Source organism: Neoarius graeffei, chromosome 16, assembly GCF_027579695.1.
Source record: "Neoarius graeffei isolate fNeoGra1 chromosome 16, fNeoGra1.pri, whole genome shotgun sequence".
In the NCBI taxonomy this organism is placed as follows: Eukaryota; Metazoa; Chordata; class Actinopteri; order Siluriformes; family Ariidae; genus Neoarius; species Neoarius graeffei.
Genome location: NC_083584.1, coordinates 46,138,687 through 46,210,775, shown reverse-complemented (window position 1 = coordinate 46,210,775; position 72,089 = coordinate 46,138,687). Strand labels below are relative to the sequence as shown.

The window sequence follows — 72,089 nt, the reverse complement described above, 5'->3', positions numbered from 1 at the left end:
GTAGTCTGGATGAGTAGAACAGATTTGTTTACGATGACGTCACAACCACATGACTGTCAGTGCTTCACGCCAGGTAGAAGTGTAACGAACTCGACACGAGTTGTCAACAAATTCTATAACTTGGTTCATGAAACGCTCTTACAAAATATTTTCACTGTGAATATTTATTGTGTAATGGTGCAAAGTGTGTGTGAGAGAGAGAGAGAGAGAGAGAGAGAGAGAGAGAGAGAATAGCCCTTAGGGCAGAGTCTTTAGTCCAAACACTGCGGAAGTACTGAGTATAACCAAACCGCGCACCGCCCGTGCGCTTTCCAAAAACAAAAACAATCCCACCAGCAAAAATAGGGGAAAAAAAGGAGCGATCTCACTTCTTCAGATGTTGGTTTAAGTCCGACAATACATTCCTCAAAAAGGGCGTAGAAGAACAAAGTAATCCATCAACGTGTAGCATTCAATTTATTCTGGACCATTAAAGAATTCTGGAGGATATCAGAATGTTGGCGTACCGGCTTCCATCTACCCCCATTCATTCTTCTTTCCGCGTCTTTTGTTTTACGTTACTTATTAATAATCAAAACTTTATGTGGCTAATGCTACAGAATAAGGGGTTTATGCGCATGCGTCTACTTCTTCTATTGTTCTGGTGTCTCCGATGGGACCGTCTTACAGCGCACGTAGAGGTGTGGCATGTGTATTGCATCGTTTTCAGCAAGCGTTGTGTTGCAATATGTACCTGATATTTTACTGATCCGTTGCCCGTGTGGACGCGATATTTAAAAAAAAAATCTCGTTGCCGTTGTCGTGTGGATGTAGCCATAGTCTCTGTCACTGTAACTGAAGGCCTAAAAAAACCCATTTGTTTCAGGGTCTTTTTTATATTTGCCCATGATAGCTTGCTCTAATTACACAGACTCTAATTGATTTTGATACAGAAGACACTGTGGCCTCTGTCAGGGTCATCGTGGGAAAATTTTGCACCAGCACCGGCAGGGCAGGTTTTCTGCTCTGCACCATATGGCCACACTTTCAGGAGGCAGTGGGAAAGCTGCATCTCACAGCATCATTATGCAAATGGAGACGCTGAGCGCATGGTGTCCAGCTGTAACTTCATTACTGTGATCTTTTATAGGTTTTATACCATGTACAAGTGTGTGTTTGACTATGCTACCTGTCTTGCAAACTAATCTTAGGTTGATGGAAGAAGGTCTAACCTTGTATTGATAACATTGAGCATGTATTGTCATGAATCCTGTCCCCTAATGAAGTACTGTATGGTTTTATTTCACACTTTGAGTAGTATTTAGTAACTTTCTTAACTTCTCTGAGTGACATAAACATTTTATTTGCAGCAATTTTAAATTGTGCCTTGTGAAATGAGGAAGCGCAAGATGAATACTTAGTTTCTCACTTATCTGTCAACATCTAAGATTTATTTGTAGAATATAATGTTGCAGCCACTGCTGTTTCACAGAGGCTCGTTTTGTTTGCGCTCGGCACTGTGGGAGTATCAGCGGCCCGGTTCCCCAGCCCTCATCCACACTCTCCCATGTTTCCCCTTTTCTGCAGGTCATGGGTGAGTTCATATTAAACCCAAGCTTGTTTGAACAAGAGCCGAACCAGCCTCGCGGATGTGGATGTATACTGCTTAAATAAATAATATCAGATCCGTACTTTGTGTGTCTCAGACTCTGGCATGTAAAGAATGCCTGAGTTGTAATGGTGTCATCTCAGGGTTAATGACTATCTGATGGAGATGAGGCTAAGGAGTTATAGCATGTAGAAATGTCACCTGTCACAATTCTCTGGCCTTCTGTTAATAGCATAATTCTCTATGCACAAATTTTAATTGGAGATGTACTTCTGTATGTGGATTATGAATGCAAGGAATGTTTTTTATGTAAGCGGAGTGCAGCTTGCAGTGGTAATTGCACACCATTAAGTCTCTTGCACAGATCATTTAACAGTTCTGGGATGAGTTTAGAAAGGAAAAATGATGTCATTAAAGAACTCTTCTACTGCTTAGTGCTGCTAGATGTTTTTTTGGGGGAAAAAAAGGCCTGAATAGAAGAGCAAGAGGATTTTCTTCATGAGTTCTCTCATTAGTATGCATTACGCATAAACATGACTGTAGGTCGCCCTCTGCTGGTGATGTGTAAAACTCATTAATGAGGCAGATTAGATCATCACACTGGGGCTTCACACTGACACACTACATCACATTCTACTGTGATCTGAACATTATTAAAACACTCCCCAAATCTTTGATGACATCTCTTTTTCTGTGATCAGAACATCTAGACAAGAACCCATACAAGAATCCACATCTGGTGTCTGATACATCTATTGATCTTTATTGTGTCATTTGCCTTTAGCGAACAGAAATGGTCATGTTTCATTTATTTTAATGGGTGCTGTAATACCTGAAGTTGAGTGAAACTAAAATATATTTATCAGCGAGAAGTACAATACCAGTCAAAAGTTTGTACACCCCTACTCTACTCATTGATAGGTTTTTTTTTTCCTCTATTGTGACTACATTGTAGAACAATACTGAAGACATCAAAACTATGAAATAACATATGGAACATAGTTGGAATTATGTGGTAAATTTAAAAAAAAGTGATAAAAAACCAAAATGTTTGATATTTAGATTCTTCAGGCTATCCACTGTTTACCTTGATGATGCTTTGCACACTATTAGCATTATCTTAACCAGCTTCATGAGGTAGTCACCTGGAATGCTTTTCAATTAACAGGTATGTCTCGTCAAAAGTTAGTTAGTGCAATTTCTTGCCTTCTTAATGCGCTTGAGATCAAACGGTAAATAGTAAATAATAAAAAAATACAGTAAATAGCCCAATTCCACAACTGTAGTAGTTCATATTATATCAACCGCTCAACTAAGTAAAGAGAAACGTCATCCATCATTACTTTCAGACATGAAGTGACTGTTAATTCATAAAAATAAAGAAAAAACATTAAATTAGAAAGTGTGTCCAAAATTTTGACTGGTACTGTATATGTGCAGAACATAAATAGAATAAATTCATAGATATGGTCATAAATTATTGACTTGTACAAGTATACAGTTTTATCATAGAAATTGTTCTCATTGTCCTCAGGCATAGCATGGGCAATTTCATTGTTTATGCTGTGCACAAGAAGAACAAATTGCCTTCAAGTATAAGAAAACAATAAGCTACTTCTGGTAGAACATTTTCTGCTGTGTTCTTCCCCACTGTGCAGATTAATCTGAAGGCTGTGAGAGGTAATGCACATTTAATAAGAACACTGGGCTGTCTCAAACTGCATCTAAGCACTAAATAGGATGCCTGAATAGTATATACGCTATTGGTGTACTGACAGTATGGTAGTGTCAGGTTTGAGCCACAAATCAAACCCAAATCTCTGTGTGGCAGCCTGTGAAAACCCTTCAAATGGTCAAATTTCAACATTTAGTAAATTTTCTACTAGAAAATTGAAACATATTTGTCTTTTGCATGTATTTCAGCCTGAAGTACAAACAGTTTAAAGTCTGGTTACCTCCAAAAGTGAAAATTTCATGCAAGTGAAACTTGCATTTAAAAATTCCTTCCATTTCAATTTATCTTTACTTTCTCATCTCATCATCTGTAGCTGCTTTATCCTGTTCTACAGGGTCGCAGGCAAGCTGGAGCCTATCCCAGCTGACTACGGGCAAAAGGCGGGGTACACCCTGGACAAGTCACCAGATCATCACAGGGCTGACACATAGACACAGACAACCATTCACAGTCAATTTAGAGTCACCAGTTAACCTAACCTGCATGTCTTTGGACTGTGGGGGAAACCGGAGCACCCGGAGGAAACCCACACGGACAGAACATGCAAACTCCACACAGAAAGGCCCTCGCCGGCCACGGGGCTCGAACCCGGACCTTCTTGCTGTGAGGCGACAGCGCTAACCACTACACCGCCGTGCCGCCTTAGCTCTACTTTAATAATCTAATCTACATCAGGAAAAAACAGCATAACTGCAAAAAAAAAAGAGTCTACATGAGGAATTGAGTTATCACTTCAATTATCAGCACCGTCCACATTAGTCTCTGGTAATCACCTGACATTAAAAAAAGAATTTTTTTCTTTTAAAAATCACTCTCAGCATTTACATGATGCAAACATTTCAATGAAAATAAAATCTCTTTCCCTTGCATGTTCTCTGTTCACACTAACATTGGTGAGGAAACAATAGCTGATTCAGAAAGTTGGTTTTGTTCTGTTGGTTAAAGATAGATAGATAGATAGATAGATAGATAGATAGATAGATAGATAGATAGATAGATAGATAGATAGATACTGATGCAGTAGAAAGACAATAGGCCTCATTTATCAAGCAGCATTCAAAAGGATTTATTCATAACTCATTTTAATGAGCGGTTAGACAAGAAATTTGTTGTTCATGATAAATTCGGAAAAATGTTCATATCCTACCCATGCTCCTGAGTGTGTACACTTGTTCGTAGAAGACGCAAACTAATGTAAAGCTCAATTGATTGGCTATAATTCATATATCATTGCATGGATTGCGGCACTTTTATACATGGAAAATATGTTTGAGCAGAAACTGCTGAAAAAGTTCACACTGACACCTTTCTGTTTTAGCCAGCATTAACTTTTTCAGCAGTTTGTGTTACAGCAGCTCTACTGTGGGATTGGAGCATATGGGCTAGTCTTCATGCCCTATGAATCAATGAGCCTTCGACACCCATGACCCTGTCACCAGTTCACCAGTTGTCCTTCCTTGGACCACTTTTGGTAGGTACTAACCACTGCATACCGGAAACACCCCATAAGATGTGCCATTTTGGAGATGCTCAGACCCAGTCATCAAGCCATCACAATTTGGCCTTTGTCAAAGTCACTCAGATCCTTACACTTGCCCATTTTTCCTGCTTCCAACATATCAACTTCAAGAACTGACTGTTCTCTTGCTGCCTAATACTAATATATATCTCCCCTTGATGGGTGCCACTGTAATGAGATAATCAATGTTATTCACTTGTCAGCCCTGCAATGACCTGGCGACTTGTCCAGGGTGTACCCCGCCTCTCGCCCATAGTTAGCTGGGATAGGCTCCAGCTTGCCTGCGACCCTGTAGGACAGGATAAACGGCTACAGATGATGGATGGATGGATGGATGGATGGATGTTATTCACTTCTTCACCTGTCAGTGGTCATAATGCTATGGCTGATCGGTGTCAATACATAATCATGAAAGCAAGCCAATGCAAACCCATAAATTAAGACTAAAACTAATCTTTCATTTATGGCAAAAGAAATGGCAGAGTATAAACAGAGGAGGATGGGTCAATCTGTCTGTGCAAAACTGTAAGCGGTTAAAAAAAATGCCTGAGTTGACAGAAGATTTAGCATTTGCTTAGCTTAATATTATTAATGTATTATAATTATTAAATATATTATTGCTGTAGAAGTGAATCAAAATAATTTGTATTTCAGCTTTTCAGTCTTTACCCTGCTCCCAGCTGTCTGTGCACTTGACCTTTTATGGAGCTTTGTGGGCGTCACTACATGCAAAACAGATGTGCTACATGCAAATGAGGGTGATCAACAATTTTGTTGATCTGACAGTAAAATTGTAGCTCAGTTTGCAAACAACTTTACTCATCTCATCTCATTATCTCTAGCTGCTTTATCCTGTTCTACAGGGTCGCAGGCAAGCTGGAGCCTATCCCAGCTGACTACGGGCAAAAGGTGGGGTACACAACTTTACTAAAAGATTAAAAACAAAGCCCATTGTATGCAAATAATAAACAGTTTAACATATGACAACATATTGACAAATCCAACACAGTGCAAAATACATCCATGCAAAAAAACATGATAAAGTGTAGAAAACAACCTCACACAGACATTCACAACAACCAAGTGATGGTTTTGTGAATATTGGAATATGGAATACTATGTATAAAGTACAACCCCAATTCCAAAAAGTTGGGACACTGTGTAAAACATAAATAAAAACTGAATGTGAAGATTTGCAAATCATGAAAACCCTATATTTCATTGAAAATAGTACAAAGACAACATATCAAATGTTGAAACTGAGAAATGTTATTGTTTTTTGAAAATATATGCTCATTTTGAATTTGATGTCAGCAACACATTTCAAAACAGTTGGGACAGGGGCAACAAAAGACTGAAAAAGTTGTGTAATGCTAAAAAAAAAGCAATTTGGTTAACTGGCAACAGGTCAATAAGATTATTGGGTATAAAAAGAGCATCCCAGAGAGGCGGAGTCTCTCAGAAGTAAAGATGAGGAGGGGTTCACAGCTCTATGAAAGACTGCATGGGCAAACAGTGCAGCAGTTTAAGAATAACATTCCTCAATGTAAAATTGCAAAGAATTTGGGGATCACATCATCTATGGTACATAATATCATTAAAAGATTTAGACAATCTGGAGAAATCTCTGTATGCAAGAAACAAGGCTGAAAACTGACATTGGATGCCTGTGATCTTCAGGCCCTCAGGCAACACTGCATTAAAAGCAGACACGTGTCTGTAATGGAAATCACTGTATGGGCTCAGGAACACTTCAGAAAACCATCGTCTGTGAAAAAAGTTAATTACTGCATACACAAATGCAAGTTAAAACCAGATATAAGCAGTATCCAGAAACACTGCCGTCTTCTCTGGGCCTGAGCTCTTTTACAATGGACTGGCGAAGTGGAAAACTGTCCCGAGCTCTGACGACTCAAAAGTAGAAATTCTTTTTAGAAATCATGGACACCATGTCCTCCAGGCTAAAGAGAAAAGGGACCATCCGGCTTATCAGTGCGCAGTTCAAAAGCCAGCATCTGTGATGGTATGAGGATGCATTAGTGCACATGACATGGGTAGCTTGTACATTTGAGAAGGCATCATTAATGCTGAATGATATATACACATATTTCAGAGCAATATGCTGCCATCCAGACAAAATCTTTTTCAGGGAAAGCCTTCCTTCTTTCAACAAGACAATGCCAAACTGCTTTCTGCACATATTAAAACTGCATGGCTCCATAGTAAAAGAGTCCGGGAGCTAAACTGGCCTGCCTGCAGTCCAGACCTGTCTCCCATTTAAAACATTTGACGCATTATGAGGCGCAAAATATGACAAAGGAGACCCCAAACTGTTGAGCAACTGAAATTGTGCATCAAATAAGAATGGGACAACATTTCTCTTTTAGAACAATAGCAATTGGTCTCCTCAGTTCCCAAACATTTACAGAGTATTGTTAAAAGTAGAGGCGATGCAACACAGTGGTAAACATGCCCCTATCCCAGCTTTTTTGAAACGTGTTGCTGACATCAATTTCAATGTTGTCTTTGTACTATTTTCAATGAAATACAGGGTTTCCATGATTTGCAAATTCTCACGTTCTGTTTTTATTTACAGTTTACACAGCATCCCAAATTTTTTGGAATTGGGGTTGTATGAATAAATTATTTCTTTTTGTTATTCTGGGAGGCTGGTAGCAAGTCCCATTTGTGAGGAGGTAGTGTAGAGTCTGATGGAATTAAAGCACTTATACTAATAGCACTTATACGTTATAGTGCTTCTGAGAGAACTGCAGTGAAATGAGCTGAGAGCTGAAGGTGCTCATGCAAAATGCAGCTCTAGAAATTCTCTGGTGACACCTTCATCATTAATGATTTATAGCATGGAACACATGTAGGGTTTCATTCAAGGTTTCAGTTTTTTTCAGTGTATCTACTTATAAACTGAATGAATTCCATTTCACTGTGGCTTTTATCTATCCAAAACTATCCAAAAAACGCACACTTGGCAAGGTATTAGACAACTTTAGGCTCCTTTCCTAATGTGTTCTTTCTAGGCAGTTTTGCTGTCTGAAATGTCCAAATCAATCAATCAATCAATCAATCAATCAATCAATCAATCAATCAATCAATCAAGACCCATATCTCCAAATGGCTCTTCATCCAGATAGAACCACATCATTTTAAGGTCATGATTTATGTTTCCTTCATTAAGACACAAAACAAACTCCATCAGACTCCAAAATGTGAATCTTGAAAACTTGTCTCACACCAAATTTCTTGCAGCTGCAGAGAGGGTGTGGTCATGTACAGTACTCAGCATCAATGAGTACACCCCTTTGAAAAGTAACATTTTAAACAATATCTCAATGAACACAAACAATTTCTAAAATGTTGACAAGATAAAGTTTAATATAACATCTGTTTAACTTATAATGTGAAAGTAAGGTTAATAATATAACTTAGATTACACATTTTTTTTTCAGTTTTACTCAAATTAGTGTGGTGCAAAAATGAGTACACCCCACAACAAAAACTACTACATCTAGTACTTTGTATGGCCTCCATGATTTTTAATGACAGCACCAAGTCTTCTAGGCATAGAATGAACAAGTTGGAGACATTTTGCAACATCAATCTTTTTCCATTCTTCAACAATGACCTCTTTTAGTGACTGGATGCTGGATGGAGAGTGATGCTCAACTTGTCTCTTCAGAATTCCCCATAGGTGCTCGACTGGGTTCAGATCAGGAGACATACATGGCCACTGAATCACTTTCACCCTGTTCTTCTTCAGAAATCCAACAGTGGCCTTAGATATGTGTTTAGTCATGTTGGAAAAGTGCACAACGACCAAGGGCACGGAGTGATGGTAGCATCTTCTCTTTCAGTATAGAGCAATACATCTGTGAATTCATGATGCCATCAATGAAATGCAGCTCCCCGACACCAGCAGCACTCATGTAGCCCCACCTTACTACTTACTTACTTACTTACTTACTATGTCGAGCTAGCTCGGCTAAGCCTCGACACACATCTCCATTCTTCTTTGTCGCTCATTAGGGCGGGGAGGTCTGTAATCTGGCAGCCGATGTCGTCTGCTATTTGCTCTGGGTTTGTCCTCGGCGACCCTGCGATCTCCTTCCATGGGAGGGTGTCCATAAAACTATTTCACCAGCCAGTTCCTGCTTGGTGTGCCAGCAATGCCCAGCGAAATGCAGTCTCTGTTGTCTGATAGAGTGGCTGAGGGGTGGGATGTTTGCGTAGAGTTCTTTGTTCGTGGTATGATCATGCCAGGACCTGTTTAGAGCTGCACGGAGCATATGGGTATAGGCCCCGTCCAACTTCCTCTCCAGTTCAGAAGTCAAGGTCCAGGAGATTGAGCCATATGTAAGGACTGACTCCACTGTTGCCCTGAAGAAGTTCCTCTTTAGGTCGTCTGGGAGGGTTGATTTCCAGATCTTATCCATTCTGTTAAGGGCTCTCCATGCTTTTCCGAGTCTAATGTTGACATCTCGTTCGGTCGAGGCAATGTAGCTACCAAGGTACTTAAAATCGTCCTCCTGTTTGATCTTTTCGCCACTCAGACTGCTCATACCTGCCGATGCATCTTGGTTCAGGCACATGAAGTCTGTTTTCTCTGCATTAACGCAGAGCCCAATTTCTTTGGCTAGCTTCTCAATGCTATGAAGGAGTGAGGTTGCATCTCTTAGTTCATCTGCAAGGATTGCAATGTCATCAGCATAGTCAGCATCTGTGATCTTCTGAGCTGGATGCCGTCTGCTTCTCCGTTCGGTGAGAGTAAAGCTGAGTTCCATGTTGTCGTCGAGGGCTTTTCTTAGGACATAGTCCAGGCAGATGATGAAAAGAAAAGGGGCCAGGGTGTCTCCTTGCAGGACTCCAGTGGTGATTTCGAAGAAGTCAGTGTCTCCATCGGGAAAGTGTACCATAGACCGGGTGTTTTTGTATAGCATCATGATGGCATCTACTGTTTCCCTTGGTATTCCATATGCGGTCAGGATCTCCATTTTTCCACGGTATATGGAATCAAAGGCTTTAGAGAAGTCAACAAACAGTAGGGTTGCAGGAAGATTTTTCGCGTTTACTCCTTCTAATATCCTATGGATGGTCAGTATCTGTCCGGAGGTAGATCTGTTTGCTCTGAAACCATTTTGGTTCTTCCTCAGTATAGGGTCGACTTCTGGGCGTACTCTGCTCAGTAGCATCAGGTTGTAGATTTTCGCCGCAATTGCGGTGAGCATGGGCGTCGCCACCATTGAATGTGAAGGGGACGTGTCCCCCTCACATTTCATAACTCTTTGTTTGGACCCCCCCACATTTAACATAAAATATGAGTTCACCCAGCGCCATTTCTATTGCTTCGTGAAAGAACCCATTCCACTTGATCGATAAGAGAATACACAAGCCACTGAAAGTCCACTCCGGGTTTTCCGGGCGTTGCCTACAACAACTCACCGCGTGCAAGCGAATCTCAGTGTGATCAGAGACATGTTGATGCAGCTGCTCGAGAGTGGAGGAGGTGACATCAGCCACATTGCCACCTCACAATGGCTAGCTTTTGCTGAAACCTTATTCTTTTGTTATCTGCTCTCAAAATTAACCCTAGGCCACGTTAAATTAATGTTCAACTAAACAATGAAATAAGCTTAGCCTAATGGGGTATTCTTGGTTGATGGTGAATTGTTTGCAGTATTTGCTCCCAGACACAATGGACATAAGGACATTCTTTACAAAGCAGCGGAAAGTCAGTCAGAATTTCCCCACAGGACAGGGTTTTTTTGTCCCAATGGAAATGTTAGTGCAGTTAGCTGGCTAGTCAATGTTAGGAGATGTATCAGCTATAGGGTGACCACCTGCTCATAAGCCCAAGGGGGGACAAGGGGTATGTTTTTGAGGGACAATGTGGGACGCCGCCCCCACTGCGCCGCGCCGGCCGCTGGAAGACTCACAGATAGTGGTTTACCCATTTCTAGCACATACTACCTTACATGGTATATCAATAATACCCTAATCTGCTGTTATTGGTGATGTATGGTCATGAACAGGCCACTAAATGTGTTTTTTTTTAAATAAACATTCATAATATTTTGACCATTCAATTATGACTTGACAGACACACTTTCACTTATGATTTACTTAAGCTACTCAATTTTATTTATTTTCCATTACAATTTATTCACTTTAAATCAATCATAATATAATATTGAGTCTGAGGCTTTGCAGTGCATCAGAACAGCAGGAATAGTGACAAGTCTCCATTTAGTTTTCAGTGGATTAACAGGAATTGTAGTGGCTCAGCACCACAGAAACAGTAGAAAAAAAGTCCTGCCCGATATGATATTGCATGTTGGACAGTGTGATACACACTCGTCACCTCTGCCGCAGTCACTTTGTCAGCTAGAGAGTCGTTTTTAGGTCGGAGGAAAGCATCCATAGATTTAGACGTTTCTTTCTGTTGCACACGTTTCTTGTGAGTCTCCGCCATTTCACATCGTATTCCCCGCCATGTCTGATTGAGAAAGATGTTTTGCAAAGGTCACAAAAAGCCCTCTCGGTATCCCCCTCAACCCCTTTCAGCCACAAATATTAATTTTCCCACTCTTTCCTGTACATACACCTCTTTTTAACTGGAGGTGGGGGTGCCTCACCTGCCATCTCCCCGGTACCTTTCTCCATTTTTTAATATGAAAGCAATGCATGCGTTGCACCTGCGTCCCTCGTCACTGTCTGTGCACGTGAATGCGGTGTCATGGCAACAACAAAAAGTTGACAACAACCAGTCAGTTGTGAGGGGTGTGTGTGTGTGGTTTTGTTCTACAGTCTATAGTGGCGACGGTGGTGTGCTGAAATGTCAAGTAATATTCGTTTGGCTGCCTGGGTGGCCCGGGGAGAGCGACATCCCCCTCAGCAAGCATCGATTATGCGGGACACATTCTGAATTTGCGGGACGCATAAATTCGGCTTCAAATGCTGTACGCGCACGCGCTATGCGGGACAGGTGGTCACCCTAATCAGCTAGCTTAATGTTAGATATCATTTAATTCAAACCCAGTCGGCCTGCCTTACTGTAATGCCAAGAATGAGGTCAAGTCTGCTCTGATGATATTTATTGATTCCTTGTTGTGATATGAAGAACGTGTTTTGTCTGGTCTTTGCCAGTTTTCTGGAAAGTAGCATGGGAAATCAGTGTATGGGGAAGGAATAGTAGAAAGGAAAGCAGTGGCGAGAGATGAATGTTATTCCAGGTGGATTGTGAAGGAAAGGGGGATAAAAGTGATGAAGTGGTAGAAATTGTGGTGGCACCAATGTAAGAAGGAGTTCTATCTATAAATCTATTTGTTATACTGATCTGTAAATGTTACTGTAGTACCACCATTGCATGTAGGTTGAGAAAACTGCACTTGTTCATTGTGTGAAGTTCTCTTTTATGTGTCGTTGCTTGACACAGTGTGATTTTGTGTTATGAAGACTGCATGATGCCATGGCATTTTTGTTATGAGTATCACTAAATCGTAAAAAAGTAAAACGCACCCACTAAAGTCACTGTTGGTGGTGAACAAAATTGCACCTGTTCATTGTGTGAAGTTGTTTTTTGTGTGTCACCGTTGCTCGACACAGTGTGATTTTGTGTTGTGAAGTTTGCATGATGCCATATCATGCCTGTTCATTGTGTGAAATTATGAATATTCTTATTTTTAAACATACAGTTGAGTGTCACTATTGCTTGGCACAGTGGCATGGTGTGTTACATCTAAAACTAAATAAAAAAGGAAACAAAATAAAAAGTAAAACGCACCCATAAAGTCATTGTTGGTGATAAACTGTGTCACAGTCATCTCATTATCTTCGGCAGAGCGGTGGGTTTAAAAACAGGCTGATGAATATATGGACTAGTTGAATGAGGACTTATTGTTGAGTCTCTAAAATAGTCATTGAATTAAGTGACTTTTGTAGGTAAAATTAGGTGTTTAACAACCTGTTAAAAATACATCAGAATGCAGGAAATGGCCTCTAATTAATTAATAAATGTTCTGGGGGAGGACCCCCCCGCCAGTGTGTCCCCCCCACATTAAAAATGCTTCTGACGCCCATGGCGGTGAGTGTGATGCCTCTATAGTTCTTTGTGATCCTGAGGTTACCCTTTTTGGGGAAAGGGAGTATGCAGCCTTCAGACCATCTCGCAATGGGGTCCTGATTATAGACGCTGTTGGCCATATCTAATAGGGTGTGATGGAATTCTTCTAGCTTCCATGCTTCAGCTGGTATTTCGTCGAGTCCGCAGGCTTTATCATTTTGAATGCAGCGGATTGCCAACTTGAGTTCTTCCATTGTAAAGGAGCCTTTCTTTATATTAAGCTCGTTTGCAACTATTGGTGTCACTTGCTCGTTGGAGATTACAGGTGGCTTACCAAGCAGGTCTTGGAAATGTTGTTGCCAAAGCTGAAGTCGCTCTTCCTGGCTCGAGGCTTTCAATTTGCCTTGGGTGATGTTTTTCCTCCCACTGATTTCGTTGACAGTCTTCCATGCTTCAGCTGCCTTTTTATTGCTAGAAGTGGTTCTGATGTGGTCGATCTTTCTCTGCAGGTATTCCGTTTGCTCAATTTCATATGAGCCTTTGAGCGCCGTTCGAGCATCTTCAAATTGCTTAACATTTTCAAGAGAAGGAAGAGAGGTTTTAAGCTGTGCAGCTGTGTGCAGATCATGTCATTTTTGGCATATCTCTGCTGAGTCCCACGGTTTTCGTTTCTTTGCCTTGGGTTTCAGCGGGATGGTGTGTTTGGCTGTTTCCCTGCAAGCTATTTCAAAATTTTTGTAGGTGAAATTTACAGAAGGGATTGATGTAGAGTCTTGGAGGGAAGTGAATCTGTTATTCAACTGGATAACAAAGGCCTCGTAGATCTTAGGATTCGTCTTTAGCATTGACCAGTCATAGGGGACCGCGGTGCTTGATTTCTTCTTATTTGCACGAAGACTCAGGCGGATTCGAGACGAAACAATACGGTGGTCAGATGCAACGCTGACAAAGGAGTTAAAGGCTCTATAGTTCTTAGCGCTGTTTCTCCACTTTCGATTAATGATTATGTAGTCTAGTTGGGCCTTGTATCCATTTGGGGCTGCGTGAGTCCATTGCTGTCCCCATCTTTTCTGAAAGATTGTATTCAGGCAAACGAGGTTATTTTCTTTGAGGTAGTCTTTCAGCATTTGGCCATTTCAATTTGTTTTTTGGTGGAATGCGAATTTGAAGCCGTTGTCCTGACCAAGATGGGCATTGAAGTCCCCGCCAATGATAAGGACATTATGTTTTGGGACTTGTCTGGTCACTGCTGTCAGTTCTTCATAGAAACACTCGACTTCGGGCTCATCACTCACATTAGTTGGGCTGTAGCGGGAGATGACAGTTGTTTGAGGGTTTCCATTGAAGGTGGCTATCATTATCCTTGGGATTATCATTTCGACACTGGTGAGTGCTTTGTAAGCTGCAAGGCTGAAAAGCATCCCCACTCCTCCAGTCGTAGCGTTGACTCTATTTTTCCATGCTGAGCAGGTGATCAGTCTCCAATCTCCATGAGAGTGTACCATAGTGGTTAGGTCATCATGAGTGAACCTGTGCTCTTGTACGCAGACAGTGTCGTGATTTGTGGCTTCAGCAGATGCAATCATTTCGGGGATTTTCTCAACCTTCTGGAGTGTCTGTATGTTGAGGGTGCCAACAAAAATATCTTTTCCCTTTCATTAGCCTTGGTGTAGCTGTCTTATCATTAATTTCATCATCATAGTCGTCGTCATCATCATCCTTCCCAGTAGCTGATTTTTCGACAGCAGCCTGGGAGGCCACTGCAGGACACGCTCCTTGTTTGACTGCGTGACGAGCGATGCGGGATGAACGTCGATTTGGGTTGTGTGTCATGAATTAGCTTTCAGTAGCGTTTATAACCGCTTTCAGTCGCTGCTCCATACAAGCGTGTGCAGTACCCTCCCTGAGAGTGTTTGTGCCTTGCCGAGACATCCAACAAAGTTGAGATGAACCGCCTCACCACGAGTAGATAGAACCAGATTTACAGTCTGTCATTCACTGCTCCTTCTACCGATCCAACATCCTGCTCCCCGATGTCTTCAACATAACCCTGCTCGGGTGGCAAAACGGGTACTATGCCTTGCCAAAGGGCATACCGTGATTTTGTCCGGCGCTGCTTATTCAATCTATTTGCAGCCAGCCTCTATTACGGAGGCCTTTCTCCTATCCACAACCTGGGGAGCCGGTGGATGGGAGTTATCATCTCCACACCACAACCACGCAGCCCCACCAGGGCTCGACATTAACGCTTGTCTGCTTGTCCGGGACAAGTGATACTTTATGTCGGACAATTTCATCGTCTCAGTTACTTGTCCGATCGGACAAGTGCCAAAATACGTCGATATTTGGGTTACATATCAAATTTATCAGTTTATTCACATGATTTCCGAAGCATCTCACTCGACATATTGTTTTGATGAATCACCGTATGTTTCTATTCAGAAAGAGCGATGTGCGCATGCGCAATATTCCACTTGCGAAACCGGCCAATACCGCTTTGTGTATTTGAGCTGAAAAGTAAACGGTCATTTATGATTGATTTTAATCATGTCATACACGTGGATTTGTTGACATTTCTGTTGGCGGGATCATTATTCAACTGTATATTTAAGTTGAGTATGTGGTAATTTACAAATCTTTGAATTGTTGTTGATGGTGTTCATTATATAGCTGCACATGTGTGGCGGGGTGTGCTGGGCTTGGGAGTGAGGTAGGAGTGGGGAAAGTTATCTATGAAATACCAAGCTGTCAAATGGCTGCTCTATAATTTAGATATGATTATGGATTATTTGAAATTATTCTTTTTTTTTTTTTTACCATTAAATACCATACAGGAACCACACTGAATAATTAGACAACAACAATTAATTAGTGGAGGATATATATTCAAAGTTGATAATTTAAAAATGAAAATATATATCATTTTAATTTTCTGGTTTTCAATTTCTCATAAATAAATTAATGATTGATGGAGTCCAATTTTTTTCTGCAGTGAATAGATTTTTGTGTTAAAGTAATTCTGGTTGTAAGGGCCAGTTAAGCAATAATAATTTAAGTTAAAAACAGTTAAAAATGAATGATGATAATTTAAGAACATAGAAAAGAGTTTAGAACATAGAAAAAGAACATAGAAAAGAGTTCCATGTTCTAAATCTTATGATGTGACATCACTGACTGTGTATACCTTAGTTTCGAGTCAGAACACGGTGGAAGCAACACAGTCTTTTGACCGTGCACCAGACCTTGTGATTTACCTTGTTGTTTTTAAGTAAACATTTTAGAAAGACAAGGGAAGTTGTCATGTCTCGTCGCTCGCGTGGAAAAAGAGTGTTTTTTTGACTGACTCTAGAAATGGTACAGTAACCAAGGAAGAGCTAACGGAGTGCCATTACACTGGTGAAATGATTTCTTTATTGGGTATCAAACACTTTTTTGCAATAAGTTTTGGCAATCATTTATTCATATAACCTTTCTATTTTAGAAAATGTCCCTCCTGAAGTTCGGCTTGTACCGATCTGTGTATATATAATGGTTAGTGTTTCTGGATCTCATAGTATAGTTATTTTGTTCTTAAAATTTTATGTTCATAATTTCTACTCTATTGAAATATGTTGCTTCTGAACTTCAGCATAATAATTGGTGAATTATGGTATCAATGAGTCTGTTTTACTATATTTTTGAACTTTTGCCTCAGTATATCAAGTATAGTATTGATTACTTTTGATTCATAGATATTATGCACATGTTGTGAATTCAGAAACAAATGCAATAAAGATTGTTGGGTTACAAATAGTTTATTTGTGGAGTTTTTTTCTCAAATATTTCTTCGGACAAGTCAACTTCACATTCGGACAAGTAAATTTCCTTTCAACTTGCCCGACAGGACAAGTGGTTTCAAAAGTTAATGTAGAGCCCTACCCACATAAGGACACTGCCACCACCATGTTTCACTGTAGGCACCATGCATTTTTCTTTGTATTCCTCACCTTTGCGACGCCATACAGTTTTGAAGCCATCAGTTCCAAAAACATTTATCTTGGTCTCATCACTCCAGAGTATAGAGTCCCAGTAGTCTTCATCTTTGTCAGCATGGGCCCTGGCAAACTCTAGGCGGGCTTTTTTGTGCCTGGGCTTTAGGAGAGGCTTCTTTTGTGGACGGCATCCATGCATGCCATTCCTCTGCAGTGTACACCGTATTGTGTCAAAGGAAATAGTCATCCCAGTTTGGCTTTCTACTTCTTTAGATAACTGCAGTGAACTTGCATGCCGATTTTCTTCAACCCTTCTCATCAGAAGACGCTTCTGTCGAGGTGTTAACTTCCGTGGACGACCTGGATGTCTCTGTGAGATGGTTGCAGTTCCATCTTTCTTAAATTTTTGTACCACTTTTGCTACAGTATTCTGACTGATAAGTAAAGCTTTGCTGATCTTCTTGTAACCTTCACCTTTGTGGTGTAAAGAAATTATTTTCTTTGGGGAATTCTGAAGAGACAAGGGTGGCACGGTGGTGTCATGGTTAGCGCTGTCACCTCACAGCAAGAAGGTCCGGGTTCGAGCCCTGTGTCCGGTGAGGGCCTTTCTGTGTGGAGTTTGCATGTTCTCCCCGTGTCTGCGTAGGTTTCCTCCGGGTGCTCCGGTTTCCCCCACAGTCCAAAGACATGCAGGTTAGGTTAACTGGTGACTCTAAATTGACCGTAGGTGTGAGTGTGAATGGTTGTCTGTGTCTATGTGTCAGCCCTGTGATGACCTGGTGACTTGTCCAGGGTGTACCCCGCCTTTCGCCTGTAGTCAGCTGGGATAGGCTCCAGCTTGCCTGCGACCCTGTAGAACAGGATAAAGCGGCTACAGATAATGAGATGAGATGAAGAGACAAGTTGAGCATCACTCTTCATCCAGCATCCAGCCACTAAAAGAGGTTATTGTTGAAGAATGGAAAAAGATTGATATTGCAAAATGTCGCCAACTTGTTCATTCCATGCCGAGAAGACTTGGTGCTGTCATTAAAAATTATGGAGGCCATACAAAGTACTAGATGTAGTAGTTTTTGTTGTGGGGTGTACTCATTTTTGCACCACCCTAATTTGAGTAAAACTGAAAAAATGTGTAATCTAAGTTTATATTATTAACCTTACTTTCACGTTTTAAGTTAAACAGATGTTATATTAAACTTTGTCTTTTCAACATTTTAGAAATTGTTTGTGTTCATTGAGATATTGTTTAAAATGTTACTTTTCAAAGGGGGTGTACTCATTTATGCTGAGCACTGTAGATTAGCATTTTATTATCAACATATTTTACAAACAGGCGGCACAGTGGTGTAGTGGTTAGCACTGTCGCCTCACAGCAAGAAGGTCCTGGGTTTGAGCCCAGTGGCCAGCAAGGGCCTTTCTGTGCGGAGTTTGCATGTTCTCCCCGTGTCTGTGTGGGTTTCCTCCGGGTGCTCTGGTTTCCCCCACAGTCCAAAGACATGCAGGTTAGGCTAACTGGTGACTCTAAATTGACCATAGGTGTGAATGTGAGTGTGAATGGTTGTTTGTCTCTGTGTCAGCCCTGCGATAACCTGGCGACTTGTCCAGGATGTACCCCGCCTCTCACCCATAGTCAGCTGGGATAGGCTCCAGCTTACCTGCAACCCTGTAGAACAGGATAAGCGGCTACAGATAATGGATGGATGGATGGATGGATATTTTACAAACAGGTGTCATGCTGGAAATTATTCAAGTGTTTTAAAAATTTTGCCAATATGTACAAATGTAAATGACCTGTTTCAAATGACATTCCAGCTCTGCCACTGTGTGTGCATATACCACAATGTTTGTTTGTTTGTTTGTTTGTTTTTGTGTGTGTGTGTGTGTGTGTGTATTTCATTGCTTTACATGCGTTTATCTTATATAATGGAACTTTCATTTCGCCCACAGAAATGATTGAAAGGATTGCAGTAGTGCGCAACTTAATCTAATTAAAGAAAAACACTTCAGCCTGGCAGAACAGAATATTACAGCACTGGCCTTTGCTTGACAATAACATGAGTTAAACCTTTTTTTGCATCACACCCACACACCCAACATTCCCATTAATATCCATGGTATATCCTGTATTTATAAATATTTATTATATTATTAACTTTTTCACTGGAACTACCTCAGCTCGATGTTTTACATTCCATTGCACATCCAACTGCACATATCTGCACTTTATTCCACATACAGTTCACACTTTTCCCCGCCATCTTTCTTTTATATTATATTTTGATATTCTGTAAGTAAATCCTGTTTTTATGTCAATTCTGTTTTATGACACTGGGCAGTCATAAAAAAGCAGTTCACTGCACATTGTACTGCATATGGTTGTGTGTGAGATCAATCAAATGTACAGTGAAACCTCATGTTACGACCACTTCAAAATTACGACCACCTCAAAATTACGAACAGTTTTTCATGGTCCCGATTGCTTGCTTATATATTTCATTGGTCACGGCCTTCAATAATGCGACCACCTCAATATTGCGTATTAAGACAATTAATTTCGGTCCCACCCATCAAAAATCAATGTAATTAAACCTTGAAAATACGGGCACCCCCCCCCGTCGTGTCAAAACACGGGGCACAAGAGATTTCATGACATCCGGTTTACGTCATGCAGTCATGCCGCAAAATTTTTTATGTCATGCCGCAAAATTAAGATCGACTTGTACGACAATGAGTAGTCTTTAAAAGTATTAGGGCTTTGCTGGGAATCAAACCCAGGTCGCTGGTGTAATGATCCAGCAAACCCCCACTTAGCCACCAAGGGAATGACTCAAGTGCAGAGGCGTGAGGCGAAGGTAGAAAGTAGCAAAAAACAGTTTATTTACAATATGTACACTATTTACAATCCAGGGCAAAAAACAAAAAGTATAATCCAAAGGTTCAGGGGCAAAAAACAAAAGGTATAATCCACAAATGAAAACAGAAGGGGCAAAATGCAAAACGCTCAGAAGATCCAAAAGGGTAGAAAAAATCCAAAGAAAACAAAATACCAAAAAACTCAAGAGCACAGGCAAAGTACATGGGACAGAGGAAACTAGCACTAGACAGCATAGCATAAAGACTCCGTGACTAGGGACTGAACTGAGGGAGTATATATACAAAATAAATTGAACACAGGTGAAAATAATGAGGACTAAACAGGCAATCAACACAAACACAAAACACAGGAACAGTGGCGGCCTCTAGAGGCCAAAACAAACATGACATGAAAAGGAAATAACAGCGGCCTCTAGGGGCCAAAACAGTCCCAGTCCTAACAGGACCCCCCCCTCTCCTGACGTTCCCAGGGCGATCCGGATGGGCCGAATGGAAGTCCCGACAAAGTTCCTTATATAATATGTCCCGAGCTGGGACCCAGCAGCGCTCCTCAGGGCCATAGCCCTCCCAGTCCACTAAATATTGGAGCCCACCGCGGACCCGGCGGGAGTCAAGCAGGCGATGCACAGTGAACACAGTCTGACCCTGGAAGATGCAGGGGGGCAGGGGATTCCTAGGGACAGGGGCATACGTGGACGACAATACGGGCCGCAACAGGGAAACATGGAATGTGGGGTTGATCCTTAGCGTTCGTGGTAACTGGAGCTGGTAGGAGACAGGGTTCACCCTGCGCACAACTTTGAAGGGGCCAATGTAGCGAGGAGCAAGCTTGCGGTTCTCCACCTGTAGCGGAAGGTCCTTGGCGGACAGCCAAACCTGCTGCCCAGGACAGAAAACGTGGGCAGGCCTTCTATGGCGGTCGGCCTGAGTCTGGTTGGTTCTGGAGGTCTGGATGAGAGTCCTCCTGACCTTGCTCCAGGTCTTGCGACACCGTCTCACATATTGGTTGACCGAGGGCACCCCAGTGTCCTCCTCCTGGTCTGGGAACAGAGGTGGCTGGAACCCGAATTGGCACTGGAACGGCGACAGCTTGGTGGCCGATGACTGCAGGGTGTTGTGGGCGTACTCTGCCCATGGCAGCCAGGTGCTCCACGATGTCGGGTTATCCATAGCCAGGCCTCGCAGGGTGGTTTCCAGGTCCTGGTTGAGCCTCTCCGTCTGGCCATTGGACTGGGGGTGGAACCCAGAGGAGAGGCTGGCAGTGGCTCCGATGAGCTTGCAAAACCCGTGCCACACTCGGAAGGAGAACTGGGGCCCCCGGTCTGAGACGATGTCCTGTGGGAGACCAAAGACTCGGAAGACATGATTAAATATTAATTTAGCTGCTTCCAGAGCAGAAGAGAGTTTGCACAGTGGTATGAAGCGGCAGGCCTTTGAGAATCTGTCGACTATAACCAAAATGACAGTGTTACCTTGAGATTCTGACAGGCCCGTGATGAAGTCGACCGCCACATGGGACCAGGGACGCCGGGGAATAGGCAGAGGATGCAGGAGACCCTGGGGACGCTGTCGAGGATTCTTGGTTCTGGTGCAGATATCACAGGACAGGACAAATGACCTCACTTCCTTCTCCATGTTCGGCCACCAGAAGTGTCTTTTCAAGAAGTCCAGGGTCCTCCGAGCTCCCGGGTGGGCGGTGAGAGGGGAAGAGTGACCCCACTGGAGAACCTTGGCCCAGGCTTGACAAGGGACATACAGGAGGCCCGGTGGCCCCGTCCCAGGACCAGGGTCCTGGTGCTGAGCTTGTCGGATGGCCTCCTCAACACCCCAGCGGACAGGGGCCACAATCCGGGACACAGGGATAATAGGCCCAACTTCACTCTCCCTGTTGTTGGGAGAGAACAGCCTGGAGAGCACGTCTGGTTTGGTGTTCTTAGAGCCCGGGCGGTATGAAAGGGTGAAATTGAATCGGCTGAAAAATAAGGCCCACCTAGCCTGTCATGGGTTCAGCCTCTTAGCTTGCTGGAGGTACTCCAGGTTCTTGTGGTCCGTCCAAACCAGGAATGGATGTTGCGCTCCTTCCAGCCAGTGCCTCCACGCCTCAAGGGCCAGTTTCACCGCAAGCAGTTCCCGATCCCCCACATCATACCGGGACTCCGCAGGGCTCAGGCGGTGGGAGAAGTATGAGCAGGGGTGCAGCTTACCCTCCGAGCGTTGGGACAGAACCACACCGACACCGCTGTCCGAGGCGTCCACCTCGACGATGAATGGTTGAGAATTGTCCGGGAGGACCAGGATGGGTGCTGTGCAGAAGCAGTGTTTGAGGTCTTTAAACACCTTTTCTGCCTGAGGAGACCAGACGTAAGATCCACCTGTCCTTTTGGTGAGATCTGACATGGGTGCTGCTATGGAACTGAAGTTCCTGACAAACTTGCGGTAGAAGTTAGCGAATCCTAAGAACCGCTGAACCTCCTTAACGGACTTGGGAGTGGGCCAGTCCCAGACGGCCAGGGTCTTGGCTGGGTCCATTTGGAGTTGTCCCGTCCGTACAATAAATCCCAGGAAGGAGACCTCGGGGACATGAAATTCGCATTTCTGGGCCTTGGCAAACAGATTGTTCCGTAGTAGTCTCTGGAGGACTTGGCGGACATGGTGGCGGTGCTCCTGTAAGGTCTTGGAAAATACCAAGACGTCGTCGAGGTAGACAAAAACATACTGGTTAACAGAGGTGGAAAAACTGGATTGACAAAGTAAAAGTCCAGCTTAGGTTTTCCTTCTGCCTGTGCTCTCAACACAGGTGATTTCACCAATTAGCTCATCAACCTGGCTAAGGGGATGTGGTAATTAGGATCAGCTGGTTCATTGAATTGGCTGGAGCAAAAATGTGGCAGGGTTTTTACTTTCTGCACCCGGGTTTTTCCACCTCTGCTGGTTAATCATGTCCCTCAAGACGTCGTTGATTAGGGCCTGAAAAACAGCTGGTGCGTTGGTGAGTCCGAAGGGCATCACCTGGTACTCGTAGTGCCCTGACGGGGTGTTAAAGGCAGTCTTCCACTCGTCTCCCTGTCGGATACGGATGAGGTGGTATGCGTTCCGTAGGTCCAACTTGGTGAAGACGGTGGCGCCTTGGAGCAGGTCGAATGCTGTGGACATCAGTGGAAGGGGATAGCGGTTGCACACAGTGATCTTGTTCAGGCCCCTGTAGTCAATGCATGGTCTGAGCCCCCCATCCTTCTTGCCGACAAAGAAGAAGCCAGCACCAGCAGGTGAGGTGGAGGGTCGAATGAACCCAGAGACCAGGGCGTCCTTGAGGTATTCCTCCATGGCCTTGCGTTCTGGCTGAGAGAGGGAGAACAGTCTGCCCCGAGGAGGGGTAGTCCCAGGGAGCAAGTCAATGGCACAGTCGTAGGCACGGTGGGGAGGAAGAACGGCGGCTCTGCTTTTGCTAAATACCTCCTTCAAATCCCAGTACTCTGTGGGAACTTGAGATAGCTCGGTGAGATCAGGGGGTTTGGCAGGAGACACAGGAGAGCTAGAGAGCAGACAAGAGGCATGGCATGCAGGGCCCCATTCCACAACCTGGCTTGTTACCCAGTCTATGCGAGGGTTGTGGCGGGTAAGCCAAGGAAGGCCTAGAATCATGGGGAACTCTGGTGAATGAATAAGATGCAGGGATATCTCTTCCTTGTGACCTTGAGACTGGAGAAAGACTGGAGAAGTAACTTGGGTGACTCTTCCATCACCTAACGCTTGGCCATCGAGGGCAGACACAGACAGTGGGACTTCAAGAGGTGCATTGATACTTTGGGCGAAGTTGACATCCATAAAGTTTCCTGCCGCCCTGGAGTCTAACAAGGCCTGACAAGAGTGGACGGACTCACCCCAGGAGATGGAGACCGGGATGTAGACTCCTTGGCCAGGGAGTTCGGGAGAGAGGGTAGGCCCCGTCACAACCCTCCCTTGGCTGGACGGGGCGGTCCTTTTCCCGAGAGCTCGGGACATGATGCTCGGAAATGGCCAGGCTTGCCACAGTAGATGCAGCACTTGTCCCTCCTTCTGCGCTCCCTTTCAGCTGCGGAGAGACGAGTATGGCCAACTTGCATGGGCTCTGGACAGTCACTGGAGGAGGTAGACGGGCTCCAGGTCGAGGCAGTGAGGCCAGGGAAGCTCTAGACTTGGCGGCGCTCTCTAATCCTGTTGTCAAGATGAATAGCATGTGAGATCAGGGTTTCGAGGTCACTTGGGCATCTGATAGAGGCCAGGCCGTCTTTGATGGGGTCAGACAAACCATGGTGAAAGGCTGAAACCAGGGCAGCCTCGTTCCATCCGCTGACTGCTGCGAGTGTCCGGAATGCGATGGCGACGCTTCCTCCTTGCCGGATGGACATGAGCTTTCTGGCTGCGTCTGTACTGATGTCCGCCTGATCGAAGACACAAAGCATCTCTTCTGTAAACAGCTTGAAATCAGAGCACTCGGGTCCCTGTCTCTGCCAGATGGCCGTGGCCCAAGCTCGTGCCTTACCAGCTAACAAGGTTATCACAAAGGCGATCTTGCAGCGATCCGTAGTGTAGGTGGTAGGCTGTAGCTCAAAGGTGAGTTGGCACTGGGTGAGGAACTCCCGGCACTCACCGTGCTTGCCGTCATACCTCTGTGGTGAAGGAAGGCTGGGTTCGCGAGGTGAAGGAGGCAGCATGGCGGAAGGCACTGGAGCAGGAGCAGATGGTGGAGCAGGAGCTGGATCAGGATGAGGAGATGCGGGCAGAGGAGTCAGCTGTGCCAGGGTTTTCCCAATTTGCTGAAGCAGTACCTCGTGGCGAGCAAGGGCCTCACATTGGCTTGCAAGTGTTTATCCATGAGTGTCCATGGTAGCTCCGAAGTGTGTTAAAGAAGCCATAATTCCCTGAAGGTTAGCCGGGTAGACCGTTGAAGACGCCTCTGCTGAGTCGGTCATGACGGAGTCTTTCTGTTAGGGTTTTGCTGGGAATCAAACCCGGGTCGCTGGTGTAATGATCCAACAAACCCCCACTAAGCCACCAGGGGAATGACTCAAGTGCAGAGGCGTGAGGTGAAGGTAGAAAGTAGCAAAAAACAGTTTATTTACAATATGTACACTATTTACAATCCAGGGCAAAAAACAAAAAGTATAATCCAAAGGTTCAGGGGCAAAAAACAAAAGGTATAATCCACAAATGAAAACAGAAGGGGCAAAATGCAAAACGCTCAGAAGATCCAAAAGGGTAGAAAAAATCCAAAGAAAACAAAATACCAAAAAACTCAAGAGCACAGGCAAAGTACATGGGACAGAGGAAACTAGCACTAGACAGCATAGCATAAAGACTCCGTGACTAGGGACTGAACTGAGGGAGTATATATACAAAATAAATTGAACACAGGTGAAAATAATGAGGACTAAACAGGCAATCAACACAAACACAAAACACAGGAACAGTGGCGGCCTCTAGAGGCCAAAACAAACATGACATGAAAAGGAAATAACAGCGGCCTCTAGAGGCCAAAACAGTCCCAGTCCTAACAAAAAGAAAAAATTGATCTGATTAACGAAAGTGCGGGTAAAAGTCAGCGTCAGCTAGCAGAAAAGTTTGGAATTGGCAAAACGCAGGTAATCTATGCAACGAGGTGTGAAGTGAGCTTTAGTAGATCGATTTAAATAGAAAAAGTTCAAGTTGTTAAAAGTGTCTTAAGGCCACACCAATTTAATTAGTTGGTTCTCGGATTTTTTCAGGAAAAATATGAAGTGAGCGGGCGAAATAAAAATAAAATTTAAAAAATGCTCTGATGGTAAAATTAGCAGTGGAAATAGACCAAACAATACAGGCAAACCAGTAAACAGAATTTCAACACCTGCCAAAGATTTTACGCTTCTGTTCGCTGAATATCCTAACAATCACAAACACAGGCTTTGTAGGATTCCCCTCCACAGGCATGTTTCTTCCACAAGTCTTTATCTAAAGTGAAAGGGGCGATTTGATTGGTTTTCGGTGTCACGTGACCTCACGCCACATGACCTTTTCTGATGGCGGGAGTTTGATTTCGATTTTATTGTTTTTTTCATTTTGCATTTTTTTCAAGCGGCGATTCCTAGAACCAACTAATTAAATTGGTGTGGCCTAATTATGAAAGAGTATTCAGAACGAGATTTCAATTTCTTGTTTCAATGACTTGTGTAAGTTTGTTGTATGGTTTACATTTAAAAATGGTATGGTTTTAATTATGATTAATTCTATTACAAGTTTATTAAAAGTTTAAATGAAAACAAAGTTATATTGTTTTTTACATGTTGTATTACATGTACATTTGTACTTGCTAGACACACAAATCACACACATGCTATACTTTTGTTTAAATTTAGCTTGTTGATTTAATCATTTATCAATGAAATACAATAAACTCGTTCATAAATTTATTACATGTAATACAACAGTATTAAGAACATCATGCATGCACGTTGCTATGCAACAGCTCAGCAACTGTCAGTATATCTTGCCAACTCAATATTAAGACCACTTCGACCTGGTCCCAATGGTGATCTTAATATCGAGGCTTCACTGTATTTGATTTTGATTTGACCTTAATCTCTAACTTAATTATATTTTAATTGCATATATAAAATGTTACCTGATAAACAATATAACACATACACATAGACTGCTACTTCTGTTGTAATTGCTGTTGTAATAAATTTAGGAATACTTGGTAAGAGATATTAGCATTTGTGCTGATATTATGCGCGGCACACAAGGCCTCACAGCAAGAAGGTTCCGGGTTCAAACCTCATGGCTTACTTGGGCCTTTCTGTGTGGGATTTGCATGTTCACCTCATGCCAATGTGGGTTTCCTCTGGGTGCTCCGGTTTCCTCCCACAGTCCAAAGACGTGGATTAAGTCAAGTCTAAATTGCCTGTAGGTGTGAATGCATGTGTGTATGGTTGTCTGTCTCTGTGTTAGCCCTGAGATAGATTGGTGACCTGTTCAGTTTATATCCTGCCTCTCGCCCGAAGCCAGCTGAGATTGGCTCCAGCTTCCCTGGTGACTTTGACAGATAAGCGGTATACATACAGTGGTGCTTGAAAGTTTGTGAACCCTTTAGAATTTTCTATATTTCTGCATAAATATGACCTAAAACATCATCAGATTTTCACACAAGTCCTAAAAGTAGATAAAGAGAACCCAGTTAAACAAATGAGACAAAAATATTATACTTGGTCATTTATTTATTGAGGAAAATTATCCAATATTACATATCTGTGAGTCGCAAAAGTATGTGACCCTTTGCTTTCAGTATCTGGTGTGACCCCCTTGTGCAGCAATAACTGCAACTAAACATTTGCGGTAACTGCTAATCAGTCCTGCACACCGACTTGGAGGAATTTTAGGACATTCCTCCGTACAGAACAGCTTCAACTCTGGGATATTGGTGGGTTTCCTCACATGAACTGCTCGCTTCAGGTCCTTCCACAACATTTCGATTGGATGAAGGTCAGGACTTTGACTTGGCCATTCCAAAACATTAACTTTATTCTTTTTTAACCATTCTTTGGTAGAACAACTTGTATGCTTAGGGTCATTGTCTTGCTGCATGACCCACCTTCTCTTGAGATTCAGTTCATGGACAGATGTCCTGACATTTTCCTTTAGAATTCGCTGGTATAATTCAGAATTCATTGTTCCGTCAATGATGGCAAGCTGTCCTGGCCCAGATGCAGCAAAACAGGTCCAAACCATGATACTACCACCACCATGTTTCACAGATGGGATAAGATTCTTATGCTGGAATGCAGTGTTTTCCTTTCTCCAAACATAACGCTTCTCATTTAAACCAAAAAGTTCTATTTTGGTCTCATCTGTCCACAAAACATTTTTCCAATAGCCTTCTGGTTTGTCCACGTAATCTTTAGCAAACTGCAGATAAGCAGCAATGTTCTTTTTGGAGAGCAGTGGCTTTCTCCTTGCAACCCTGCCATGCACACTGTGGGTGCAATCAGTTAATTATTGAAATTAAGTGATCAATCTCGTTAAATCAGTCTCATTACATTTTGAAGGTTAATAATTAAAATGAATCAATCCCATTGAATCGTTTACTTTGACTCATTTGAATTGAATCATACCATAGAATCAGTCTCATTTGAAGTGAATCATTCAGTGAATCGTTCATTGAGTCGTTTAGTGAATCATTTAGTGAATCGTTCAATGAATCATTTAGTGAATCGTTCAATGAATCATTTAGTGAATCATACCATTAATCCTGGTGCTTAATAATAAATTGCTAAACAGCTAAATTATGGTATAATTCCAAATTATTACGATCACTTACCATATTACATAACTCGTATGCACCTTTTTGAATTCTTTGAGGAGATTGGGGACTTCAGATATTGTTCATCAACAAGATGAATACACACAGCTTTGATAATAAATGGATTTATTATAACAAAGACAAAAATGGATAATCAATATATACAAATATGAGGTGTGTATACATGTGTGTGTTTATGTGTGGTGTGTGTATGGCCTAGCTTGTTGCTAGCTAAAACAAAGGAATGTTATCTAAATAGAACAAAGGATTAGCTCTGTGGCTAATGTGTGCTTGTGTGTGTGTGTGAAGGACTTGACCATGTGTTTAGCCTCATGTAGCTAACTACACGTGGTGGAGGCCTAGATTAGCCTTGTGTTGCTAGTGTGTTTGTGAAAGGCCCTATGGTCTAGCTAAAGTGTGTTTGTTAGGCCTAGTGAGGCCTACTGAGCACGAGGTAGCTAAAGACAAAGGGAAGCTATCTAAACCCAGATAGCAGAGGGTCGTTGATTCGACGTGGAATCATCGGCATGTTCTTCGACCTATATGCCGTCGAATCACCGTCGATCACCGACGTTGATTCAACACCGCTTTGCTCATACGAGTTTCCGTTGAAACGACGTTGAAAAGTGGCTGGTGGTCGACAGAGAATAGACCCCCTTTCACCCTTTATTCAACTACGTATTTCGGTCGATTTATAGTTGAATTTTCGGCGATGATTCATCCAACTTTACTTCCTGTTTTATGTACAACAGGAAGGCTACAAATTAAGCAAAACAGGCTAAATTAAACTAGCTAACAATAAAGCATCGGGGCTCTTGCCTAGGATGAACACACACATGCATACTTCAACCATGAAAGTGAAACTTAATTTATATCAATGTGCGTAGGCTACGTCCTGTTTAATGTACAACAGGATATAAAAATGCATGCAACAATGCACCTCTCCTAATGTTTGTCAAGCTATCTAATGAGGCATAACTTTTAACATTTATAAGGAACAGAACACACTTGAACAAGTTCTTAGAAACATTTTATGATTTATTTATAATTGTGGCCTATTCCTCCTGCGGCGCAGACCTGTACATGGAAACAGAAAAACATAACCAAAATTAATTTGATGCAGCATTGATAAAGAAAGTCAGCTGTAGGCTATGGGTTTCTAAATGCCACCCCACCTCATTATTTGGACATGGGGAAAAACTATATTTAAAATCCAAAGAGGGATGGAGGGAGGAAAATTAAAACAAAAGAAAGAAATGAAATATAGAGTAGAGAATATTTGATAAAATTAAGGATGTTTTTATTCAGTAAACATTTAAAAAAATGTTCTACAACACTCTAGCCTAGTGACTTACCAGTAACAAAATAGACTTGAAGTATTCAGATCCGCTCTGCATAAAGCAGCTAAATCCTCTCTCTGTCTCCTGGCAGAAAGCTCCTTGGTTTGCTTGTGTCTCAAACACAGCTGGTATTCTGTAGAAAGACTTCTTTTCACCTTTCCCATCAGCTTTGTTAGAACCCTAACACAGCACAAAAGTTTACCATTGTAGGTTTATGATGAACCAAGTGCCTCGTGGGTTCACATACCGCGCGCTGCCGTTATTTCCCCCAAATCACGAGTTTGTTGGTCTTCCAATGTGGCGCAGGGTTTGTTTACTTCCGGTTTCGGGTGACGTCAGTGAAAGGGGTCTAATGGGGGCATTACCGCCACCCACTGGATTGGGGTGTAAAGCAGTCTGAACAAAACGTGTAAACATAAACGTAGGAGAAATGAACCCGTTTTTCTAACTCGTCCTCACTTAGTCTACTTTTCTTTTTTGATTAGTCTGGATTTGATATTGTAAATTTAAATGTGAATCAATGTATATTCATCGGACATGAACAAATGAATAAATCTTGAGTAATCTTGAGGCGTGTGTGTCCGGGGCGCGGTGTCGCGGGGGGGGGGATCGAACGAACCCTCCGATCCCCCCTGGCTACGGGCCAGTTGCTCATCCTACCAATGTTGAAAACTGGCCGGTAAAAGTGACGATGGTTCAACGTCGTATATTCAACCTTCTCTGACGGTCGACAGATCAACCTTTACCCACGTTGATTCAACGGTGATAAATCGACCCTCTCAGACGGCGGAGAAATCGACGTTTCACGGCGCCGTTTCAACATTGATTTTCTGACGTACGACGGAAACCGACCATTCTGACCAAAACTCTACGTCGTTTCAACGACCCTCTGCTATCGGGGAAGTGTATCAGGCCTGGTCAGGCCTGTTGAGCACGTGTTTTCTCAGTAACAAAAAGATTCCACACTCATAACATTACCAAACTCACTGAAACCTTGATAAGGTCAAAATGTATGATAAGGAAATTAGTGTTAGTCAGAATAAGAGAGAGAGAAGGAGCATGCACAGCCTATCTATTAAACAATTGAGAGGACATAGAACCAAAATAAATCAACACGCTGCGTGTTTAACAGTGTAACAATAAACCTGGGTTTAAATTCACACTATTTCAAATAAAGCAAATTCCTAAGACTATCTTAATTATGCCCAAATGCCAAAATCTTACTTAATCCTGCCTTTAGCAAGATATGAAGAACTATTCGCCGGTGTAGTTTCGGGCCTCGCCGTGGGCGCACGTGAGCCGCTCATGATGGAGGCGTAGAAAACTTTCGGGTCCAGCGGAGCACTTGGGTGGTTCCCGTAGAAAGCAGAGGATTCTTGGTCCGAACCTCAGCGTTCGTGAGGAAAAGTCTCTGATCAGAATAAGATGCACAGCGCTTTTGAGTTAAAAAGGATTCAATCGCTTCTTAACTTTTAATTGCCTGGGCTGCAGTCGTGACGTCACTTCTAATACAAGTAAACCGGTTGTAACTCAGGTTGAGTTTAAAGATCGCGCGACTCTAGAGTTTACCTTTGCCAAGGGTAAGAAAGAAAATCGCGCTGAGTGATGGATCTTGCAAGAAAGAAGATGTCTTTTTGGTGGAGAGCATCTCTTTTGTGCGTCTAGCTTCCTTGAAAACCGGACGCAAGAGACAAAATGGCGGAGCTTCTGCCTGGACTTATACGCCATGGCGGACTGAAGTAGATGATCCCGCCCACGTGTGACGTAGGTCACGCGGAAGTTGCCTGGGAATTGTAGTTCTGACACAAGATGGCGGCATGATACCTACACACACCATTGGTGTTCAGTGTTCTCCTGATGGTGGACTCATGAACTCATTAACATTAGCCAATGTGAGAGAGGCCTTCAGTTGCTTAGAAGTTACCCTGGGGTCCTTTGTGACCTTGCTGACTATTACACGCCTTGCTCTTGGAGTGATCTTTGTTGGTCGACCACTCCTGGGGAGGGTAACAATGGTCTTGAATTTCTACATTTATACACAATCTGTCTGACTGTGGATCAGCGGAGTCCAAACTCTTTAGAGATGGTTTTGTAACCTTTTCCAGCCTGATGAGCATGAACAACGCTTTTTCTGAGGTACTCAGAAATCTCCTTTGTTTGTGCCATGATACACTTCCACAAACGTGTGTTGTGAAGATCAGACTTTGATAGATCCCTGTTCTTTAAATAAAACAGGGTGCCCACTCACGTCTGATTGTCATCCCATTGATTGAAAACACCTGACTCTAATTTCACCTTCAAATTATCTGCTAATCCCAGAGGTTCACATACTTTTGCCACTCACAGATATGTAATATTGGATAATTTTCCTCAGTAAATAAATGGCCAAGTATAATATTTTTGTCTCATTTGTTTAACTGGGTTCTCTTTATCTACTTTTAGGACTTATGTGAAAGTCTGCTGATGTTTTAGGTCATATTTAGGCAGAAATATAGAAAATTCTAAAGTGTTTACAAACTTTCAAGTACCACTGTATATACTCAGCAGCTCTTAGAAGCTCTTGACTTCGCCTGTCTGCTGAGCCTCTGTAACTTACCTGAATTTAGATTTAGAAAGCATGCAGAAGCTTGTCTACTTTAGAAACCTTCCTCTTCTCCAAGTAATTTTGCGTGTCAGGTAGTGGAGATGTAAAAATCACTCTTCTGCAGCTGCCTCACCTCTCTTAGACTTCACCGACACCAACAAATCTCACACAAACCTCGTATTCACCTCTGAATAGCTGCGACAATATGCATCACTCATATGTTAATGTTCCTGAGTCTGTCCACAAGCCAGCTGAGATTGGCTTCAGCATCCACAGTGACCCTGATGGATAAGCAGTGTACATAATGGATGGCTGGATGGATATATTATGAGGAATTTGATGTGCTTGGTGTAGATATAAGCTTTATGCTATAGATGTGTGTCTGCAGATCATATGCATTAACTTGGTTAATGTATGAATACTGACAACTCTGACCTGTAGCTATTCAATATGGTAATTGTATTTTTCTTTTTAGTGTATGCATTTAAATAACTCATTATCAGTTTTGGGTGGATGAAATATAACCCGTTGTGGCACTCTGTCTCACCATGGTTCCAATCCATAACTATTTACAGTACCAGTCAGTTTGGACACACTTTCTCACTTACTTACTGTACTTTATCTATCTATCTATCTATCTATCTATCTATCTATCTATCTATCTATCTATCTATCTATCTGCCCGCCTGCCCGCCTGTGCGCGAGCGACCTGGGCTTGCTATGCAAACCATGTCGATGGTATTGAAGCCTAGTGGTATCTCTGGACTCTAATGAGATCACAGTCAGAAGCTTCACATATTCAGGAACAGATTTTGGTTGTCAATCAATACACAGACCAGTCATGTCTCAGGCTGTATTACTCATAAAAGACTGGATAGTGAACAGAAAAGCAAGACTCACACAGATAGAAAGAGACCATAATGATATCTCCTTTTGAGAAGGGAATGTACATTCTGTACCCACAGCACATGTTTCCAGATAAAGGTTCCTGCTTTTCACTGATTTATATTCTGTTATAGTCTCACACCAGGTTCCTAAGTGCTGATGATTCACCTTACCTTGTGTGCTTAAGAGCAGGGTCTTTCTTCCTAGTCAACATGGTATCTGTCACTATAGTCCACACCTGGTGGATGTTAAGATGAGATAAGATAAAGTATACTTTATTGTCCCCAAAGGGGAAATTCATCTTGGGCTCCAGTCACTGCATCACAGACCTACAGTAGCTCATACACTACATAAAAACAACACATAAATAGAACATACAAACATATGCTTCACTGCATCATACACAACACAGACACTGACACAACATAGTTGCAGCTCAGCAAAATGAACACAGCACAGAGAGTGGGGGTTAAAAGTAAATAACAGCAGCAGTCAAGGCTACAGTAAGCCCAATAAATAAGTAGAGTAAATACTGAATAATAAAAATACACTGCTATTTGTTACTATTTAACATCTTTATGGCAACTGGGATGAATGAGTTATATATATTTAGCCTACAGTTTGGTACCCTGAATCTTCTACCTGAGGGTCAAAGTCCCTTCCCACGCCATGTGGCGCATAGGGCGGCGCCGATCTCCGTTTCCGTAGCCCTCGGCCTCTCGCTTATTACATAGCTAGGGTTACAGTGGGGGGCTAGTCCTCTGGTAACCGTGAGAGTTTGACTTCCCACTCGCATCTGTATTGCAGTGTGCCTTGCCAGACGGCAGTAGGTACCATTTTTATGATGGTCTTTGGTATGACCCGACCGTGAGTAGAACTCCCGATCTCCCGATCAAGAGGCAGACACGCTAACCACTAGGCCAACTCACGGTTCTACCTGAGGGTAGCATAGCAAATTCCTGATTCAGGATGTGAGTCAGGTCATCCAGAATCTTCAGTGCCTCCCTGAGCACTGACTTTTCATAAAGTGACTGATCTTGATGCCCTACAATTTTTAAAGCTATTTTAACCAAACACCCCAGCTTGGACTTTAACTGAACTGAAAGATTGCCATACCAGGTTTGCATACCATACTGTATCATATGCTCTAAAATCATTTGAAAAAAATAAAAACAGAAGTTTGCTATTGACACCATACAGTCTAATTCTTCTTAAGAAATGCATCCTCTGTTGAAGGCTAGTACAAAGTCTTTCAACATGAATGTGCCAGGTGAGTGAACAATCAATAAAAACACCCAGATACTTATATGAAGTAATCTGACATATGGGTATGTTGTGTATGAGCACTGGACTAGGTTCACAGGTTGATCTTGGGTCAAATACCATTTCTTCTGTTTTATTAATATTAACGACAAGATGGTGAGCATCACACCAGACTACAAACTGCTTAATTTCAGAATGGTAAGAGGCTACGTCTTGATCTCTGTGTAATAAGCCAAGACTGGCGGTATCGTCAGAAAATTTAACAATGTAGTTTTGTGGGTGTTTACTCACGCACTCATTGGTATAAATAGTGAAAAGGCCAGGGAGCTCGCATACCCCTGTGGAGCCCCTGTGCTGATGAATTTGGGGTCTGAGACTGCTTTATGGACCTTCACATATTGCATCCTGTTAGCTAAAAAAGAATAATACCATTTAACAATCAAAGAGATTACACCCATCTTTTTCAGTGTCTCCAATAGTAGAAAGGGCTGAATAGTATTAAACGCAGAACTAAAATCCATAAAAAGTAAACGTGCATAGGCCTTAGTGTCCTCAAGGTGTTTTAGGACTATGTGGGTGATGCTACTTATAGCGTCATCTGTACTCCTACCCCATTTGTAGGCAAATTGACAGGGGTCTAAATCCTGGTTTACCTCCATTTTTAAAAGAGTCACTATATATTTCTCAAAACATTTCATTACAATGGATGTCAGTGCTACAGGCCTAAAATTATTGTTCTCTATGGGACAAGGCAGCTTAGGGACTTATGTACTGTTGTGACTGGTGTTAAAATGTGAAGCATTTTGTCCAATAAGCAGAAGCAGCTCTGCTTGGAGCTTTTGAGCTCTGCCCAGCCATTGTGTTCAGACACATGCAGGAAATTTGAAAGGGCTGGCAAACCTGATGAGCTGTGAAACCAAAACAGACACCCACATTTTATCATGTAATCCCTAGGATTAGAAGCTGATAGCTCACTCATATTAATAGGACAGCACGCAGCCCATCAGCTCTATTGTTAGTGCTCATTTTTGCTGTCTGTAAGCAATTCCATTTCAGGAAAGCTGACTGGTGTTGATGAAAAATGCACTGTCAAAGTGTAAAATAACAGGGCATGCCATGCGTCACCTGAACAAACCGAGAGTGCAGTGATGATGGTGCCGCTTGAATGTTGCAGTGATTTTTCATCATTGTTTTAAGGAGTGGTCACAGCTCATTAGCTCTTAGCTACCACTCCATTTCCTGGGTTCTGATGTATGCAGGAATATAATCTAATACCTAGCAAGAAATCTAATAAGGAAAAAAATGAATGTAATAAAATGCTTGTAATGGAATAGATTACCTCTAAAGTTGCATATGAGCGTAATTAATGCTTATTCATAAGCCACATCTAAGCCCTTTGGTACAATGTGGTCTCTGTCTGAACTGTGAAGAGTCTAGAACAGAGATTTGGTTGTAAGTGTGTGTGTGTGTGTGTGTGTGTGTGTGTGTATTTGCTATAAATTGAGGACTGGAATATGTTTTTACCAACAGAGTTAGGACATTTTTGGGAAGTGAGGACATTTTTGCTGATCCTTTCTTTTTCAAAGCGCTGTTTGAGGGTTAAGACTTATTTTTAGGGTTCAGGTTAGGGTAAGGGGTGGGGTTAGGCATTTAGTTGTGATGGTTAAGGTTAGGGTAAGGGGCTAGGGAATGCATTATGTCAACGAGTGTCCTCACAAAGAAAGAAGCACAAGAGTGTGTATGTGTGTGTATACGCTTGTTTTTATAGAGCTCAGCTCAGACAAAGGCCCACCTCACAGCGAACCCAGTGGCTCACGTGGTGCCACTGCTGTCTTTAAATCGCATCCCTACTTTCCAGCTTCTCCTGGAAAACTGATCGATACACAGAGCCACAAGACACCACCGATGAGATGGCATTACGGGTAAGAAACACAGATCGGCTGCAGACACAATCAAAGCAAATTAGCTCATTCTGTCGTTACAAGCTTTGCTGGTCATTCATAGTTCAATTACCTGCTTGGCGCAGGTCCTTCATTAAGCATGCCTGTAAATCGCATAGCATGCACAGACTAGCTAATAATCAGTGCACTGGGGACATGGTTATGAAATACATATTCATTACACAAATGATGGTTCTCCACATAATGGACCATGAAGGGACTCTTAGGATAGCTTAAGTGCTGTGGTTATGTCCTGCACATTACTCGCTCAGGTTCTCTCAGTGCTGAATGTTAAATTGTGTCCCAGACAGGATTGCTGAGAAGAGTCAGAAGAGAAAGCTGCAGTGGTTTCGATGAGTTTAGCTACAGCCCATCATTACTGACTGTTTACCCGTGATCATTACAATTTGCAGTTTGAAGAAGGAAGTGGGAGGTCCACATTAAATGCATTTTCCACCTTAAGGATAAGGGTCATTTGCAGCTCGTTTGTTTATTTTGAAAGGAAATAGAGTTCAAAAGCTTTACAGTATAGAGCTGATATGTACTCAGCAGCTCATTCATAGAAGCGCTTGACTTCGCCTGTCTGCTGAGCCTCTGTAACTTACCTAAATTTAGATTTAGAAAGCATGCAGAAGCTTGTCTGCATGGCTGCTTTAGAAACCTTCCTCTTCTCCCAAGTAATTTTGCGTGTCAGGTAGTGGAGATGTAGAAATCACTCTTCTGCAGTTGCCTCACCTTTCTCAGACTTCACTGATGCCAAGAAATTTCTTCCTAACCACGTATTCACCTCTGTATAGCTGCAACAATATGCATCACTAATATATTAATGTTCCTGTGTCTGTTCACATGCTCTGATGTTTCTCCTCTGCTGTGCAAATATGATTAAAAAAAATCAGGCAGCGTTTTATCTTGATCTAAAAGAGCAGTGTAAAAGATCTGAAATGATTAAAGCTTTTCAGGGACAAACCATGAATCGATTGATTTTACTGAAAAGTATTGGGTTTAGCAATTGAAGCGATCCACTGATGTGTAGATAGAACGGATGTAGAAGATATCGAATAAAGATTTGCTCAAGAAATAAAATATGCTTGATTAATGTTCACAATAAAACGAAAGTTCTTTCATTGAACTGCATTGAAACCGATGTAATTAAATTAGTGCCTGGACTAATCACATTATGTTGATTAATACTACAAAACAAAACAAAAAAAGATCTTAATTACATTTTCACATATTAGGATACTATATTGAAAGCTATTACGACAACCTTTAAAAATTGGGACACACTACTGTAAAAGTTAAAAATCACATTAACTTCAACACATTTATTTTCTTTACAATGACTCTGAACTTTTAATTAAATAATAATCCAAGAAAGCTAGACATGTGCTGTGTTTCTGTTCAAACAACTGCACTTTGTGTCTATGTTAAACACCCTAAACATTTCACCTGATTCCTCTAGTTTGAAGCTTCCTGTCCTGATGGCCTGTGTCCAGGATGGAGCGTCATCCTAAAAGGACAATCTAACTCACAAGCCAATAAGTAAGTCGAGTACAGGGGTCCTCTCCATATGATAGAAATCTGCAAACACACCACTTCTTTTCTGCAGGTTTGTGGAGAAATCTAGAAAGGAAAGGGGTAGAATATCATTTGTAAAACACAAGTTAGTGTCTTGCAAAAGTATGCATCCCCGATGGTGTTTGTCCTGTTTTGTCGCATTGCAAGCTGGAATTAAAATGGATTTTTATTTTTTTTTTGGAGGAAGGTTAGCACCATTTGATTTACACAACGTCTACCACTTTAAAGGTGCAAATTGTTGTTTTATTGTGACACAAACAATAGTTAAGATGAAAAAAAAACCCAGAAATCTGGAGTGTGCATAAGTATTCACCCCCTTCATATGAAACCCCTAAATAAGAGCTGGTCCAACCAATTCACTTCATAAATCATATAATTAGTTGATTAAGATCCACCTGTGTGCAATCAAAGTGTCACATGATCTGTCACATGATGTCTGTAAAAATCAGCCTGTTCTGAAAGGACCCTGACTCTGCAACACTATTAAGCAAGCAACATGAAAACCAAGGAGCCTCCAAACAGGTCAGAGACAAAGTTGTGATGAAGTATAGATCCATCTGTGAAGTATTGACACTGTACAGGTGGTCTATCTTGGTTTTCCAGGGTCATGCTCAATGTATGTTTCTTTCAGCTTTGTGGATGACTCGATTAATGTAACCTCTCATCTCATTTCATTATCTCTAGCCGCTTTATCCTTCTACAGGGTCGCAGGCAAGCTGGAGCCTATCCCAGCTGACTACGGGCGAAAGGCGGGGTACACCCTGGACAAGTCGCCAGGTCATCACAGGGCTGACACATAGACACAGACAACCATTCACACTCACATTCACACCTACGGTCAATTTAGAGTCACCAGTTAACCTAACCTGCATGTCTTTGGACTGTGGGGGAAACCGGAGCACCCGGAGGAAACCCACGCGGACACGGGGAGAACATGCAAACTCCACACAGAAAGGCCCTCGCCGGACCCGGGGTTCGAACCCAGGACCTTCTTGCTGTGAGGCGACAGCGCTAACCACTACACCACCGTGCCGCCCCTTAATGTAACCACCAGCATTAAAATATGCTATGTGCCCAAAAGTGTGCAAATAATTTATTTTCCAGAAACCTTTAAGGATATTCGTATGTATGAACTGTGTTTTCATATATCTCACTGGTGAGATCTTGTGTGGAGCCCCAGATCGAGGGAGATTATCAGTGGTCTTGTATGTCTTCCATTTTCTAATAATTGCTCCCACAGTTGATTTCTTCACACCAAGCTGCTTACCTATTGCAGATTCAGTCTTCCCAGCCTGGTGCAGGTCTACAATTTTGTTTCTGGTGTCCTTTGACAGCTCTTTGGTCTTGGCCATAGTGGAGTTTGGAGTGTGACTGTTTGAGGTTGTGGACAGGTGTCTTTTATACTGATAACGAGTTCAAACAGGTGCCATTAATACAGGTAACGAGTGGAGGACAGAGGAGCCTCTTAAAGAAGTTGTTACAGGTCTGTGAGAGCCAGAAATCTTGCTTGTTTATAGGTGACCAAATACTTATTTTACCGAGGAATTTACCAATTAATTCATTAAAAATCCTACAATGTGATTTCCTGGATTCTTTCCCCCCATTCTGTGTCTCATAGTTGAAGTGTACCTATGATGAAAATTACAGGCCTCTCTCATCCTTTTAAGTGGGATAACTTGCACAATTGGTGGCTGACTAAATACTTTTTTGCCCCACTATACATTAAAAGGTGTTCCACTGCACATACATTAATTGTTAAGGACTTTGACATATAAATAATCCACTTGCACGTGCAGTCAATATTTATTAGCTACAGTATGTACAGCATGCTAACCTCGACAACCCATCTGTATATAACAGTCACTTATAGCTATCGTTTCCTTACTAGCTGCTCCTTTCCTACTTGCTAATAGCTTTATTTGAAGAGTCTGAAAAGCATACGTCACATACAGCGAACAATTTGGTACATTTGCACAAAAATGTTTAAAATTTCAAAGAAAACCTGTTTGCCAAATTTGAACACATCTCATGCTTTGATTGAGAGTCAGGACTGCCAGGTTAGGGGTTTGTAATCAGTGTCGTCTTTTCTGTGTGTTATTGTCCCATCCATGTAGGTTGAAATTAGTCTTGATGTTGGGAAGGTTTGCAATGATGAAAAAAAAATTGATAATTCCCATCAAATGCATCAAAACTAAAGTAACTAGTGTGATCTGAAAATGTAAGAAGTAGAAAGTACAAATATTTGTATTAAAATGCAGGAACTAAAAGTAAAAAGATGCCAGAAAAATACTCAAAGTGCAGATATCTGAAAACTCTACTTAAGTACAGTAACGTAAATACACTGCAACCCCGCTATAACAAACTTCTTGGGGGATCCAAACAGTTTGGTATACCAAAAAGTTCGTAATACTAAAATGAACCCACTTATCACACCAAACACTCACTCTTACATAAAATAAGACCCACTGTGTTTCATTTATATGAACATGTAATTCACTTACATATTTATGAAGTAAAGAAAATAAGTCACACTTGCTGTTGTTTACTTGCTGCATCTTCTTTCTTACGTAGGGTGAGCGTCTGCTGGGAACGTCTGGCCGAGCACTCTGTTGGGGAGGTCTTTAACTCCCACCTCCAGGAGAGCTTTTCCCAGCTTCCGAGGGAGGCAGGGGACATTGAGTCTGAGTGGACCATGTTCTCTGCCTCCATTGTGGACGCAGCTGTTCGGAGCTGTGGCCGCAAGGTCTCCGGTGCCTGTCGTGGCGGCAATCCCCGAGCCCGGTGGTGGACACCAGTAGTAAGGGATGCCGTCAAGCTGAAGAAGGAGTCCTATCGGGCCATGTTGACCTCCGGGACTCCTGAGGCAGCTGACGGGTATCGGCAGGCCAGGCGTGCTGCAGCTCAGGCAGTTGCGGAGGCAAAAACTCGGAACTGGGAGGAGTTCGGGGAGGCCATGGAGAAGGACTATCGGTCGACCTCGAAGAAATTCTGGCAAACCATCCGGCGCCTCAGGAGGGGGAAGCAGTAATCTGCCAACACTGTTTACAGTGCGGGTGGGGAGCTGTTGACCTCGACTGGGGACATTGTCGGGCGGTGGAAGGAATACTTTGAGGATCTCCTCAATCCCACCATCATGTCTTCCATTGAGGAGACTGAGGCTGATGACTCAGTGGTGGACTCGTCCATTACCCAAGCCGAAGTCACTGAGGTGGTTTGCAAGCTCCTCGGTGGCAAGGCACCGGGGGTGGATGAGATCCGCCCTGAGTATCTCAAGTCTCTGGATGTTGTGGGGCTGTCTTGGGTGACACGCCTCTGCAACATCACGTGGCGGTCGGGGACAGTGCCTCTGGAGTGGCAGACTGGGGTGGTGGTCCCTCTTTTTAAGAAAGGAGACCGGAGAGTGTGCTCCAATTATAGGGGAATCACACTTCTCAGCCTCCCGGGGAAGGTTTACTCCAGGGTACTGGAGAGGAGAATTTGACCAATAGTCGAACCTCGGATCCAGGAGGAACAATGCGATTTTCGTCCTGGTCGCGGAACACTGGACCAGCTCTATACCCTTCATAGGGTGCTCGAGGGTTCATGGGAGTTTGCCCAACCAGTCCACATGTGCTTTGTGGATCTGGAGAAGGCATTCGACCGTGTCCCCCATGGTATTCTGTGGGGGGTGCTTCGGGAGTATGGGGTTCAGGGCTCTTTGCTAAGGGCTGTCCAGTCCCTGTACAAATGGAGCAGGAGTCTGGTTCGCATTGCCGGCAGTAAGTCAGACCTGTTCCCAGTGCATGTTGGACTCCGGCAGGGCTGCCCTTTGTCACCGGTTCTGTTCATAATTTTTATGGACAGAATTTCTAGGTGCAGCCAGGGGCCGGAAGGAATCCTGTTTGGGAACCACAGGATTTCATCTCTGCTTTTTGTGGATGATGTCCTGTTGGCTTCTTCAAACCAGGACCTTCAACATGCACTGGGGCGGTTTGCAGTCGAGTGTGAAGCGGCTAGGATGAGAATCAGCACCTCCAAGTCCGAGGCCATGGTTCTCGACCGGAAAAGGGTGGCTTGCCCTCTCCAGGTTGGTGGAGAAGTCCTGCCTCAAGTGGAGGAGTTTAAGTATCTCGGGATCTTGTTCACGAGTGAGGGAAGGATGGAGCGTGAGATTGACAGGTGGATTGGTGCAGCCTCCGCAGTGATGCGGTTGCTTTACTGGTCCGTCATGGTGAAGAAGGAGCTGAGCCAAAAGGCGAAGCTCTCAATTTACCGGTCGATCTACGTTCCGACTCTCACCTATGGTCATGAGCTTTGGGTAATGACCGAAAGAACAAGATCGCGGATACAAGCGGCCGAAATGAGTTTCCTTCACAGGGTGGCTGGGCGCTCCCTTAGAGATAGGGTGAGAAGCACAGTCACTCGGAAGGAGCTCGGAGTAGAGCCGCTGCTCCTCCACATCGAGAGGAATCAGCTGAGGTGGCTCGGGCATCTTTTTCGGATGCCTCCTGGACGCCTCCCTGGGGAGGTGTTCCAGGCATGTCCCCCCGGGAGGAGGCCCCGGGGAAGACCCAGGACACGCTGGAGGGACTATGTCTCTCGGCTGGCCTGGGAACGCCTCGGTGTTCTTCCCAAGGAGCTGGCCGAGGTGTCTGGGGAAAGGGAAGTTTGGGCTTCCATGCTTAGACTGCTGCCTCCGCGACCCGGTCCCGGATAAAGCGGAAGAAGACGAGACGAGACGAGATCTTCTTTCTTTTCAGCCCTTCATGTTGATTGCAGTAATGGATGAAGTCTCTGAGCTCTTTTTCTTTTGCTTTAAAAATTGAAATTGAAATTTTCTGGGGGTATCGTATTCTTTAGACAAATTTGTTGCTTTCTCGCCATGCTTTAGACGCTCCAGGATATGAAGTTTGTCTTTGACAGAGAGTATTTTACGTTTATGAGTGTCATGACAACAATGTTTACTGAGTAAAGACTCGAGTACAACTGCTGTTAGTTCATAAAATAAAGTCCGTTTAAGGGATTTTTTAAAGTCAGCAATCATAGTTCTCGATAATTGTTAGTGATCAACATCTAAGTGAGGCTTGTTAAACCTTTGTTTTATGGCTTTACCACATATTGTTAACTGGACTGCGGACTTGATTACTTATTGTTTGTCTCTGGGGGGAAGAAGAACGTATGGCTCAGTGATGTTTTTTTTTTTTTATTTAAAGACTCCGGCTCCTTGTCCTCAAAGGTGGGGGGAAACGAACTTCGTTCATGATATGAAGACGTTCATAGTAAAAGTTTGCTATAACAGGGTGGCAGTGTATTTGTACCTTGTTAGTTCTCAGAAACAGAATATGTAAAAACTGAAGTCATGTATATAAATCCAGTTCCTGTTGTCTAAATCCAAGTGAACTCAAAGCAGACAGGCAGCAACATTTCAAAGAGACAGATCTTAATCCTGTGAAAAGTTGTGCATGAAAGTTCCTATTCCCCTTCCAAAATGGGAATACGGTTAAGAACATGAGACATTAATAACTCTGAAGAATTTGTAATTCATCATGCCTGGTTTAACAGACCCTATTTATCACACTAGACATAGAAAATCTCCAAAAATGATTACACAAACAAGCAACAGTACAAAGCTGAATTTGGGACACTAATGGGTCAGGAATACATATGACAGTGCATTTAGGTTTGCAAGAATGGCTTTTCTCTGAGAATGGTGCTTATGTTGTACATGGTTATAGATCTTTATAGCCCAACAGAAAGCACAGGCCAAGGCAAAAGCAGCTGGAATTTGAAATTGTTTCCTGTCATCTCTATCATGGCAAATTGTCAATCAGCACATGGAAAATGTGAGACCAGTGAAGCACAGCTGGTGGTTCATTACTTGTGGTATATCTAAACTGAGACACTTGACCAGGTCCCATCAGCCAGATTGCTCTCGACCCAATTGCCTCTGTCTCCTTAATCAGGGGTTCTCAAACTTTTCTACTTTAAAGCATATACGTAGAACCATGGCCTCACTTTCGTTTATAAATGCCCTCAAGAATGGCACAGGAATAGTTTTAAGCGTTAACAATAAATATAATATAGTAATTTTTATGATTAAAGTGATTTATATAGGTAGCGGTCTGAGTGAATGACCTTGACGTCCGTAACGTCACCGCAGGAAGTCTATCGGTCTCAGTGTCATTTCCGCGATACTAAAACAGAGAGCTGACCACAACTCTGATCCTCCATTTTGAGCTAATTTATCGCCATGCCATATAGATGTGATTTTGGCCGGTGCAGCAACATGACAGAAGCTGGATTTATGTTGCATTCATGGCCCAAGAATGTTCAAACTGCAAAGATTTGGACGCGTTTTGCAAGAAGTTCACGGGCACATTGGGCGCCTACGAAGTGGTCTCTCCTCTGCACCTTTCACTGATGACTCGTACGAGACCTCTGATCTGTTGAGGAGCGTTGGCTATAAGCCCGTACTGAAAGAGGGTGCAGTACCAACAATTAAAGAAAAAGAAAACTACAAGAAAAGGAAAGTATTTATTTAATTTTTTTTTTAAAAAGGAAAGTGAGTTCAGTTGCACCAGTCCTCCCGGAGTGAGCCGAGGGTTGTTGGTAAACCCCAGGACAGAACGGGACGGGACATATCGCTCGGGCAGTGACCTCCCTGCAGTTGTTGCTAAAACCAGTGACATCCCGTTCTGTCCCGGGTTTTAGTAATTGCCTGAGCCAAGCAGTAATGGCGGAGTACTCAGTATGAAGAAAAGTGAATGAGTGGAGCAGCCGTCTGATTTCTAAACTGGATATTGCTGCCATCTCGCCCTTACATGGAAGAAGCGAATGAACGGAGAACTGAACAAACAAATGAAAGTCAGATTGTTTCAAAAACAATCGGCCTTCAAGAAGCGAGAACACAGACGGGTAAGCTCTGACTCTCATTTGGATAAAAACAACAGAATCAGAATTACTTTATTAATCCCCGGAGGGAAATTCAAAATTTGCAACCAAGCTCCTGAATCTAAAAATAGAAGATAAAATAGTCTTTAAAAAATAATAAATAAAAATAAAATAAATTTAAATAAGTTCAATAACAAGTAAAAGCAAAATGAAGTGATTTTATATACAATGATTCCTATATACATGTATTGCACCTGAGTTAAGGATACATGGTAAGACAGTGTACCACAGTTATACAGTGGCATTGTACAGCTTGACAGCAACAGGTAGGAATGATTTCCTGTGTTTCTCAGTTGTGCAGCGTGGAAGAATCAGCTGTTTACTGAACATGCTCCTGTGGCTGATCAGCTTCTCATGTAGAGGGTGGGAAGGACAGTCTAAGATTGTTTTTATTTTGGACAGTGTCCTCTTCTCCAACACCACTGTCAGAGAGTCCAGTTCCACGCCTACAACATGGCCGGCCTTTCTGATGGTCTTATTGAGTCTGTTAGTGTCCTTCACCCTCAAGCCGCTGTCCCAAGAGACGACAGCATACAGGATGGCACTGGCCACCACAGACTCATAGAACATCCATAGCATCGTTCGGCAGATGTTAAAAGACCTCAGCCATCTCAGAAAATAGAGACGGCTCTGGCCCTTTTTGTATACAGTGTCCACGTTTTTGGACCAGTCCAGTTTATTGTCCAAGTACACCCCCAGGTACTTACAGTGGGGCAAAAAAGTATTTAGTCAGTCACCAATTGTGCAAGTTCTCCCACTTAAAAAGATTAGAGAGGCCTGTAATTTTCATCATAGGTATACCTCAACTATGAGAGACAAAATGAGGAAAAAAATCCAGAAAATCACATTGTCTGATTTTTAAAGAATTTATTTGCAAATTATGGTGGAAAATAAGTATTTGGTCAATAACAAAAGTTCATCTCAATACTTTGTTATATACCCTTTGTTGGTAATGACAGAGGTCAAACATTTTCTGTAAGTCTTCACAAGGTTTTCACACACTGTTGCTGGTATTTTGGCCCATTCCTCCATGCAGATCTCCTCTAGAGCAGTGATGTTTTGGGGCTGTTGCTGGGCAACATGGACTTTCAACTCCCTCCAAAGATTTTCTATGGGGTTGAGATCTGGAGACTGGCTAGGCCACTCCAGGACCTTGAAATGCTTCTTACGAAGGCACTCCTTTGTTGCCCGGGCGGTGTGTTTGGGATCATTGTCATGCTGAAAGACCCAGCCACGTTTCATCTTCAATGCCCTTGCTGATGGAAGGAGGTTTTCACTCAAAATCTCACGATACATGGCCCCATTCATTCTTTCCTTTACACGGATCAGTCGTCCTGGTCCCTTTGCAGAAAAACAGCCCCAAAGCATGATGTTTCCACCCCCATGCTTCACAGTAGGTATGGTGTTCTTTGGATGCAGCTCAGCATTCTTTCTCCTCCAAACACGACAAGTTGAGTTTTTACCAAAAAGTTCTATTTTGGTTTCATCTGACCATATGACATTCTCCCAATCCTCTTCTGGATCATCCAAATACTCTCTAGCAAACTTCAGATGGGCCTGGACATGTACTGGCTTAAGCAGGGGGACATGTCTGGCACTGCAGGATTTGAGTCCCTGGCGGTGTAGTGTGTTACTGATGGTAGCCTTTGTTACTTTGGTCCCAGCTCTCTGCAGGTCATTCACTAGGTCCCCCCGTGTGGTTCTGGGATTTTTGCTCACCGTTCTTGTGATCATTTTGACCCCACGGGGTGAGATCTTGCGTGGAGCACCAGATCGAGGGAGATTATCAGTGGTCTTGTATGTCTTCCATTTTCTAATAATTGCTCCCACAGTTGATTTCTTCACACCAAGCTGCTTACCTATTGCAGATTCAGTCTTCCCAGCCTGGTGCAGGTCTACAATTTTGTTTCTGGTGTCCTTTGACAGCTCTTTATTCTTGGCCATAGTGGAGTTTGGAGTGTGACTGTTTGAGGTTGTGGACAGGTGTCTTTTATAATGATAATGAGTTCAAACAGGTGCCATTAATACAGGTAACGAGTGGAGGACAGAGGAGCCTCTTAAAGAAGTTACAGGTCTGTGAGAGCCAGAAATCTTGCTTGTTTGTAGGTGACCAAATACTTATTTTACCGAGGAATTTACCAATTAATTCATTAAAAATCCTACAATGTGATTTCCTGGATTCTTTCCCCCCATTCTGTCTCTCATAGTTGAAGTGTACTTATGATGAAAATTACAGGCCTCTCTCATCTTTTTAAGTGGGAGAACTTGCACAACTGGTGGCTGACTAAATACTTTTTTGCCTCACTGTATAGTCCTCCACCACGTCCACACTGACCCCTTGGATGTTAACAGGGTTCACCGGAGCCCTGATTCTCTTCAGATTGACCACCAGTTCGTTCGTCTTCGTCATGTTGAGCTGTAGGTGGTTCTTCCTGCTCCACGTGACAAAGTTGTCCACCACCATCCTGTACTCACTCTCATCACCACTGGTAATACGTCCAACCACTGCAGAGTCATCAGAAAATTTCTGGAGGTGGCAGGTCTCCATGCAGTAGTTGAAATCAGTGGTGTAGAGAGTGAAAAGGAAACTTTGTTTACCTGCATTTAGATTAATATTAGATTATATATTGTGTTTGGGCGCTGTGTGAGACGGCTGCCTCTCCAGTAGCTCTGTAGTTTTTTTCCACCTTTTTTTTTTTACTTTTTTGGTCTTCTTACAAAGACATATGTAACCCCTTTAAAGTGTCATACCTACTTTAAAGCTACACTCGAACACTAACAGGATCCTGGGTTTCAGCTATAGATGGTGAATTCACTGGATTTTCCGTCTACCATTTGCAGTTAGGGAATTTGCCATTAAACTTACAACAGTAGGCCTATGCCTTAAATGAACAACTTGCGCAGTGCCTCCACTGGAGAAATACTGTACCAGTAGTCCTGACATACACTATGTAAATCTCCAGAAATTTAATTATTAAGTATATGCAACACCACTCTGCCATGAAATATAACCAATGGGTGACATTTATTTTGTAGGGTCTTAAAAAAAATAAATAAATGAAAACAGGTATAGGGGTGTGGCAAAATATATGCCCACGGGTGATGGTATAAAATACAAGTACACTTTGTCACCTTTGGTATACCGAAATGAACATAAAATATGCCAATAAACCTGGCACACAACATACCCTGTAAACCTTTATAAAATAAAATAAAAGGTTAGAGAACACCTGTAGAATTACTTTCACTTAATCAAATGAACACTAACGCCCTACAGGCACACATATTTACAATATCCGTCCCATCAGTCAATGAATACCCAGCTTGCAAGCATAACATTGGGGCCCATTACGTTGGTGCACATGAAAGGGCAAACAAAAAATGTAATCCACAACGCAGCCTCCAAAATGTGGAAACGAGATCCAACGGACGAGAAACAATGTTTACTCACTCACACGGTAGTCTCTCAGCTACGTGGGTGACGAGACAGTTGAGCTTCAAGTTGGCTACTCACAACCGGTAGCTCCGTAGTGAGCAGACAATGGCCGGGCCTTTCGAAGTGTATACACAGGCGGTCCCGAGGGCAACGAGTCTTTGAGGAAGAAGCCTTTCTTCCGAACTTGCTCGGACGAAAGTTTGAGTCTCAGTTCACTACGTTAGTGTTCCAAGGAAAAAAAACTCAGAACTTTACTTGCCTGGCATGAATTACTTCCGAACTTGTTCACGCAGCTAGGAAAAAAAACACACACATTGGCTTGCTAGCCTTCACACCCGACAGTTTACAAAGTCTCTCTCCCGTAATGCTGACTGCACTTAGTTACATCTCAGGCCAGCAGCTTAATTGGTTAGCTTACTCTGTCCATCCAAGGCCCGCGACGTCTCCAACACAAAACCCGGTCACTCCCTTCACTCCCTGATCCATAAGCATTTTTTTCTTTTTCTTCCTCCACCCCCCCGCAGTGGCAGATTCGACATTCCTATGTCCTGCATTCTCATTGGTCCAAATGCACACCATTACAACTAAACCTATATAGGATTGGTTACAACATAAACATTACAGCAGACAACATTTGGTAAGTCACAGTAAGGAAAAAAAAAACATTGCACTATGGTACTTGCAGTATTCTCAATGATGAAATATAATTAGCTATACAATAACTTTAGAAGTTGCAAAGACCTTAGTGAAAGCCATAAGGCAGCTATTTTAATAGGGCCTTACATACTCCCCCCACCAAATTATAGCATGCCCCCATGCTGTTCTATAGGGCCAGCTTTAACCCATACAAAGGGGAATCATCGCTGATGCCGCACTATACAGTAAGAGAAGGTGAACGAACAGGGGACATAATGCAGTTTTCACATAAAGCTTGAGATGTACACCACCATGCATGTAACTTATTGAAGTGATCTGGGAACTGAACAGTCTTGGAAGTAACCAAGTGGTCCCTACAACTCTTAGAAGTCAACACAGTTTCCCTAGTGGGCTCCCCTAAAGAATCATAAGTAAATCTCTCAGCAGGCTTCCTCTCCCTCTGTGATCTTCTACACGGGAGGTCAACACTGCCTACATTTAAATCTTCAGTAGGCATGATATCTGAATCACAGTCTTGGTTCTCTACATTTCCTTTCAAATCTCTGTCTACCCTTTCCCCATCTGGCTCTATAGAGTCACCCTCATTGTCCTCAGACTCGGCAGGTTGACTGTCTGTTTCCAACAGTTCAACAATAGGAGGAAATTCGGTAAAAGGCACATCAGTAGTAAACTCAGACTCCACGACTGGCAAATCACCTGTAGTGTCCCTAACATCTGTCCCTGTGGTCCCTATGGCAGACTCATTAGGTTCTAAAAGCACTGAGCCCTGCACACCCGGACCAGCAGTCTCGGTCTGAATGAAATCTCCAGGATAGTATCCAAACTCTGACTCAGAGTCTGAAGAATAACATTCTCCTGGAAGTTCATATGAAGAGGGGTTAGCATTCTGTGCAGAAGGTACACACTGTTTCTTGGCTTTCCTTTGTCTAATGGTTCTTGGAGAACAAACAGGCTTTGGAGTACTCTCAGCATTCAATCGAACCTCTTGCCCTAAAGGAAGAATGTGATTTCGATGCATCACTTTCATAGGTCCACTGCCATCTAGTGGTGTCAGTCGATACACTGGAAGGTTGGGCATCTGACTCTCAACCACATAAAGAACTGAACTCCAGCGATCAGATAGCTTATGCTTCCCCTTTAAGCCAAGGTTACGTATGAGAACTCTATCACCAGGGCTCAAGCTGTGGTAACGCACTTTCTGATCATACCTTTCTTTGTTTGCTTGATTCAGCTTGGCAGCAGAACTATTAGCCAACTGGTAGGCTGCTTCAAGTTCTTGTTTCATTCGAGATACATATTTGTTGTACGAGACTGAAGATGTACCATCGGCCGAAACACCAAAACAGATGTCCACCGGCAGTCTCGCCTCTCTACCAAACATTAAAAAGTATGGCGAGAATCCTGTGGCTTCATTCGGAGTACAATTATATGCGTGCACAAGGTGGGCTATGTGCTGACTCCATTTGTGCTTCTGACTTGGTTCAAGCGTCCCTAACATATCCAAAAGTGTCCGGTTAAACCTTTCTGGTTGTGGATCACCTTGAGGGTGATAGGGAGAAGTTCGGGATTTTATGATGCCCAACATTGTTAACATCTCTTTCACCAACTGGCTTTCAAAATCCCTCCCTTGATCTGAGTGTATACGTGTGGGAAGACCATAATGGATGAAATACTTCTTCCATAGTGTTCTTGCCACCATTATTGCTTTCTGATCCCGTGTTGGAAACGCTTGCGCATAACGCGTAAAATGGTCTGTTACCACTAACACATTGCAGACATTACGGCTGTCGGGCTCAAGTGACAGAAAGTCAATACATACAAGATCAAGAGGCCCTGAACTTTGCATATGAAATAACGGTGCAGCTCTCTGCGGGAGAGTCTTTCGTGTTATACACCGCCCGCACGTCTTACAGTGGGACTCCACATCAGCTTTCATACGTGGCCAGAAAAATCTGTCACGGAGTAAAGCATATGTTTTGTCAACACCCAAATGCCCTGTCTGGTCGTGCAGAGATTTCAATACAAACCTATGAAACTCTTTGGGTAACACAAGTTGCTTCTTAATGCGTCCGCCAGGCAACCTCACTGTTCTGTGTAGTAAGCCTCGGTCAATGCACAGTTTGTGCCATTCCCTTTTGAAAAGTCGAAGGTCTGAATGGTCTAAATGGATGTCATTAGCAGATTTCCGCTGCTGTACAGCAAGCAACACTGCTCCAAGGCAAGGATCAGCATGCTGTGCCGCGTGGAGTTCACCTGTGCTAAACTTGGGCAACGGGTCTGTCGTTACAGTGGTAGTTTGACAGTAGGCTTTGGGCAGAGCAGACACATGAGCACCAACCTGTTGGATGACACAGGGATAAGGGAGGTGACATAGTTCATCCCCTGTAGACACAGACTGGCAAAGTGCTCGTACTCCCGGGACTGGTATTTCATGCCATTCATTGCCAGCGGACAAACTTGGATGTGGGCGTCTTGACAGAGAGTCTGCATCGATGTTATTGTGCCCTGGCCTATATTTGAGACTGAAGTTGTATGTAGACAATGCTGATAACCATCTGTGGCTAGTAGCATCAAGTTTGGCTGATGTCAAAATATAGGTCAATGGATTGTTATCAGTTCTCACTTCAAACAATGCCCCATACAAGTAGTCATGTAGTCTGTCGACCATGGCCCACTTTAGAGCTAAAAACTCCAATTTATGCGCAGGGTAGTTTTTCTCGGATGGAGACAGGCTTCTGCTAACAAAGGCAACCGGTCGCAGCCCCTCATCATGTTCCTGGTACAAAACTCCTCCAAGCCCATCTATACTTGCATCAACATGCAAGATGTAGGGCTTCTGTGGGTCAGCAAATGCTAACACTGGGGCCTGTGTTAACTGAGTCTTCAACTCTTTGAAAGCTTTTTCACAGGATTCACTCCACCTGGAGCCAAAGGGTTCTGAGGGCTTGAAGAAGGTCTTACTGTTAACAGCCTCTCCAGCTTGCATTTTCTTGGCCCGGGAACCAGATGGATACCCTTGGAGTAGTTCGTTAAGGGGGCGGCACAGTCTGGAAAAATCCCTCACAAAACATCGATAGTAGCCACAGAATCCCAAAAAGGATCTGAGCTCTGTCATTGTGGCAGGCCTGGGCCAGGATATGACAGCCTCTATCTTTGATGGATCGGTTGCAATTCCATCCTGGGACACTATGTGTCCCACATAGGTGACAGAGGTTCGGCCAAATTGACATTTATCAAGGGACAGTTTCAGACCTTCATCCCTTAGGCAGCTGGGCCATAGAAGGTTCACGCTGCACGCTGCATGCTGCACGCTACACGCTACACGTTCACGTGAAGAACCGGACCCTGGGCCATTAAACTTCATGCTTGGATGTTCACGTGTTGCGTCTGTTCTACTTTGACCGAGTAACCAACAATATGGACTCTTCGGATGACGACGATTGCCTCATTCTGCTTTTACTGAGACAGAGGAAGAGAAAAAGGAAAAGAATTTGGAGCCGAGAACACTTCCTTCTGAGAGAAACCCGTGGTGAATTTCACCGAACATTCTATAATCTGCTTGACAATCCCGATGAAGAACTATTTTTCAATTATACCATTCAATTATATTTTTTCTGAAGTTTTCCCCTGAAAGCATAGAGTTATCTCCCTAGACCTGTTCTGATTGGCTGGCGCGGCGGTGACCGCATGCATTGACTGGAATTTCCATCTTCACGCCTAGAAAAAAGTGTGCATGTTCATTTCTCGCTTCACGCGTGAAGTGTGCAGCGTGCAGCGTGCAACGTGAACGCCGTTCTATGGCCCAGAGCAAGTCATGCTACGTTTGTCCACTTTTCTTTACACGCGTGTAGCGTGTAGCGTGCAGCATGCAGCGTGCAGCGTGAACCTTCTATGGCCCAGCTGCCTTAGCCTATCAAGGACTTTTAACAACCTTTCTTCATGTTCCTCAATGGTTCTGCCAAAAACAATCAAATCATCCAGATACACCAGGACTTCCATAAAGTTCATATCTCCAATGGTACGTTCCATAACTCTCTGGAAAGTCGCTGGGGCTCCGGAGATCCCTTGAGGCATGCGTTCAAATTCATAAAAGCCCAGGGGACAGATAAACGCCGTCTTTTCCTTGTCAGCCTCAGTCATTGGTATTTGGTAATACCCACTCCTCAAGTCCAAAACACTGAACCACCTACTGCCGGTCATTGAGTGTAGAGCATCTTCAATTCTTGGAACCGTATACTGATCCGGTATAGTTCGTTGGTTCAGAGTTCTGTAATCGACACACATTCGGACTTTTCCGGATTTCTTACGAACAACTACAATTGGCGATGCGTAAGGGCTCCGGGATTCAGATATGATGCCATTCCTCTGAAGTTCTTGTAGGTATTGCCGGACATCTTCCAGATCAGCAGGTGGTAAGCGCCGTGATCGCTCTCTGAAGGGGCGTGTGTCTGTCAGTCTTATCTCATGTTTAGTACTCCTGGAACACCCAACATCCCACTCATGACATGAAAAGACATCCTTTCTTTCTAACATCTTCTCACATAGACGCCATTTTGCATCTTCCGGCATTGGGGAGTTTCCGAAATCAAAAGAATCTACATTGAGTGAGGTAGGGGGTTCCATGTGAGTCTTAGCAATAAGCTGGGGAACCAGTGCAACAGGGAAAACATGAGCAAGCGGAGTTCCTCTTTTCAGAACCAACTCTCTAGTGGAGATGTTCTTGACAATCACTGTGATGCATTTGTTGCACACCACTGATGCAGAACGCACTTCGGGTCTGACCTGAATCTCATCAGAGCGAGACATGTCCTTAACCTGATCTATGAGTGCCAACTCATCATTGAAATCTCCAGGGAACTTGGCTAAACCAGTAACATACCGCTGCTGACCAGGCCGAAGTGTTAAGGGCTCGCCTTTGGTAAACCATACTGTTCCACACTTTCGATATCTTCTGCTAAGACATCCACCTGGCCAAGGGCTTGGTAAGCCTCTTTGACAAGGGGATGAATGGTCAAGGTGTTTAGAAAACCCTCCCCAGCTTTCTCTTTACAGGAGTCAAATAACCTTTTCACTAAACTGGTGTTCGTCCCAACAAGAACAGCTATACCTTCATCTTTCACAGGGTCGGGGCAAACTAAAGCCAAAGTATCGACTGTCTGGGGCACCCCAGTCACATTTTCAGTGAATTCTAGCCGGATGTGAAGATAACCGTCATAAGGGTATTTGTGTGAACTTAACCCCCATATCTCAAGGTTCTCAACAGGCTGAATAGCTAAATGTTTCAAGTAAGTATCATAAAAGCTCCTGTACAAAATAGTCACTTGAGAACCACTATCTAGCAGAGCTCTCGTGTAAATCCCTTCTACCTGTACCAGTACAACAGAAGTGGGTCCCACTAAGCCTGGGGGTAGGCCAGCATTAATAGCAGAGGAGCAATTGGTGGAACGTGATTCCCATGGAGCCCTGTGCCATTCCCTCACAGACCTCCGGCTGAGTTTCCCTGCCTCCTATGCATCTTCAGCAACTTCTGATTGACTTTTCTCAAGTCTTCCGAGCCCTGACACTCTCTCATTGTGTGCCCATCTTCGCCACACTTGTAGCAGAAAATGCCTGGTTGAGGTCTCACAGCTCTGTCTCGTGGCAGGCCACTCTGAGCAGCAGCTTCTGCCACTCGAACATCAGAGCCTGCATTCGTTGCAGGTGTATCAGAGCTAGGCATCACCTTAGCTACGCTCAACAGTTTTGACACTTGAGAAGATAATTCTTTGACCTCTTCTTTCAGACTGTCCAATCCAGACATTGCAGATGCACCAGGAATGACAGGGGTAGCCACTTTGGCTGTTGTTCTCACGCTTTCTCTGGCACTAATCCAGTTTTCCTCTTCTCTCACCTCTTTCATCAACTGGGAAAAAGAAGGAGGAGCTTCTAGGGTGTGACTTATTCGAACACGCAAAGCAACCATGTCATTGGGTAGAGCACCTTTAATCAATTGCTCCATTCGTGCTTTATTCATGCCTTCAGCGCCAATGCCCCCTTTTAACAACGCTTGGTGCAGTAGCTTATCAAGTCGATACAAGAACACTGACAGCTTTTCTCCATCTTCTTGGTAAGTATGCCTGAATTTGGCCATGAGATCTGGCCCACTCTCTGTCGTGCCATACGCCGTCTCCAAAGCAGTTAAGTAATCAGTGGCAGTAGCCAAGGAATTGCTGACCTTTAAAAATCTGACAATGTCAGCAGCAGGTCCCTTCAAACTTTCCACAATGCGCTGTTTCTTAACTGCATCGCTACATTGCCATTCACTAATCATTTGGGTAGCCTGTTCCATCCAGGCGTCATACTCCTCTTCACCCGCTGGGACAGGTTTCAGTCCCGAAAACAGTCTCAACTTTCTGTAACTAGGCCCATCAGTGGGCCCCTGACAACATTTGTCCACTAGCCTACCAATAGCTGTCACCAAATCCATGTTCACGTCAGGTTTTGGACCGGATGCATCAGACAGAATAGACCTCACATCATCCATGGTCTTACCCTCTTGTTGCATTAGTGCCATCAGTTTTGAGTGGAAATCTGATTCAGGCTCTGCAATCAGACCTTTAACAACATGCACAGTCCAAGGCCCTGCCTCTCCTTCAATGCCTATTTCTGAAGGCACTGTGACAGACTCTAAATCTGTGCTAGTTTCCACTAGTAGAAGAAGTTTGAGACCAGTGCTGTCTCCACATCGTCCCCGTATTTCAGTGCGCCCAAATACTTTCACTGTGCTCAAAACTTTCGAAATAGTGTCATTCACTACATCTAAGGGCACATCACTAATAACGATAGCGTGAGAAAGGCTAACTTTCGCTTCTCGACTCCAATCAACAGCTTTAGTAAGCTCCATTATGTGTGAAAAATTAGATGAAAACACCAACTGAATTTCACTAATGATGAGAAAAAGGAAAAAAGGGAAAAAAAATCCCTCTATGGTAAACAGGATATCCCAGCGGTGCCTCCAAAATGTAACCCCTTTAAAGTGTCATACCTACTTTAAAGCTACACTCGAACACTAACAGGATCCTGGGTTTCAGCTATAGATGGTGAATTCACTGGATTTTCCATCTACCATTTGCAGTTAGGGAATTTGCCATTAAACTTACAACAGTAGGCCTATGCCTTAAATGAACAACTTGCGCAGTGCCTCCACTGGAGAAATACTGTACCAGTAGTCCTGACATACACTATGTAAATCTCCAGAAATTTAATTATTAAGTATATGCAACACCACTCTGCCATGAAATATAACCAATGGGTGACATTTATTTTGTAGGGTCTTAAAAAAAATAAATAAATGAAAACCGGTATAGGGGTGTGGCAAAATATATGCCCACGGGTGATGGTATAAAATACAAGTACACTTTGTCACCTTTGGTATACCGAAATGAACATAAAATATGCCAATAAACCTGGCACACAACATACCCTGTAAACCTTTATAAAATAAAATAAAAGGTTAGAGAACACCTGTAGAATTACTTTCACTTAATCAAATGAACACTAACGCCCTACAGGCACACATATTTACAATATCCGTCCCATCAGTCAATGAATACCCAGCTTGCAAGCATAACGTTGGGGCCCATTACGTTGGTGCACATGAAAGGGCAAACAAAAAATGTAATCCACAACGCAGCCTCCAAAATGTGGAACTTTACTTGCCTGGCATGAATTACTTCCGAACTTGTTCACGCAGCTAGGAAAAAAAAAACACACATTGGCTTGCTAGCCTTCACACCCGACAGTTTACAAACTCTCTCTCCCGTAATGCTGACTGCACTTAGTTACATCTCAGGCCAGCAGCTTAATCGGTTAGCTTACTCTGTCCATCCAAGGCTCGCGACGTCTCCAACACAAAACCCGGTCACTCCCTTCACTCCCTGACCCATAAGCATTTTTTTCTTTTTCTTCCTCCACCCCCCCGCAGTGGCAGATTCGACATTCCTATGTCCTGCATTCTCATTGGTCCAAATGCACACCATTACAACTAAACCTATATAGGATTGGTTACAACATAAACATTACAGCAGACAACATTTGGTAAGTCACAGTAAGGAAAAAAAAAACATTGCACTATGGTACTTGCAGTATTCTCAATGATGAAATATAATTAGCTATACAATAACTTTAGAAGTTGCAAAGACCTTAGTGAAAGCCATAAGGCAGCTATTTTAATAGGGCCTTACACATAGTGTGTTTTTAACTATATAACATGGATATTTTTAACTTTAACACACAACCAGGAGTCAGTTTTCTCACTTATTCGAGAGAGGAGCTGCTGGCCCTGAAAACAACAGGACGAGCCGGGATACGACACCCCATCTCGGCGGAGCTGAGGAGGAAACCCAGGGGCTGCAAAGCTGGAGCTAAGCTAAAGGCTAGGCTAGTGGACAACCAGTGGCACTACAAACCATCCATTCCCTCCGCTATCATGGGGAATGTGAACTCGCTGCCGAATAAAGTCGACGAGCTTTCCACTCTGAACAACCAGCAGATTTATTGGGAGAGCAGCTTATTTATCTTTATGGAGACATGGCTAGCACACCTTGTACCGGATGCTAACGTGGACCTGTGGGGATTCACTGCTGTGAGAGCCGACAGAGACACTAACACATGCGGGAAAAGCAAAGGTGGGGGACTCATCATTTATGTTAACAACCGCTGGTGTAACCCGGGACATATCTCCGTAAAGACAGTCTTATGTTGCCTAGACTTGGAGCTGCTAGCCGTTAGCCTGCAGCCATATTATCTGCCGAGGGAGTTCAGTCACGTGATCACCATCTGTGTTTACATCCCTCCGAAGGCAGATGCAGCCGCTGCATGTGAGAGGATTCACTCTGTCACAGCAAGGCTGCAGACACAGCACCCTGAGGCATTTATGATCATTTCTGGGGACTTTAATCATGCTACTTTGGACTCTACTTTGGCTGCTTTTTACCAGGCTGTGGATTGTCTGACAAGGAACAACAGGACAATTGACTTGCTGTATGCTAATGTGAGGGATGCATACAGAGTCACACCCCTCCCCCCACTAGGGAAGTCTGACCACCACCTGGTTCTTCTAAAGCTGAAGTACACCCCCCCCCCCCCCCGGTTCAAAGGCAGCCTGCAACAACTAGCTCCATCAGGAGGTGGTCCCCTGAAATGGAAGATGCCCTCAAAGACTGCTATGACATCACAGACTGGGATGTGCTGCTTAGCCCACACTGTGAGGACATAGAGGGGCTGACACACTGTCTGACAGATTACCTCAACTTCTGTGCAGACGTGGTCTCCCCCGCTAAGACTGTAAGGTGTTACCCTAATAACAAGCCATGGGTAACACAGGAAGTCAAAGCTGTCCTCAACAGGAAGAAGGCCACTTTCAGGAGCAGGGATAGGGAGGTGATGAAAGCAGCACAGCAGGAGGTGAAACACTGCATGAGGGAAGCTAAGCACAGCTACAGGAGAAAGGTGGAGCAGAAGCTGAAGGAGAACAGCATGAGGGAGGTCTGGGAAGGTGTGAAAACCATCACAGGCCACAATACAAAGACCAGAGTTGTTGAGGGGACACTGGAGAGGGTGAATGAGTTGAATGACTTCTTCAATCGGTTCAACCAGTCCACGTCCCCCCCACCCTCTCCCTCACTGCAGCCATCTCTCCTTCTTCCCTCAACACACCTTCCCCCAGTCATCACAGCAGCCCCCTCCTCCCCCACCTCAACACAGACTCCTCTATGCATTACTGCAGACCAGGTCAGAGGTCAACTAAGGAAGCTTCACCCCAGGAAAGCAGCAGGCCCGGACAAGGTGTGTCCATGACTACTGAAGACCTGCGCTGCTGAACTGGGCGAACCACTCCAACACATCTTCAACCTCAGCCTGCAGCTGGGGAGAGTGCCAACCCTCTGGAAGACATCATGTATCATTCCAGTTCCCAAAAAGAATCAGCCCAGAGAGCTGAACGACTTCTGACCAGTGGCGCTCACTTCACATCTGATGAAGATGTTGGAGCGGATCTTCCTCAGACCCCGGGTACAGCATGCCCAGGACTGTCTGCAGTTTGCGTACTGGGCAGGTGTTAGTGTGGAAGACGCTATCCTCTACCTGCTACACCGAGCCCACTCGCATCTGGATAAGGGAAATGGCACAGTGAGGATCCTCTTCTTGGACTTCTCGAGTGCCTTCAACACCATCCAGCCCCTACTGCTTCAGGACAAACTGAACAGGATGCGAGTGGACCCCTGCCTGGTCACCTGGATCTCCAGCTACCTCACTGACAGGCCGCAGTACGTCAGGCTGAAGGACATCACATCTGACACTGTAATTAGCAGCACCAGAGCACCCCAGGGCACGATGCTGGCCCCTCTTCTCTTCACCCTATACACCGTGGGCTTCTGCTACAACTCGGAGCTGTGTCACATTCAGAAGATTGCCGATGACACAGCCATCGTTGGGTGTATCAGTGACGACAGAGAGGAGGAGTATAGGAGCCTGGTGAGGGACTTTGCTGTGTGGTGCAACAGGAACCATCTGCAGCTCAACACCTCGAAGACCAAGGAGCTGGTCATTGACTTTGGGAGGTCCAGACCAAGGTCACGACCAGTTCTGATCGAAGGAGTCGGGGTGGAGGCTGTGGATTCCTACAAGTACCTCGGGCTGTGGCTGGACAGCAAGCTGGACTGGACTTGCAACACCAATCACTTATACAGGAAGGGACAGAGCAGGCTATACTTCCCGAGGAGGCTGTGGTCCTTTAACATCTGCAGGAAACTCCTGTGGATGTTCTATCAGTCCGTGGTCGCCAGTGTCCTGTTTTACACCGTGGTGTGCTGGGGGGGCAGCACATCCAAGAAGGACACATCCAGGCTGGACAAACTGATCAGGCGGGCCGGCTCTGTGGTTGGCATGAAGCTGGACTCTGGTGACGGTGGCAGAGAAGAGGTCTATGGACAAACTATTGAACATCATGGACAATGCCAGTCACCCTCTGCACACCGTCATCAGCAACCAGAGGAGCCTGTTCAGTGGCAGAATGCTCCTTCCCAAGTACAGGATGAACAGACTCAAAAACTCCTTTGTCCCTCATGCCATCAGACTGTACAACTCCTCTCTGGGGGGGAGGAGGGGTAACAGGAGGACAGAAGATGGGAAGGAGCAGTAGCCTAGCCTAACAATAAGCAATACTGGACAATGTGCAATATAATGTGCAATATAAAGTGCAATATCTTTCCTGCTTCCCCCCCCCACACACACACACTTACCCTAACCCCACTTCTCCCCCACTTCCCCCTCCCCCTCTTCCCCATATCTTATTCTTTATATTTGTATATGTAAAAACTTAATTTATTTTAATTTATCTAGAAGTTTTTTAATTTATCTAGAAGTTTTGCCTGCGACCCTGTAGAACAGGATAAAGCGGCTAGAGAAATAATGAGATGAGATAATGAGAAGTTTTCTCTATTTCTTTTCTCTATTTATCTATAATGATGCTGCTGGAATCTTTCATTTCCCTGAGGGAACCCTCCCAAAGGGATCAATAAAGTTTTATCTAATCTAATCTAATACATGTAACTTGTATTATGTGTTTAAGTTACCGGTATAAGATTATTTAATCTGCTTCAGAATGTGATTGTCTCAGTTTGTCTGATTATTTAATTAGCCTTTTACATTTTACCAGTGAAAATGCATGCATGTACAGTAGTGCTTGAAAGTTTGTGAACCCTTTAGAATTTCCTATATTTCTGCACAAATATGACCTAAAACATCATCAGATTTTCACACAAGTCCTAAAAGTAGATAAAGAGAACCCAGTTAAACAAATGAGACAAAAATATCATACTTGGCCATTTATTTATTGAGGAAAATGATCCAATATTACATATCTGTGAGTGGCAAAAGTATGTGACCCTTTGCTTTCAGTATCTGATGTGACCCCCTTGTGCAGCAATAACTGCAACTAAATGTTTGCGGTAACTGTTGATCAGTCCTGCACACCGGCTTGGAGGAATTTTAGCCCATTCCTCCGTACAGAACAGCTTCAACTCTGGGATGTTGGTGGGTTTCCTCACATGAACTGCTCACTTCAGGTCCTTCCACAACATTTCCATTGGATTAAGGTCAGGACTTTGACTTGGCCATTCCAAAACATTAACTTTATTCTTCTTTAACCATTCTTTCATAGAACAACGTGTGTGCTTAGGGTCATTGTCTTGCTGCATGATCCACCTTCTCTTGAGATTCAGTTCATGGACAGATGTCCTGACATTTTCCTTTAGAATTCACTGGTATAATTCAGAATTCATTGTTCCATCAATGATGGCAAGCCATCCTGGCCCAGATGCAGCAAAACAGGCCCAAACCATGATACTACCACCACCATGTTTCACAGATGGGATAAGGTTCTTATGCTGGAATGCAGTGTTTTCCTTTCTCCAAACATAACATTTCTCATTTAAACCAAAAAGTTCTATTTTGGTCTCATCTGTCCACAAAACATTTTTCCAATAGCCTTCTGGCTTGTCCACGTGATCTTTAGCAAACTGCAGACGAGCAGCAATGTTCTTTTTGGGGAGCAGTGGCTTCTCCTTGCAACCCTGCCATGCACACCATTGTTGTTCATTGTTCTCCTGATGGTGGACTCATGAACATTAACATTAGCCAATGTGAGAGAGGCCTTCAGTTGCTTAGAAGTTACCTTGGGGTCCTTTGTGACCTCGCTGACTATTACACGCCTTGCTCTTGGAGTGATCTTTGTTGGTTGACCACTCCTGGGGAGTGTAACAATGGTCTTGAATTTCCTCCATTTGTACACAATCTGTCTGACTGTGGATTGGTGGAGTCCAAACTCTTTAGAGATGGTTTTGTAACCTTTTCCAGCCTGTTGAGCATCAGCAACGCTTTTTCTGAGGTCCTCAGAAATCTCCTTTGTTCGTGCCATGATACACTTCCACGAACATGTGTTGTGAAGATCAGACTTTGATAGATCCCTGTTCTTTAAATAAAACAGGGTGTCCACTCACACCTGATTGTCATCCTATTGATTGAAAACACTTGACTCGAATTTCACCTTCAAATTAACTGCTAATCCTAGAGGTTCACATACTTTTGCCACTCACGGATATGTAATATTGGATCGTTTTCCTCAATAAATAAATGACCAAGTATAATATTTTTGTCTCATTTGTTTAACTAGGTTCTCTTTATCTACTTTTAGGATTTGTGTGAAAATATGATGATGTTTTAGGTCATATTTATGCAGAAATATAGAAAATTCTAAAGGGTTCACAAACTTTCAAGCATCACTGTACATGTATGTTGCATAAGTTATAACACCTATCCTGTTTTAATGAGAGTCAACCCACAATCAATTAAGTCAAATCAGTCTTAGTTGAGCAAGTCGGTAACGGTATTTCTTACTTTCACCATAAATTTTTATTTATATGACTTTGGTCTATAGCTGTCAAAGGCCTCGGCCTTAAAACCAGTTAACACTGTGCCGTCACATGCTCAGGGCTGGCTGGCTCAGCGGGGCAACTCGAATGCCAACTTTGCGGTCAATTTTAACTCTCAAAAAATATATATTTTTATTCCCATGTATGCAGCATACAAGAGTCAAGGATGGAGATACTATCCACTCAGAAATTTATTTAAAAATAAAGGCTCTGCGTATCTCCTTTAAGGCCCACCTATTCATACTTGTAACGACTCAGGACTCATTAAAAAAGATCCCCAATTATTTTGGCTCATCTATTCTATTAGAATCTAATAATCTACTGTAAAGTGTATTAATGGAATGCAAAATCACTCCCTGTTACAGATGGGAGCCCAGGAATTAAATAAATACAACAAAACAAGCTGTTTTTAATTGTAAGTATTGTATTTAAAACTGTATGGATGTGCCAGAAGCCAATATAAAACCATGCATGCAGGGCATTCTCAGTCAAAAGAGATTAATGATCCAAAAGTGGAGTCTGGTCCATTCACACAAGAACTTATTGCCATGTTTGTGTTCAGCAAACAAGCAAGTTATTAAAACCAAGAAGTCCACTTGAAAGAAGTGGATATAGAAACCACTCAATGGGATTAGATCCTTACACGCTAACAAAGAAGGATTTTTCCTATAAAAGAAAAATTTACTACCTAAATTTGACATTAGTAGAATAAATTTTGATCTTATTATAGCCGTAACTAAATACAAGGATAATAGTTATGCACACTATTAATTAACTTAATGTGAACAGATTAACAGATATTAACAGATATTAACATACAAGGATAATAGTTATGCACACTATTAATTAACTTAATGTGAACAGATTAACAGATATTAACAGATATTCAACAGATTAAGTTTTTTTAAGATTGTGTATATTTTTAATCTTTTGTATATTTAATTATTTGTACCTGTACATGCACGACCCCACCAGCTCTGCTGATCAACTTATCATGTTTAAATAAAGTTGTTCATTCATTCATTGAGTTGGAAAATTATCCATCTGTTGAGTTCCCTGACATCTCAAACTATCTGGTGCTGCAGACATTGTTCTACATGGACACACAGATGAAAACCTGGAAGAGCATGAAGGAGAACAACTTTTGATATGTGGCTGGGTTAAAGATCTGGGGATCAGGACACTACAAAATAAATCCTGTATTGTTTTTGCCCCGGTAAGGAGGAATTTCTGGGCTTTTTATATGCATCTTTGCAATGGTTGCTAGGACACTACAAGTTTTAGTATCGGGTGTAAACAAACCACGGCTGTTCTCAATCCTCCCTGCTCTTCTCTTCCAGCATCATGCAGGCATCACAGATCCATATTATTTACCCACAAACATATTTATTTATTCTGTCCACTCTATTCTGCTCTCTCTCTCTCTGTGTATGTATGCATGTGTTTGTGTGCACGCACGGGCACACGCGGGTTAAATGCAGACGAGGAATGTGACAAAAATAAAGGTTTGTTCTTATTAATTTACCCACAAATGTATTTATTCCACTTGAAAAGTGTTCGGCAAACCAGCTACCAGATTTGGGACCCTACAACATCCTGAGCTATTTAGTATTTGGCTTCAAACTGGTTGAGAAACACTGTCCTAAATTATCCCTACCTCATCACTAATGTATCTTTCTTACTCACCAAGGTTTGAGATCAATTTCCTCTGTGATCAAGATGACAGAATAGCCTTTCATTTCAATCCACGCTTTACTGAATCAGATATAGTCTGCAACTCCTTCCTCGCAAACCGCTGGGGGCAGGAAGAGAGATGCACCACCTTCCCGTTTGGCACCGATGAGCCTTTTCAGGTGAAGGAAAACAGTCATGATCACCATACCATGTATCTACATGTATAAGGTCCTTTTTGAAACTGATGAGTGCAGTGTTTTTTCTCCATTTTCCCCACAACCAGATTGAAATTGATTCAGACGAAGACTACTTCCATGTTCACATTGATGACACAAAGATCATGCAGTATAAGCATCGCCTAAAGGAACTGAAGACCATCAGCAAAGTCCAGGTTATGAATGATATCGACATCTTCTCTGTGGAGATCACCAAGAAATATTTTTACTAAAACTGTGATAGAATAGAGGCTGAAATCTTCCTTCTGGGAAGCATTAACTGAAATGTGCCTTTGCTTGTTTATAGTTGAATTATTGACTTGTTTGTGTTGACAATTTTAGGAATTAAATAATGAATAATGGTGATTTTTCAGCTCTTCCTGCTGGTCTCATGGCAGTGTGAATAATAATTGACTCAGACATGTCGAGTTCAATTACCAGATTATAACTGATGTGAACATGGTTGCTTTAAAATATTTACACAAGAGCAACATGGGAATATCACATCATATGCATTAAGATATGAGGGTACTTCAAAAAGTTCTCAGCCTCACCCAGAATACATCACAGGAGAAAGATTGTTCTTACATTATTTTTCTATGTCTCCTTTAATTTCAATGCACTTGGTCCACCGATGTTCAAGCTTCACTATCCCTTCGTGCAAGAAGGTCACATCTTGAGCCTCCAGATGCTCCTCAACAGCATGGATGATTTCATCATTACTCTGAAAATGGCGACCATGCGAATTGGATTTCAGTTTGGGAAACAGATAGAATTCAGACGGTGCCAGGTTGGGTGAATAAGGTGTATGGGGCAACAGTTCAAAGCCACATTTGGCTGCTTCTGCCACTGCCATCTGTGCTGTGTGGACGGGCGCATTGTCCTGGAGCAACAGCTCAAAGCTTTCCTCTCCTTTTTTTCTTTGATTGATTCTTTCAGTTGAGCTTTTGTGGACAGTGATATAAGGTTTTATAGTATACAGTTATGCCCCCAAATGGGAGTTATGCCCCTTGTTTCTGGGTGAGGCCAAGAACTTTCTGAAGTATCCTCATATCAAAGTGCCAAAGGAAACACATCACTTTACACAGATTATAGATTAATTCACAAACACCTTCCCCAAGATCCATAAACACAAGATGACAAGGTGTTAATAAAAGACATAGGGGTAAAATTGACCATCAATGCAAGCCATTTTTTGAATGTTTTACATAAATATAATCATTAAATTTTATCTCTGATTCTCTGAAAGTACCAGCTCTGAAAACATTTGAAGGGTTTCAGCTTGTATGAAAGTGCCATCTACGGCAGCGGTTCCCAACTGGTGCTTCTTACTTAAAATATTTGTAGGGCATCACTTAATTTAACTTTTACAATTTTTTAAAATCTAAATGGGCTTTAGTCCCATTCTCAGTTTGATTTTGAAAATAAATTAGGCCCCTGGAGAAGGAGTATTATTTATAGTGACTAGAAAACATGGTTGTTCTAATTGTCAGTTCCATGTTCCGAGCACAAAGACTCACTGAAACTGTTAATCTTTAAGCTTAGAGAGTTTTAGGGGCCAAATAACGATGATCCACCACAGCTGAGACTCCTACAGTAATTGATCACCACTGGCCAGTATTCATGATAGGCATGTATCATGTAGTAAAATAAAACAGCTTCTCCTAGATCTGTGCAATGTATAGAGCACAGGAGATTTCATGAGAAGCTGAGATTTCCATCTCATGACTCCTTCTTCCATGCACGCTTGTCACATTAATTCACTACCTATCAACATGGTTGCTAGGATACGTTGCATAATCACAGTCACCTAGTTTTATATTTTGAATTAACAGAGCATTCTTTATAATCGATAACCCACTTTAAGTTGGTGTGCCTTTAAAATCTGGTTTGACCTTTGATGTGCCTTAGAGCCCAAACAAAAAAAAAACCCTTAAACCTCTGATCTACATTATATGGCCAAAAGTACTTATGTGGACACCTGACCATTATCTCTTGCTACAACTTTGAAAGCATAAAATTGTCTAGAATTTTTTTTTTTTTTAATTCTGGAGCATTACAGTTTCCCTTCACTGGAACTAAGAGGCTCAAACCTGTTCCAGCTTGACAATACTGCTGTAGACAAAGCATGTTCCATATAAACATGGTTTGCCAAGGATGGAGTGGAAGAACTCGAATGTCCTGCACAGATCCCTGACCCCAACCCCACTGAACACCTTTGGGATGAACTGGAGCACCAACTGCACCCCAGACCTCCTCACCTGACCTCATTAATGCTCTTGTAGCTGAATGAACACAAATCCCCACAGCCACGCCCCAAAATCTAGTGAAAAGCCTATCCAGAAGAATGGAGCCTATTATTATAACAGCAAAAAAATCTGGAATGGGATGTTCAGTAAGCACATATGGATATTCTGATCAGATGTCTACAAAGATTTGGTCATGTATCTTCAGCACCATATGTTAATTATACTTGGGATTTTGTTATAATTGATAGCAGATGACCGTTTCACAATAGATGCATGTGTGATTTGATGTAGTGTAGAAACTCTGTGTAGCCTGCTCCTTGTGACTTGGAACGGTCTGCTCCTGTTAGAACTGGAAATAATTCGTAATGTGGACTTATTAGAATTGACAAACGAATAACATTTTTAAAAAGAATGAATCAATGAACGCCTGCAAAATGAATGAAAAAAAGGAATACAATCATGACTCATGGAGCTTCTGTTCAGTGAGTTGCACAGGCGCATAAGCAGCTTGAGCTGCACACACACACACAGAGACTGAGAGAGAGAGAGAGAGAGAGAGAGAGAGGTGTGCGGACAGCCAGATGCATCACTTTCAGCAGCAGTGAGTGTTCTCTCGAAGGAAAACGTGCATAATTCAACTGTGCCATACAGAGGTTGCACGTAGAAAGAATCCTTTCTCAGAAGACTGAAACATGGAGAAAAGCTGGACCAGCAATGTATCCCTTACTGGAAACATTTCCCGCAGTCATCATGGTATGTACTCACTTTTCTAACCAGCACCTTAATTAAAAGTGGCTGTGTGTCATTTTAATTACTGTCCAATGAGGGAAAACATTGCAAAAGTTGCTTTTCATGAGCAGTCTTGTTTCTATCTCCCATATATATATATATATATATATATATATATATATATATATATATATATATATATGGGAGAGGGGGTTCTTTATGCGCTACTGATTTGAAGCATCATGAGTGATCAGTGGGAAAAGCACCCCGATGAAGTAAATGCTACTCCACAGGCACCATGCCAGTCACTATTGCATGTAACTGCACACATTTTCACATTGAAACATGTATTAAAATTGTACCATCTAACATTTTGGTTTATTGTAGGGCAGCTGGCTAAATTGTGGAAAGCTTGCTTTCAGTACACTTCTGTGACTGCCAGGACGTGAAATGATGGAAGGCAACAGCAACGTGTACTGAGGCTTGATTGTAATTCAAAATCTGAAGGTACAGTTGTATCATCTCAGCCTGCCACAAGCTTGAGCACTTGGGGATGTGTGGAGATTTTGTTTAACTTGATTAAAACTTAAAGATGAATTGCTCTGAATACAATTTCCATAGTCCAATGATGTCAATAAATGGCTCATTCATCAGAGCGGAGAGCAGTGAATGGGTCCCTCACCAGAACAAAGAACTGGAAAGAACATTATTATTGACCATCCAGGAGCCAACCACTATCTCACTGACTGTAATGTACTCGCTGTCATTTTTGGTTGGCTTCATGGGAAACCTCATGGCAATTCGGATGCTCACCAGCCAGAGAAACAGGAAGGTGCAGAGCGTCAGTGCTACAAAGAGTTTACTGATCAACCTGGCTGTCTGTGACCTGATGGTAGTCTGCATCTGCATGCCCATCACCCTGGGCCATACCATCTACACAGCCTGGGTGTATGGGGATGTGCTCTGCAGGGCAGTGCCCTTTATCCAGGCAGTCTCTGTGTCAGCTAGTGTACTCAGCCTGACGGTTATCAGCGTGAACAGGTATTACAGTGTCCACAGCCCACTGAATGCCCGCTCCTACTTCACCCAGAGAAAGATTTACATTACCATCAGCATTGTGTGGATTCTGAGCTCCAGCATCTGTTCCCCGCTTCTTTTCATGATCAAGTTGGATGAAATATGTTTGATAAACATTGCAGTTCCTGTCTGCAGAGAGCTGTGGCCACAGATGAGGCTCAAGCAGGTGTATAACGTGCTCCTCTTCATCACGCTCTACTGCATACCTGTGGCTTTTAACCTGACCATCAGTTTCCTTACGGGACAGAAGCTCTGGAGGGCATCACGGCATTTCAGCGACTTTGACCCTCACAGTCAGGTGATGTATGCATCATGTTTGAAGACGCGGAAGAAGATTGCAAAGTTGGTGGTCACCCTGGTCCTACTCTTTGCCATCTCCTGGCTGCCCCTGTATGTGACTGATATTTTGATTGACCATGAAACACACACCCCACACTGGATCCTACAGACCCGGCCGTTCGCCCAGTGGCTGGGTCTCACCAATTCTAGCCTCAACCCCATCTGCTACTGTTTCCTGGGGGATCTTCACCGTTCTGCCAAGGTAATCCAGTCCAAGTACAACCAGCAGATGCTGTCTTTCCTCAGCACTTCAAGCTCCACCAAGCTATCAAGACTGCTCCTTTTTAAGCGTCAGACATCCAGCCAGAGGCAGGAGACAGGAGCTCAGGTGTCTGAGGAAACACTCTCGGATTGGTGCTCTCACACAAGTGTAGGGGACTTCAACCAGATGCTGTCTCTTCAAAGCCTGTCTGAGAAGATAGAGTCAAGGAGCACACCTGACCTCAACAGCCTGTCAGTAGAGAACCTATAATCTGTGGTATAACAGGCTGCTCTTCAGCATTGAATTAAAATATGGTCATGGAACGGGATGTGTGGGAAGGTTTTGGTGCGAGCATGATTAGCATAATTACTTTGTTCTCCTCTCACACTTTAGTTGTTCAAAAATGGAAAACTGTCAGTTTGCATTGGGTATGAATTATGATTTGGTGACATGTAATTTGAACTCATGATCTTGTGGTGCCACCACGGACACAACTGTGCATAAATGACTAATCACCCTTTGTCAAACTAGAGCAAGCAAAGACTACAACATTTAATCCATGGCTTAAAAAAAAAAAAAAGCTACAATATAGCTGCACTACATTGTCCACTATGGGCATGTTTTCTGAGCATTGTATAAGATATATAAATGTTCAAGTCAGTGTTTTTTTTTTGTAGTTTTACCAGCTGGAGTTGTATACAGAATAAAAGCAGCAAAATTGGAATATATAAGCTAATTTGTACTGTTTACAATAGTCTTGTTTGTCCTCTGAATTGTCCTTGACTGTGATTACATATTTTACATATTAAATGGAAAATGTCGGATAATTCAAGTCCACGTGGTGTATCATGCTTATTCCAAATCAACTTTGCAACTGTGACAAGATTAAGCACAAGGTCATTTAATTGAATTTGTATCTAATTGTTAGTTAGTCTCATAAGAAATACTATACAAGTCTAGTCTTCGTAAGTGATCTCACAATGTTTTACTTAAAACAAAGCTTTTTTTTTGTCACATTAGGAAATGGATTTCAATCTTGTGGAAAACCCACTCCAGAGGAACATTTTTCTTGTTTCAATAACATGGATAAAAGATAGAAAAATCTCAAGTGCCAATGAGTACTGAAAGGCAAAAACACAAAACCCAGAAGCCATGTGATTATATATTGACGTTTTTCAACCTTTTAAGGGTTCATTCAAACATTTAGTGCAGACATTTTTTGGAGGGGAAAAGACAGGAAATGATTTTTGTCTCTCAGGAACATTTGACTCTCTTCAGCTAAAGTTTTTATCCCCTAGTGCTGCAATTAAAGCTCATATTCATGTTAACAAATGCATTCAATTTTGCCCATCACTGCATCTTAGCATGTCTGAAGAATGGGATTTGATTGGCTTATAATCAATGCTAATAACATTTGTCTTTGCAAAGCACAGGGAGAGAATTTGATGTCTTTATTAATGAGAGTCTGCTTCAGTTGAATGGTACATTTTAAATCTAGCCCCCTGTTTACACAGTAGATACAGATTGAACTGAAGAGTGTGTTTTTCACAAAGTGTTAGGAAACTAACTTGCATGAGTGAGAGAAATTCCTACTAATGGAAACAATAATTCTAAGATATGTCCTTGTTTAGGCAAAAAACTGCATAAACTATTGATGTGACAAATGACAGCATGGACAGACCATGGCAGAGCAAGTATTCTGCATTTCCATGTTCTGTATAAAGTATTACTAAATGATATTTAATCCTTTTCAGTTATGCACTTGTGCAACCTTGATGAAGCTCAAATGAGAGCCTTATTCAAGCATTATTTCAACCTCCTAGCCTTTGATTAGTAAAAGGAAAAGCAAACTTTCAAGAGTATGTTTCAAACAGGGATTTATTTAATATATATATATGTTCAGAAAACCCAAACACTATTTTTTTGGTCTGAAATTCCAAACTTCAATGCAGAAAAAATGGACACATTAAAAAAAAAACCCAATAATAAAAAAAACAACAGTTCAACAATGGATTTCGTGATTCAGGGTGTCAAACAGGTCATCTCTGGGGGTTACAGGTCAGCAAATCTAGGGTGGTGACAGAGAGGACTGAGGCGGAGCAAGAGCTGCAAACGTATAACCACTTCTTTCTTTGATTTTTGGAAAGGAGAGGGGGGACTGATCCCCCTTTATGCAAACCAAAACAACCCTGCGCTCCATTCAAGTCAATAATAAGGTCAGTCTGTGATGGAAGGTGACATGCCCACTCATGAGATCGGAACTGCTTCACTTTTGCTCCCATAGATTATTATAATTATGTTGCTCTATCTTGGTATATTCTAAGATCTTTGGTGTCTCCTGCTGTTTTGCTGAAATAGTTTCTGCATCAGAATTAGAATCACTTTATTTCATCAAGCACATTTACACACACACACACACACACACACACACACACACACACACACACACACCAGTGGCGGCTGGTAGTCTTTCAAACAGGGGAGGCTGGTCGGTTATGATATTTCCAGATTTTAAAAGAAAAAAGAAAAAACACATCAATTTTGCCCATACTCTTGCCTCTGATCTGGCTGATTGTTGGCAGGGTCACAAACTGTGAAATAACAGGTTCTTTTGGCCCATTAGCCTACTGTCCAATATACATGATGGTGGTGTTGGGGGGGGTATATTTTAACATTTTATATTTTAAAATTGTGGCATGTTGTTTAAAAATTGATCATTATTGAAAGCAGCTCTTTGTCAGGAACCTCAGCAGTAACAGCAGAGTGTTCTGGAATAGGCACAAGCACTGACCTTGGGGAGCCAAACATAGAGCTGGGTGCCACACATTTCATTCAATGACACTTTCCCTATATTTTACTTATTTTGACTGAGAAATGTTTTACTGACAATTTTGATAACCCTTCACTTTTAATCCAGGTCTGTAGTGTGAAATGTTCTCGGCTGTGTTTTTGTTTAAAAATGTTTTCCAAATTGTAGCTGTGTTTAATTCATATCCAGAAAAATATATATTCCAATATAATATACTCAGCATAAACATTTTAAATAGATTCTATATTTTTGGTCCATCCATGACATATTACTAAAGTAGCCTATTTACTGTTGTTGATGTGGGTCACTTGCTGTTAGCCAATTCACTTTCTCGTACCAGGAGAGCTGAAAGGAACGAGTATTATTCCCTACCTTTTTCACCAAGTCAATTTGAGACGTTTGTCTACCCTGCTCTTTAATTTTAATTTTTTCCTTGAAAGGAAGACTGGCAAATGGCTTTGCCAAAATTAAATCAGCAATGCTTGGCATCCGTGCGCAGCTTTCTTGCTAGCTGACTAGCCCCCGCAAGTTCAAGTTCAGTCACTCAAATAAATGAAATTTCTGGAACTAAGATAGCAAACTTGACAACACTATATTTACACTTTATTTACAATGAAAATATATACAAACTAAAAAAG

General features: G+C 42.8%; 2 protein-coding genes and 1 long non-coding RNA gene across 3 annotated transcripts; 2 read left to right on the top strand and 1 right to left on the bottom strand.

Annotated features, from left to right (window-relative positions):
• Positions 1-29,092: 29,092 nt before the first annotated feature.
• Positions 29,093-29,831, bottom strand: LOC132900079 (uncharacterized). The gene is made up of 2 exons (XR_009656751.1): positions 29,431-29,831; positions 29,093-29,152 (listed from the first exon to the last, which is right to left on the bottom strand). It is a non-coding gene; the product is annotated as an uncharacterized LOC132900079 (long non-coding RNA).
• A 6,226-nt stretch (positions 29,832-36,057) lies between these two features.
• grifin (galectin-related inter-fiber protein) lies at positions 36,058-64,279 on the top strand. Its single transcript, XM_060942115.1, has 4 exons — positions 36,058-36,069; positions 37,550-37,629; positions 63,848-64,010; positions 64,115-64,279. Exons 1-4 carry the CDS (start codon positions 36,058-36,060, stop codon positions 64,277-64,279), a joined length of 420 nt encoding a protein of 139 aa, XP_060798098.1.
• Positions 64,280-67,616: 3,337 nt separating this feature from the next.
• LOC132900077 (neuropeptide FF receptor 2) lies at positions 67,617-68,912 on the top strand. The gene has a single exon (XM_060942114.1). It carries the CDS (start codon positions 67,617-67,619, stop codon positions 68,910-68,912), a length of 1,296 nt encoding a protein of 431 aa, XP_060798097.1.
• Positions 68,913-72,089: the final 3,177 nt, after the last annotated feature.

Coding starts and splice junctions, on each gene's coding strand:
- LOC132900077 (XM_060942114.1), top strand. CDS start 67,617: ATGAATTGCTCTGAATACAATTTCCATAGTCCAATGATGTCAATAAAT.
- grifin (XM_060942115.1), top strand. Junction 37,630..63,847: donor TCTAACTCACAAGCCAATAA/GTAAGTCGAGTA, acceptor TTACTCACCAAG/GTTTGAGATCAATTTCCTCT. Junction 64,011..64,114: donor GCACCGATGAGCCTTTTCAG/GTGAAGGAAAAC, acceptor CCCCACAACCAG/ATTGAAATTGATTCAGACGA.